A 61619-nucleotide genomic window follows, 5' to 3' on the forward strand; every position below is an offset into this window, starting at 1 on the left:
TTTTGTGTCAAATTTATTACCATAATTTCATTCTTAAATGCTTCTTCAGAATACTCTGGAAGCAGACCTAAATGTGAGGTCTAAAAACTTTTCTAGTGTACAAAAGGCTTTGGGCAAAACCTGGTGAAACCAACCCAGATCCATGATGTGGCTGCCCTCTTTGGTTTGGCCCTGAAGCTGACAGACACTGCCATACAAGGAGGCTCTGCTATGACATCTGCTTCATTACCTGTACTAACTGAATGCATTCATGAGGGTCCAGTACAGGACAGGTTTTATTCCAGGCTGCTAAGCACACCTTATTTTACTAACCCACACCTTGTTTTACTAACCCACACCTTGCTTTCCCAAGTCTCTCACAGGTGCAATGCCGACACAGGAGGCTTTTCCTTTGCTTCTTTCCAAGCCAGGCACTTACATGATACCTGCCGATTTTGGGAGACATTTGAGCAAAATCTCCCAGGATCTGACGCTGAGCAGCTGCTCTGTGTGGCCTCCACACCCACGAGTGTCTGGGGAGGATGGAGGATGCAGAGAAGCGCTGACCTGGACCGGCACCCTCAACATCCCCAGTACCCCCAGCACCCAGAGGCCTCACAGCGGCCCTGCCGACCCCGCCACCGCCCTGCCCGGCACAGCCCCTTCCCCCCGGTGCTGCACTCACCCAGGCACCCAGCAGGTCCTGGCTCAGGAGAAGGGCGGCCCTGACCCCTTCGTTCCAATTGCTGGCCCTGCTGGGGATGAATCCTCTGAGGAGAAATCCCTCCTGGCTTACGGCCGCCCTCCACCACCCTACCTCATGCCCCCAGGGGGGCCCTGGCCTATGGCGGGGAGGACACAGCACCACTACCAGCTCCTGGAGCCCCTCAGGAGGAGGGAGAGAGGTGGAGGGGAAGGAGGGCACCGGATGGGTCTCAATTTGTGCACTGATGATGTGTTATTTAACCTGTACCCCTTGCGGTGACTGGGTTTAAATGTCCCCTTTCCCCCTTCCTCTGGCAACAGGTCCACTTTTCCAACCCTCTTGCAACAGGGATGTGAAAGTGCTTCCACACTGCTTCCCTCTTTAGCTCCTCTTCCACGACTCAGAAGAGGCTTTCATACACAAAGACTTGTCTTCTTTTTTTAAACTGTTACACTTCCCCACTGTTTCATTAATTCAATAAAAGGTATCAGCTCCTCTTACAGATGACCTCACTGCCATTCTTGTTTGGAAGCATTTTATTGCCCCTTGATATTCAGGTTGTTCAAGGATGCTGGGACTGCGGAGGGTGCAGATGGATGACCTCAAGGACCACAGCTCTCATGTGTGACCCTTTGCACTCTTCCAGCTTCTTTGGGCAGTGATCCAAGTCCATCCACTGCATGAGCCCTGCTGATCTATTATACAGAATCTTCACAGAACTCCTCTTTGGATTGGAGAGGATCTTAAAAAATCATCTGGTCCAACGCCTTTGCCATGGACAGGGACATTCTTCATTAGATCAGGTTGCTCAAAGTTCTATCTGACCTGAACAACTCGAGGCATCCACAGATTCTCTGGGCAACCTGTTCTACTGTTTTGCCAAAAATTTGCTCCTCAAATCCAATTTAAACTTACCCCTTTTGAGTTTTAAACCATTGCCCCTTGTCCTCTTGCTACAGGCCCTAGTAGGTCGTTATCTTTTTTATGTTCTTATATTCTTCATATATCAAAAGATTGCAGTAACATCTCCCTGGAGCCATCTCTTCTCCAGGCTGAACAACCCCACCTCTCTCAGCTTTCTTTCTTAAGAGAGGTTCTCCATCCAGCCCTATGATCATCTACATTGCCTTTCTCTGGACTCGCTCCATCAGGTCCATGCCTGTCTTGTGTTTGGGGCCTAGGCCTGGACACATTAATCCAGGTGGAATCACCTCCCTTGACCTGCTGGTCACACTTCTTTTGACGTAGCCCAGAATTCAATGAACTTTCTGGGCTGCAAGTGCACACTGCTGGCTCATGTCTAATTTTTCATCTACCGGGATCACTACGACCTTCCCAGCAGGGCTGAACCCAGTTTTACACTTTCATATATTCAAGGTGCCTTTCTGTTTTTTCCATCCACTTTTCATTTCTTTCATTGCAGACTGTAACAAATCCTTCGGCATCCTTCCCATATACCACCCCCTTTTCTGACCACCACCATAAGCTATATTTCCACAGGAGCTATCAGTACCCAACATTTGTTTAAAAAAGTAGGGTGATAAATATGAATTTCCTTGCCTGAATTTAATGCCCAGTTCAGAGGCCTTTGGCAATGGTTCCTTGTTTTCCCATAACTCATATCTGCATGACTTTCCTTCATGATTAGTGTCTGCTGCTCCCTTGGAATGGGTTTCAGGGGCCATGGGTCCTCACTCTGCAGAGGAGGTGCTGACGCACATTCCTGCTGCCATCTCTGCAAGGAAGAGCTGAGGAATGTCATGTCTGGAGTCACTTTTCTTGTCTGGTTCCTTTAATCACCATGAAGGTGAAGAGCCTTGGCTCCATGGGCTGCCCAGCTGACAATCCTAACCATGCCCTGTCCTGCCTGCAGAGTAAGCCAGGCCCCACAGTCTGGGGCAAAACAAACTTTTTATTGGGATGAGTCTGGGAGGACAGCATTACAAAACAAGTGGCAATTACAGTTTCACAGCACCTCAGACTGTGGTGTATCTTGTGTCAATCAAGCAGGTTCTGTTATCATTTGTCAGTTTTGGGGTTTTTTGCTCATTTTTGATTTTTTATATTCCCTCTTTTTTTGGAAAAGACTTTAGAATGTATTAGTCACTGGGGAAACCACTCTCACTGAGAAGGGTGGGGTTCAGAAACATTTACAAGACAAGAACAACTTATATTCATAGAGTGTTTCAAAATGTTTATTGCAATTTGTGAAACTGGGGATCTGTATTTATTTGTTTTATGTGGAAAAACCTAAATGTAGATCACAAAATGACAATTCACTGCTGTACGTGAAGGTGAGTTTCCCAACCTTTTATTTAGCCTGTTTTCTGATGACTCTTTGGATCAGTTCTCCTTTGGAGAAGGAAACTTTGATTAAGGCTAATAACCTCCACTTCTAAGACAGAAAATAAAAAATCAGTAAGAGCTGTAAGTGTTTGTGCTTCTGGAACTGAGCTGCAGGATGAGGGACAGACAGATCCCTCAGTCCTGCATGTCCCATAGCTGAGATTCCTCTGCTACTGTCAAACCAGTCACATCAACAAAGCAACACACAGAGCATGGACCCTACCTGCTACCATCCTGCTCTGCCTCATCTCACCTTTCTTCTGAGTTTGTTACCTCTCTGCTGCATCATTTCCAGCATTGTCTTTCAGCACTGGTGAAGCACAGACGTGTGTCTGGGAAGGTACACATGTACCTTCATGGTATGGTACATGTGCATGTCCATGGAACAACATGGAATGTTGTTCCTGCACCAGAGTTCCCTTTACACCCACCAACCCCTTCCCCTGTTTTTAGAAACTTCCAAAAAGGGGATTTGATAACTGATCCCATAAACCATTCCACAGCTTCACCAGCCATGAAGCCCAGCTCTTCTGATTTTCTTTTCTGTGCATCAATCATTTCCTCAGTTCTTTGAAGGTGGGTAGCTCCCAGTTACTGAGTTTCACAGGTTTCCTAATTACTTCCTGTTACTACCAAATCTCCCTGAAGACAATTACTACCAAACCTGTCTTCCTGCCTAGGAAGCAGGGAGCTTCTGTTTGATTTTAAGTCTGAGCCCAAGGGCTTCCAAACTAAAAACTAATCCAGCAAGCACAACTCCACTCAGCACCTATGTGGCATAGGAGGGTTGTGTCTTATTGCAGATCCTGTGGCCATAACCCTATACACCCAGAATTATCCCACTGTTTTGGGGGGCCCCCAAGTCCCATCCATGTGTCATTCATTTCACTCAGTATGTTTCCAGAGAAACGTATTTCAGGTTCAAGGAGGACAGGTGTTACTCCTTCTTAAAAAGGAGGAAACTAAGACTTTATTATTATTTTTAAGGCTAAACACAAAAAGGTTTTCCAGATGTACAAGCTACCAGGGTCAGTTTGACCTTTTCATGCTGCTGCAGTGATTTCTGTGCTGGCAGCAGCTCTCTCCACTTTTGGTACAATCAGCACAGTGGGTCAGTGTAATGCCAAATTTATACCTGTTTGGCTTAAAATATGAAAATACCAATGGCAGATCTGACCTTTTTGTGACTTTCACAAAAAGTACTTTTGCAACAAATTTGGGATATGTGAAGAGAAACAGAAGCTTTAAGCCTCTTTAAAACAGCTGCAGTGTGTTGTGTCCAACCGGGAGGTGATAAGAATCAGACATGAAAGGTGGCACTAGATGCACTATCCTCCACAGTTCTAAGAAAATGTACTGAACACTGAGGTTATCCACGGTAGCTTAAGGAAGAAATATCAACTGATACAAGAGGATTCATCTATAGGAAACTTTGTAACCTTATTCTCTGCTGCAGAAAATGTTTTTCTGTAAGGCACAGGTGCAGTAAAGTATCAGGAAGGCAGCAGAGATGCAAGGAGGTCAAGATGTGGATGATTACACAGGCAAAATGTTTTGTTCTGGCTTATCAGTGTTTCAGATGGCTGTAGCTACTGCCAAAGCTTAAGCAAACATCCCTACATGGTATGGATGATCTACATTTGCTTCTTTCCCAAGGTCTTAGCTCTGAAAGCACCGACCTCAGTATTTAAGGGGTAATTCTTTGGGAGTAATCCTTGCATTTGCACTGAAGTGAATAGTTTTATATATAATGGCTCCTTTGAAGTCATCAGAGCACTGCAGCAACATTGGTCAGAATGATACATTAGCCAGACAGAAACACAGCTTTTGTGGTATTTTATTTTTTTGTTTGTTGGTTTGGTTTTTTCTTGTTTTTATCTTTTCTTTTTTTTTTTGACTCATGAAACTGGACACTTTCTATTTTTTTTAATGTATTTATCCCCAGAATATCATTACGAGAAAGGGGGATTGCTTTTGCATTAGTCATGCCAACAGGGAGATGAGAAAGTAGAACAGGAATTTGACCCACATCTCACCAGCCCTGGGCACATACCCTGCCCTGTTTCTTTTGGCCTTCCTTTCCCTGGGGCCTCTACCTTTGCATGTGAAGAGAATTTCAGCTCAGACTGCACACAGCCAAATGTTTTCATTTTCAACCCATTGTACAAAGCCCCTGCCCTTTGACAGTCTGAGGCTATAAACCGCTTTATAGAAACTACAAGGTTGAGGACTATTTTCTGAAAAATGGTCCTAAATGCATTCTCTATATTTTAAACAAAATAAGTGTGTCAAACTGCTGTTGGCAGAGAGGACTTCAGCTCAGGAAGTTTTAGGGGATACACTCCAAGTAATTGCAGAAACCTTTTCTTTCCTTTTGGCCTTTGGGAAGTTTATTAATCTGTGATCATAACTCCTGGAAATTTTGCTCGGCATCCCCTCCACTTGGTCATTCTTGGGGTTTTTTAAGTAATTGCAATCAAAGAGTCAGAAATTGACGATCTAATGTATTTTATTTCATGGCAAACAAAACATAGAAGTGGCTTCTGTGGTGGATATCAGTGGGATTATGGTCTATCTATGCCAGGAGCTGGGTTTATTTGGCAGGGTAGTGACTGGTGTGAAGACCTAGACGAGGCAGAGGAGGATGGGAAGGTAGCACAGTTTATTTAAGAAATAAAAATGAAGGAAGTCTGCTGGTGTCAGAGTAAAAATAGGTGCATTTAGTAATCAAAGAAGACCATGAATAAGATATTAACATTGCACATTTGAACAATCTGAGCAGTTTGTACCTAAATCTGGTACAAGCTATGCAGACTGGCCCAAGCTCAATACAGTGCCTCTTTCTCCCTGAGCTGCTGCAGCCTCCAGGCACTATGGATTTTCTGTTTTTCACAAGGTAAACTTCATCCACATCTCTAACATCCTGGAGCAAGGAGGACTCACCAGGGTAGGGGACAGAAGAACCAGGGTAGGGAGCACTTAGATAAACTTGACACGCTTAAGTCTATAGGCTTTGATGGGATGAACCCATAAGTGCTGAGGGAGCTGGCAGGCATCATTGCGATGCCATCTTGATAATCTCTGAAAGGTCATAGTGATTGGGAGAGTTTCCTGAACATGAATGGAATGTCAGTCCTGTGTTCAAGAAGAACAAGAAGGTAGACCTCGAGAACTACAGGCTGGGCAGACCTACCTCAAAATCTGCAAACTTCATGGAGAAAATCCTCCTGGAAACTTTGCAAACACATGAAAGACTAAGAAGTGCTTGGGAGCACTTGGATTTGTGAAAAGAAAATGATGTTTAGCCAATTTGATAGCTTTCTACAATGAGATGAGTGGCTTGGTGAATGAGGGGAGAGCAGTGGATGTTTTCTATCTTGGTTTTCAGCACTGTCTTCCATAATGTCTTCACAGAGACTTTGATGAAGTATGGTCTTGCTAAACAGGCAGTGAGGTGGAATGAAACTGCAGTTATTATGTGATTCTGGTAACATCTTGGGTCAGCCATAACTGTTTTCATACCAGATGCTTCTGTTTGCATTAGATGTAAACTGTGAGGCACACTTGGAAAGTCAACCGAAGGTCTGACATGCTAGGAACACCTTGAGAGTGCTGGACAGGGCCTTTGTGCAGACAGCAGCATCAGCAATCTGATGCCACAAGAATCCTTTGCTCTCCTTGTTGGGTTATTTGATTTATGTCAGCAAGGTGAGATGATCTCCTGTATGGAAAGTAGTTACTGAGGCACAGATAGTCTCTTTGGATTACAGGGCAGGCCAGGAAGGTCTTTGGACAGCTTTTCACTCTGAGCTCATTCCTTCTGTTTCCATTTAGTAACTGAGCAAGTAAAATTACCCTGGAGGGTTTGTCTCAGATGAGGGTTTTCATTTCTCAAAGCCAGTTATGTTAAGATTTGAATTTCACAACATTTGGCAATTGTATCAGCAGTGATGTGGTTTAAGTCTTGTTACCAAAGGTTTCCCAGTCTTTGTCTCTTCTAAAGACAGACAGTCATAAATAAAACAAACCACAGCACCAGAGCATCCTCTTCACTTGTTGCTTTCTGTGCCTAGTGAAAACTTAAGCAAAGGCCAAAGCCATACAGCAACTGGGCATCCAGCTCCTTTTTGCTCCCAGAGAAGACAGGAAATGTCTGTGGCACAACCAGGTGCCTTTCCACTTAGCCCCCAGCAGAATGTCCCCAGCAGGACACAGCAGGAACTGGCTGGTGGGGCCTTCTCCTGTCCCAAAAGCCAGGGTAAGAACATGATGCTCTCTCCATGTCTGCAGCCTCTCCCCTGGCCCTTGTGGGTGTTGACATGAGCTGGTGTCATCCCAACCTTACTCTGGACTCAAGCACCTACAGCAATGAGTGACAGATGCCACATGAACAGCTGTGTCCATCCTAATGTCTGTGGATAGTGTAAACTCTGGGTAGGGTGACAAGCTGTTTGCTAGACATCCAGAATTCCTCTGCTCAAGTCAGAGGAAAGACAGGAGGAACCCATGATCTTCAGCCCAGCTAGAAGTGTTCCTGGGCACAGCAGAGTCACAAGAGGGGACCAGTCTACAGCAAAAGCAGCAATAAATTTCAGGGGAGAGAAGGTGTGGTTCATGTTCATTGCCTCTGGACTTCCCTGATTTGCCAACAAGACAACTCAACACTAGGAATGGGCAGGGGAAGGTCTTTCCCTCCAGTTCAAGTGAGATATGTACTGGGTGTATTATTCTTTTATAGCTCATTAATTAATAATAATTGTACAGCTAATTTAACAAGGGTTCTGGTGTGATTTGATGAGCTCTAACTTAACAGAAGCACTCAGACAAGTGCTTCATTGCAATGGTATTAAAACTCTTACCATGCACCAGCCTACTCCCATGAGCTGCCAGAAAATGCTCCTTCAATGATACTATCTCATGTATAGCTTACTCCTGCTTTCCTCCAGTGCCTTGTGGAGCACTTCCCTCGGGAGCAGAGGAGGTCTGCCTGACCTTGTTAAATCACCATGTTCACTGTTAATTCCTTCACACACAGCAGCACTACCAAATGTAGGGTTTCATCTTCAGCAAGATCAAACTATTTTTCAGAAGCATGATTTGCTTGAGAAGTCCCTTCAAAAACTTGGCTGTAGCCTTCTTGCAGTGTGGCTGTGAGCTCCACCACCCAGACTGCCAGGTTGTGGCCCCAGCTGCTGGAGGGAGGGAGCACTGCTCCTTGGCAAGCAGCAGCTGGGCTGCAGTGACTTGGGCTAAATGCTGAGGTTGCAGTACAGCAGAGATGAGGCATCTTCCTGCCAATAGAAAGCACTCAGCCTCCCCACCAGGATCATTTACCTGGACCTGAGCAAAGCTTTTGACACTGTCCCACATGACATCCTGGTCTTCAAGCTGGTCAACCATGGGTTTGATGGATGGGCCACTCTGGATTAAGAACTGGTTTGATGGCTGCACCCAAAGAGTGGCTGTCAATGGGTCAGTGTCCAAGTGGAGGCCAGTGACAAGTGGAGTCCCTCAAGAATCAATGTTGGGACCAGTCCTGTTCAACATCTTTGTTGGTGACATGGACAGTGGCATTGAGTGCACCCTCAGCAAGTTCACTGATGACCCCAAGCTGTGTGGTGCAGCTGACATGCTGGAGGGAAGGGATGCCATCCAGAGGGACCTTGACAGGCTGGAGAGGAGGGCCCATGCCAACCTCATGAAGTTCAACAAGACCAAGTGCAAGGTCCTGCATCTGGGTCAGAGCAATCCCAAGCACCAATATAGGCTGGGCAGTGCCTGGCTTGAGAGCAGCCCTGAGGGAAAAGACTTTGGAGTGCTGGTGGATAAGAAGCTCAACATGAGCCATCAGTGTACACTTGCAGCCCAGAAGCTGACCAGTTCCTTGGCTGCATCAAGAGAAGTGTGGCCAGCAGGTTGAGGGAAGTGATTCTCCCCCTCTGCTTTCATGAGACCCCACCAGGAGTACTGCATCCAGTTCTGGAGCCCCTGTTACAAGAAAGACATGGATGTGCTGGAGTGTGTCCAGAGAAGGGCCATGAGGATGATCAGAGGGCTGGAGCATCTCTCCTGTGAAGACAGACTGAGAGAGTTGGGGTTATTCAGTCTGGAGAGGAGAAGGCTCTGAGGAGACCTTATTGTAACCTTCCAGTATCTGAAGGGCCCTACAAGAAAGCTGGTGGAGGGACATTTTAGGATGTCAGGTAGTGATAGAACTAGGGGGAATGGATTCAAACTAGAGAAGGGTAGATTTAGATTGGAAGTTAGGAGGAAGTTCTTCCCCATGGGGGTGGTGAGACACTGGAACAGGTTGCTCAGAGAGGTGGTGGAAGCCCCATCCCTGGAAGTTTAAGACCAGGCTGGACAGGACTCTGAGCAAAGGCCACAAGATTTGTCAGGCATGATTTGCCTTTGGTGAAGCTGTATTGATGATACCCATTCACCTCTTCCTTATTCTTCTGCTCCAGCGGTGCCTCCAGGAGGATCTGCTCCATGATCTTACTGGACACAGAAGTGAGACTGATATGCCATAAGTTTAAACTGCACTTAAGTTAAAGTTGTTCTTTAGCAAACCATTTTCCAGGCCTGATGAGAAACAGAAATGCAGTTTTAGCATAAAGTGCTCAAGAATGCGGCTGTACTGAGGCTAAGTCATCACCAGCTGAGAAACAGTGTGCCCCATTGTTGGGTTTTTTTCTGTAAGCAGTAACCACACATTGACAATAACCTCTATGATTTTAGTCTGATAAAGACTAAAATCCTACAAGTGAAAAGAAGAAAAACTTGATTCACTGTGTTGGCACATACACAGGCAAATACTCATCTTATCATCAGACTACTTTTTGTGGTAGTTTTTCAGGTTCTACAGACTTTGGTGGATTTTTATGTGAAATATTTCAAGAGGCCCACTTCTTAAAGGGAGCAGGTTCCAAAAAAACCCTGTTGGCAACTCTTTTGTTGGCTGCTATGAAGTTAACCCTCCCAGTCTTCTCACTGCATTACCACTGGGAAATGCATCTGCCTTTAATATCTGTACATTTATTTTTCCCAGACTTTACTTTCCAGATCACCATCTGTCTAGACTGTCAATTACTAATATGTATACTCAGGGTGAGTGTAAGGGTACTCAATATTTTCTTCTCCGTGTGATTAAATTTCCAGACAGCACTGAACGAACTGCCTATACTCACATTTGCCACTTTAGGCAGATGTCACATTATCCAAAATAAATTAAAGATCTTTTAATTGATTTTTACTGAAACCAAACTACAGAAGTCATAGAAAGTACCTTGAATTTCAAAGGTCTTCTTGAAGGTTATATAGTAGGAACAATCTTTCCTTGGGTATCCCCCCATACCCCAAAAAAAAGCCAGGGAAGAAGGATCCATCTGAAACAAGTTGAGAGTTAACATTGCTTGCTGCAAGAATATGGAAAAGCTTTTGAGGAGCATCAGACTGCTGATACCCACCCCTATATTACTCTGTATAGGGAACAATTTGGCTGAGCCAGATAAAGAACAGCTACATTTAGCTTAAATACAGTTTCTGCTAAGTAGCTTCTAGTGTGGTTATCCCTTTCTGCACATGGGGGTTAGGGAGCACAGGTCAGCAGTCTGCAGGAGGTGCAGACACCTCTGCAGGCATTAGGTAGCCCAGGACCCCTTTTTCATTCTGCACATCATGCCAGGCATAGTGGCAAATGCTCCTTCTATGTTTTGATCTCCACCATTGCTGCTCTTGGAAAAGATGACACAGCTATTGGATGGGTTAGCTAGAAAAAAACCCCAAACAACATAAACACCTTAAGTCCCCAATACATACACTCTTAATGAAAAGTGATTGTAACTATTACTTTCATACATGTTTATCAAATTTCCCTCATAATATAAAGTTATGCCTTTTCATCTACGTTAATCCACTATTCCTATTCCTTAGCAGCCCTGAGATGTCTTAAAAGTGAAGTGTCAGCTGTTTGTGTGACAACTGTTCAAGTCATGAAACAAAGCTGAGTTTTAGGGAAAGGAGAAAAAGTACCAGTATTTCGTACTTCCTCTTTTTTTTTCTTCAAATGTGCAACTGAGACCTGATAAAAATGCATGTCCCTATAAACATGTCTGAATTGGCCAACCCAGGTTACTAAACACTGAAGTGTGAAGTACTAGACCTAAACACATTTTCACAGCAGTGTAGGAAGGAGCTTCCTGAGCTCCCCTTGCACCGAGACACCCCTGCAGTATCTTCTTAAATACATGGGGGAGATCCACATGGAAGCTAAAGACATTTTCAGCTCACTGTTTCACCTCTCTCCTTTAGCTGAGGTACTATATTCACATTCATGACTACCAGTTCCATGGGTGTGCTGGTTTTGGCTGGCAGAGAGTTAATTTTGTTTGTAGTAGCTGGTATGGGGCTTTGTTTTGGATTTGTGCTGAAAACACTGCTACACACAGGGATGTTTCAGCTATTGCTGAGTAGTGCTTAGACACTCAAGGCCATTTCTGCTTCTCTACCACCCCACCAGCAGGTGAACTGGAGGTTCACAAGAAGCTGTGAGGGGACACATCTGGGAGAGCTGATTCCAACTGTCCAAGGCGATATCCCATACCATATGATGTCTTGCTCAGCATAACAAGCTGGAGGGAGAAAAAGGAAGGAGGGATGGGGACATTTAGAGTGATAACATTTATATTCCTCAGTACCTGTCCCATGTGAGGGAGCCCTGTTTTCTTGGACCTGGCTGAACATCTGCCTGCCAATGGGAAGCAGTGACTGAACTTGTTTTGCTTTGCTTGCATGCACAGATTGTGCTCTACCTACTGAACTGTTTCTTTACTCCAACCCATGACTTTTCCCCTTAAGATTCTTCCCCCTCATCCCACCACGGGTGAGTCAGTTGCCAGCTGGGGTTAAACCATGACAGTAGGGTGTCCAGGGAGACATTCAGTCTTCCTTCTTAAGACTCTTCTACAACAAACAGACTGATAATACCTACTGCAGGCCAGGATGACCAAACCCACATCTGCCTGTGCCTGGATACAGACAGGGACCTTGCCCTAGCAAACTTGGGCTCTGAATGGAAATGTTCAGCAGAGGGACTGAGATGATGATGGCTGTTTTGGGAACAGATGCTCTTGGAGTGGCAGTGTAAGACACAATTATTTTCAGTGCAACAGCCTTCCTAACATATAAGGCTGTTCCCACTTCACGCACTGGCTGCTTCAGATCCCATCATGGAGTCTGGGAAGCAAACTCAGGACTGAAGGCTCCACTCTGAGGCTAAGACATTTGAAAATCCTGTTGGAGAACTGGTCTTTTTGTTTATTCCCATTGTGTTATTGTGGATGTCTTACCAGTGCAGAAATTTAAGGACCTGAACCCTTGGCGGGCTAAACATAATGCTAAACTACTTCTTGCTGAATTTTCTCTGTCCTGGAACGCTCTCAAATTTTAAATAAGCCCTAGAGAAAAATGAGTATGCTTTGTTTATTAGGTACAAAAGAAAACTTCAAACTGTAGCATACCACCTAATGGCAGAACAGCAACATTGTGCACTGGTACCAATAAACACGCATCTGGAAGCCACATCCCAAACCTTTTGTTTATTACCAAGCTGCAACAACCTGCCAGCCCAGCACTACTTTAGGGAAAAAAAATAAAATCAAACTCCTCTGCAAAAAAGAGCCTGCAAACTAAGCCAGAGAGAACTTCTATTTTAGTAATTTCTGTTCTAGCAACCTTAGCAATCTATTATGATAATGGAAGTAGAACTAATGAAAATAAATTTACTGGAGGTGTAAATTTAGTGTGAAACATGTAGGGATCACAGTGATTTTTATGTATCTTCTCAAGGGAAAATTAATTCTTTCAGAAATAAAATGTGTGAAAAAAATGTCTACCCATCGTGGCGTTCCATATGAAAGAATAATTTAATTTGGCAGGATTTACTAGTCTTACTTTTCTTAGCTCTGCATTATATCCAGCTATTTCTCACAGAACATTCTAAGGTTAAATTAATAAATGTGCTACAGACATCTCCAAAAGAAAGCAGAATACGATACTGTCTTCAGAAGCAGTCAGGTTTCATTTACTGTATTCTGAATATGTGTTCCATAAAAATCACATTATACTGTAAATTTTAACCACCTCTTGCTGTCTTGAATGATAGGTTACATGTCAGCATGGTGTACCTGGACCCTCCCAAATGGGCTGCACTACCAGAAGTGAAAGCAGTTTTAGCTGAGAATGTCACTTTTATGCATCCAAATAAACTTCGACTCAGTAAAAGATTCAAGTTGCTCTCCCAAACCTTTGTTTCAGCCAACATCATCTAGGGCTTGTGGTTTTAAGAATTCTTTTCATGACTTAGGAACTACTCTGGACAAGGCAGAAGGCAATGCACTAACTGTTCCTTTCAAGCCAGTAATTTTGCCAGTTATTTGATTAAAGAAAGCTGCTGATCCGAGCATAAAGGACTAAGAATGAATCCAGACTAAGTGATGATCAGATGGAAGTCTGATTTCTTTACAAGTGCCATTAATACTAACATGCTCATTTCTGAAATCCAAACTGTTTTGCAAATGTATAAAAGCTTCTGTATTTTTCTCATCTTCAGCAGTAGAAAAGACTAAATGGAAAAGCACCTCCATGGTTCAACCATTTTAATGCTGACAAGAGTTAAGCCGGCACACATTCCAGGGGAATTTTCTTGGATTAAAAAAATCAAAATGGCTTCCATTGTTTTTCTTCTTTAAACGAAAAACACTGTGTAAACACCATGTGTTTTTGGAATTTTGACCAGCTTGGCCCATGGATACAGATTGAATCAGGAAGTTAGTAACTGGAAAGTGCTGAGTGCTGGTCCTCTGCTCAGAGCACTGAATCACATGGTCTCTCCTCCCACCTACAGCCCAGCATTACACATAAGGGTTTAATTGGTGTTGATCTCCAATCAGATCCAGTCAAATACATTCAACATTTGGTCATCTCAGCATCATCTCTCTAGACTTCTGCTGTCACTAATCCAGTGCATTAAAGAGATCTATAGCCCCAAGAACCCCCTTTGTTGCCTCTTGTAGCCCTCATTCCATTTTTAGGAGTGAACATGTCCCAGCTCGTACAATAACCTATTGGAAAAAAGGACTGCAGAGGTGCATACCTTATTCTTTTATTCAGCTTACGAATATCATTAGTAAAGGACAATTTCTCAGCAGCAAACTACATATACTATATATACTTTATATAGTATTTATATATATATACACACTATGTATATATACGTTGTATATATATATATATACTATGTATATAGTGTGTGTATATATACTATGTATATGTATATATATACACATAGTATATACTATATACACTTTTATATAATTAAAAAGACAATAAAAACACAGAGACTAGCAACTAAAGCCTTGGATGGAGTGAAGGAAGTTGCATAGAAGTTCAGCATGGAAATAAGTGAATCAAGTACTGGTTTAGTAGCTGCATGTGAATACACAGTAACACTATCTGCTGAGAAACCATTTCAAAAGACCAAACTAACTTGACTTTCCTCTCTTGCTAAATGCAGAGAAGCAAGCATATTAATCACAGCTCAGTCTCACAGATAGAAGACTCCCATTTTTTTTTTAGTGAAGGAATGTTTCGTATATTCTTCATCATTGCCTGAGACTTCTGTTGATTCAACATCTCAATTTATGACAGGACATTAGCTAGTTTTTTTGGTTTTTTTTTTTTTACACCCAGAGTATATTTCAAACACATGTCTAAGGTAAGAAAAAAGAAAAGCTCCAAAGAAGCAAGAGAAATCTTGGTATGAAAAGAGCTTTGAACTGAAAGACTCTGCTGTTACTTCCAACTTGGTTACAGGCCAAAACTCTACCTAAATAAATAATCACTACCATCTTCTGCTTCTTGGGACAAAAACTTTTGACATTTCTCAGCTGACAGAATTAGATCTTTATCTCAACAAATACGTAGGTAACTAACATCTCTCCCTGTCTGCCAGCTTGGCCATATTTCAAAACATGAAGCTTATATTCTAAGCAATTGTTTTTCCCTTCAGCAATGAGAACATAATACACTCCTTATTAAATGTTCTATTGTATGCAGTCATAGTGCAACTGCAGCCTAAGAACACAGACCAAAGGAGGGTTGTAGACAGACTTACAAGACTAGCTATGAAAAGCCTGTTTCAGATATACACATCCTAATTCAGAACTCAGGCACCTGAAAGTTTATCTGCTTTTCTCAGATAACCTCTGAATTGTACAACACAAAGTCAGTAGGAGGTGAATTCTACCTATCAGTCTTGCCTAGCATGTAGTGCATGCATGGTAATTCCTAACTAATCATCTTCAACTGCATGAAAATTATTATTTCTTGGTAAAATAAGAAATTGCAAGGGATTGCATGTTCAAAATCATGATTTATTGATGTATTTTTAATCATGTAGCTCCTTGCAAAGACACATTTTATAAATTATGGAACAAGTATAGTTCTTTCCACAGCTTTCACATTTTAATCCTCAAGTCCAGGTCAGTATTTTGAAATGAGATGTTCAAAGGCAAAAATGTAAAATGGCTTTAAAAAACTACACTAAAAAGCTCCAGTTCTTTCAGAATTCAAGATACATATATAATAAGCAGTATTACAGTGTCTGCACTACACCCCCAAGCAATATATGCAGAAGCAGCATACAGTACCTCCACCAAACCCCAAGGTACACTTCATGATTAGCAGTACACAGCACCTGAACATTTATAGCAGCCTCAAAATTTATCTTAGTACAACAAATGCTCAAAGGGTTTACAGGTTCTGTAGCAAGGTTAGAGATGGAGGGTTATAACACATTGCCATCACTTCCAAGTGAGCCCTGCTTACCTGTGCATTCAGAGCTGGTCAATGCACAAGCAGTACACCAAAGCATTTCACCATTGCACTGTGACACTTCCCTAGCAGAGCCAGGTACCCTGAAAACTCCTCCTACAGTACAGAACAACTCAATGCTCCTCTCCTCTTCCTGCCCATCCTGTTGAGAAGGCAGGCTGCACTGAATTTCTATCAAAATCAAATTATATTTATGACCCACTGATATCACTGCATTGGTGGGGATACACTTCTGGACTTAAAATTTTATGCTTCATGCTTGCTTGCCCTTGTTTTTTCTTATGTTGATGTTGACAAAATGCCAGATCTTAAAGGCAAACGAAGTAAGTTTAATTTAAAGAAAACATTTATTTGAAGTTCTTTTCAGTCACACAGCTTAACAGATTTAAGACAATTTTCTCCCCTTCACATTTCAAGCCTTCACCAGGGACCATATACACTGTCCCACGGACAGTGAGACTTTCCTATAACAACTGCTTCAGGACAAACCTGTGTCCAGGCAGATGAAGATTAATTTTTTTAAGCAAACTGAATTTAAAAATCTTTTTTGAAACAAGCAAACTAAAACAAACAACAAATCTTTGTTATTGAATTCATGTCACAAAGTAAAGGTGTTTAATACTGATGACCCTGATCTCAAAACAACCCCCCAATCATTCATAATCAAACAGAACATACCACTTTCAAAAAATTCCCCAGAATTTAAAAATGTTCCAAATATATACACATTTATAAATTAAGTGCTCATTAGCTACAACCTTGTATACATGCAAGAGTTGAGAGAGGAAAAGGTGTTTCTTAGAGCGGCTTTTCTGAGAATGCAGTAAAACTCTTCACTCGTGCAAAGAACAAAGGGGTGTACATTTTGTCAATATCGAAAGTAGTAACAGCTGTCTCACCAGTCGATCTGCAAAGAGGATTGTGGAAGTTAAATTAGACCCCAGTTTCTGTTAAAGTCCTTCAATATTGCATTAATTTTTCAAAGTACAGCATGTGCACCAAACTGCAGCTGGAATGTAAATGTCTTTCATGCTGCCTCATTCTGAAAGCTTTGGAATACTCGATGTATCATGCTGTACAGAATATACTTCTATTTCAATACCAAAGAAACCATTTCCCTTCCCATTCTTATTATTAGCTCCAAGATGTGAAACAGCACAGGATGTCACTCAAGTCACCATATTAACATTCAAGTAAAAATCCCCTTTCATTTGTCCACTTAGAACCCTGAATTCAGAATACAGACTGACAACAAAAACTTGTATGTTCACAAAACTTTAAAAAGAAACTCAAGTACTTCTGAGTATCAGTGACAAAAAGCATGCATCCTCCCAGCTGTGTTTTGTACACCTCTTCACTCGTTTCAAAAGTACACCACCATGCTGACCAGAACCTGAGCAACACAGAACCTTCATGCTGAAAAGAATGTCTGTGATATAACCTTTTCTTCATAATTAAGTATGAAAATATTTATTTTTATAAAAACAATTTGTCTGTTTATCTAAGTTACCTACTTGCTCCAATACCAGTAATTCCTAGATATTATATACTTCCAGCATAACAGCTGAGCTATGTCCCTGTAGAAACACTGCAGAGAGAGATTATGACTGGAATACAATGCCTAAACCCACCCTAAACGCCAATATCAAACACCTCGACAGCCAGCTTGCCAGTCATTTAGTGTGTCAGGAGCAAGAGCAGCATCCATGACTATTGCTTGGCTAATCATCAGAAGAGCTGGTCACATGCCCATATTTTCCATTGCTGGATTATAGTTTGTAAACATTATAGTTCTCACATGATGGATGCAAAAACTTCTAGCTTGCACATCCACAGAGGAAAAGAAATATACCTTCATGAATATGAATGTTTTCCCCATCCTGCTACAAGCACGACACTAAACAGTTCAACCCTAATTCTGAAATCATTCAATGACTGTGCATAAATCCTTTAAACTCCTAAAATACTGCAGTTCTGCTGCTTAGGAAACTTTTCACACCATTATAAACATTACAAAAATCTTGGAATTTCTTTAAGTGAAAGTTCATTACAATATATAAAAATCAGGACCATCTACTATTTTCAGGACCTTTTGTTAAAGCCTCCTAAGTCTCACAGGCTTTACATCTTCTGTACTTAGTATGGGACAAATAAACATCACCTGTGTTTCCACTCTGTGTATCCCTCTCTGATCTTTCTCGCTGTTTACTTACTTGTAAGTTATGTGGCAAGAATGATGTATCCAGACAAGTTTGTTGAACCTCTGGCGCCCACTGGAGCACAACTGTAGTCCTACATGAAAACTGTGATCTGTTTCTTGTGCAGGGACACGGCAGAAATACCTGTATTTATGGTAGTCAACTGGTTTCTGTGAAGAAATAAAAGAAGTTTCATGACCTACAAAGAACACACTGTTCAACTATTCATCCTGACAGCCAGGCAGCTGTGAGGACAAGTTGTCAAACTCTCATATTTAAAACAAATACTGGTATTCCTTGACAATACATCAATTTAGATGTCAATTACGGAATAAGTTTTCAGGGGAAGTAAGTGTGAAGGACCCTGCACAAACTATGCAAACTCTCTGTAAAGTAACACTTCAAATTCTTCACAAGTTTCTCTTGACAGACACTTTATCAAAAAATTCAGTGCTGTAAATAAATTCACCATTCAGAGTTCAACTAATGAGCACTGCTTACTTAGCTCTATTTAATGCTGTGGGACACAGCTGCACCCAAGCAAAACTCATCTCAGAAAATGCCTTATTCATCCTTCCCTGCAGTTTGTTAACAAACTACCTAACAGCACCTTAACATGGCAATTAAGCCTTAGGGGAGAACCACTGCTTCAATGTGAACCAGATATTTATCTGTCATAATAAAAAGATTATTACAAGTTTGGGGAGAAAAGGTAAGATAAATCACCACTATTTATAGTTTATTTTCAAACAATTTTAAAAATGAAATTAACTTTTCAGTCTTCTGGTGTTCTTCAGGTGCCTAAAAATGTTAAGTCTGACAAAAAAAAAGCCCCCTCCTTAACTATTTTTCCATTGTTCTGTTTTTGCTACTTACCTCTTCCTTCTTCTTCATTATTACAGCAAATACTTTGGTTTGATTGTCTGTTTCCTGGGAAAGGCGATAATGGCCAAGCAAGATTGCATCCGTTCTGGAAGGTTAAGAGGAGGATAGCATCAAGGACATAAAAACATTCTGTCTCATAAGAGTGATATAACACAAATATCAGCAATGAAGAGAAGACTGACTGTATATCATAATCAAGGAAACGATTTCTTATTGCCATTTAGTAAAATGCAAGGCTCACTGGCAATATGAAATGATGAAAACGTTTTTGAAAGCTGCTTTTAATTATTCCAGGCAGGACAGTAAAGGTAAGTCAGTCTCTTCTGCCTAGCTTACTGCTAAATATTTTCAGATTTGTGAACAGCTCAAACCTGTTCTGAAGTTGCAAATTATTTTTTAGGTTTTTAAGAAGCTTGTGCAAACATCAAAAAGAAAAGCAACAATTCAGTCATATCCCACCAAAATCCTCACTTTCCTTCAAACAGCCAAGGAAGTGTAAGAACGCAGTCAGTAACAAAATATATCTTTAATAGTACCAAAATAGTACCTTTAAAACTATTCTAAAACAACCAAACTAGTCACATGTATTTCTTCCATCTTCTTTCTTTAGAAATTTAAAATCACAAAACCCACAAATGAAATTTACTAACAGTATCAGGACCTTAAAATTAAAAATATCTTTCCATAACTGTTTTTTTTGTAGTTCTCAGGAAAGAACCATGAACATATATAACACAATACATATAACACTGTGTTTTCACTCTTCTGTTGCTAAGCCAGGACATAGAACAAGAGACAAAAAGAAGTAGAAATTGCCAAGTAAAAGCTAAACAAAAACCATGGAGCCAAACATTTTGTCAATAACCTTGTATTTTTAGTCCGTAAGCGAGGAATTATAGATTGAGGATCTTCAGGAGTTGTTAGCATCATAACTTGACCATCGGGAAAGAATCTCAAATACCTGCAAAAATATAATTACACAGTACAAACCTAGAAAACATATTTTGTGTTTTGTTTTGTTTTTTTAATCACAGGATGTTTCTCAGAAAGATACAGCACTTAATAGGCAATAGGATTTAAAAAGTTTCTTCCCACATGATACAACAGACAAAAGAAATCAGAAATCAAAAAAGCTTTGAAGATTATAAGATTCAAGTTACAAAAAGTTATGAAACAGAGCAGAAGTTCAGGCATTTTGACACCTCTTCAAAGCAAGGCTACCTTGGAATCAAAACTGACCTCAAGTAAGTTTCTCCATTCTTATCATTGACTGAGACAAATTCAAGAAAATCTTGATTGAGGTATGAGTACAGAATGGACAATGTCATATGGACTTCCTGAAGTTCTGGGATATGATAAATTTTTACAATACTTAGAGACTACTGATGTTTGTAAGCCTATGAAAATTGCCCTGAGATTCAAAGATTTCTATTAAATTTGCAGCCTCAGAAGGGACAAGATTTAAGCAATAAATGCTGGGAACATTGAGAAGAACAGCAGAAAACCAGGGTGAGAAAAGAAATGGCGAGGTATTCATAGTAAATTGAGAAAGCTCACCCTCTTGATTATTTATGTGTGTTACAAATAAGTTAAAAGACAAGTTTTATAATCACCTCCCTTTGCTGAAAACAACTATTAGATCAAAACGTAAAACAGAACTGATTTGAGGAAAGAGGTCTGTGTACAGGTCTGACTGTTGTTAAGTTTTATCCACTTGACATTGTGTAACAGAGGATGAAATGTTTTTCTAAGCCCATCTCTAACTATCATTAATAAATCCTGTTTCTCAAGAACTATTCTCAAAAAGTATACATAGCTTTATACACTGTATTAGTTCTATTGAGTTTTACAGTATGGTAAATATCTGTGATATCAAGAGCTGGATTTTAAGAACTTAAGAGAGAGAAACATTTCACTCACTCATTGTACTACAGTTCTACCTGTAATATTCCACTTGGTGCCATGCTCTATAGAAACCATCAAGAGATTGTTCTCCTTGACGTATGTATTTTGTCTTGCTGATATATACACCTGCAGGAAAAGAAGATATAAGTACACAATCAAAAATTAAGTACATAAAATATTTCAGATTAAAAAAACCAATAAACTAAAACTTCTGTGCTTACTTTTGTTACTTCAATATATGGAACTTTTTATTTTCATTCCTTGTACCCTTCTCTTTATAGCCCTTCTCTTTATAGATGTTCTATGAATTTAAAAGCCCTAATCAAGTCAGATTAGGTCTAAAAATGTCACAAACATCACAGCCACCTGATTGCTTCTGTCACCATTGCATGCATTAAAAAAAAAACCTGTTCACAAAAGTCCACCTTACCATCAAATCGAACGCGAGGCCTTTCCAAAAACATTTCCCTCCAAGAGGTATATGGAACAAGTTTATTGCAGCTCCTGCCCCATATTTTCAGACAGACTTGATGCCAGATTTCAGGATCTCTAGTGACAAAGAGAAAAAAACATATCACATAACTTTTTTAGCTTTTATATATGGAAGAAATACACTGCATTAGTTTGGATGCAAATAAAAGAAACTTTCTTGAACAGCAATAGATCATAATTTTAAATCACTGACTAATTTACTTAATCCTGGAGTGTTTCACTTCTTCCTCCCAGTGAAATTCAGGAAAACAATGCCATTTTCAGCTAAGAACAGAACCACAACATTGCAGCAGACTGGCAAGTCTCCATGTGGCCATGAGGATGACAACATGACAGACATTATTTTGAAGACCTTGCAACTCTGACTTTCAAACAAGACACACGTGAGGTTTTCAGCAACATTTTTTATTACAATGAGAAGTCATCTATCTAATGTATGTGATGTATTAAAAAACTGTCTAGCACCATGAGGAGCATGACACGAAAATTGCCATGGGAAGAAAAATCAGGACATGGTCCTACATGTAGGATCTAGCAGTCCAAAAGAAAGAAAGAAACAAACAAAAAACGAGGCACCAACAAAAAAACAATCCAAACAAAAAAACCCACAACAACCCCAAACAAACCAAAACCAAACAAATATTCAAAAATAACCCAACACCAAAACAAAAAATCCCAACCCCCCAGCACCTTTCCAACACAGGCAACTTTGCTCTACAGATTTATTACCCGGCTCTACATACTGTTTACATATGCTCATTTCCTTACAGCAGAGAGAAGCTTCATTCTGTTTAAATTTTCTACAATACCTGGCACAAATGTAAAATCCTCTACAAACAAGAGATAATTGCTCCAATGATCTTAGGTCCAAGTCACTCGAAACCACCCATCGGAAAATGTACATTAGTACTTCCATAGGCAACACTGCAAAGGGAAATTAAATCCTTGTTAGAGGGTTAACCTGTAAATCAAGAGCTTACCTATAATTCCAGGTTTGACCATTACTGAAGTTCTGACTTTCCATAAAAAAATCCTACTTTTGCACACTGTAGCCAAATGCCAGGAAAAAAAAAAGAAGTTAAACTAAAAATGTTGCTGTGTATTAAAAAAAAGGCATGAAAGAACAAAAATTGGGGGTTGAATGTGCATTCTGGTAAGATGATGGAATAAAACACAGGTTCAGACTATAAATACCCACAATTGTAAGGTGTTATACCAAAAATTCCACATATACATTACACACAAAGCAGTATTTTCTTCAAACTGATCAAGTATGTACTATTCCCTCAGGGCATACTGATTGTGGATGATAACTACCTAAGCTTGGGCCACGTTCAGGATTGGATAGGTGGTGTGAAGACAACCTAATGACTATGAAATGGGTATGATACCACTCTACACTCTGTGGTACAGCCCCAGTGATTGAAAATGATTCCATACAGCATTGCTGTGATGAAAGACTTTCTAATTTATCACAAGATAATGACAATCTTCATCAAAACACCACAGGATCAAATAATAATTTTCCCAGCATTATACATTCAGCAAGAAAGCCCAGGGAAATGAAGCCAAAATTCTTCCTAATAACTTTCTGCCTTCCTAAGTTTTCTCTGTTGTTTCAGTTGGGTATAATTTGTTTACTGTTCTTATACCATCAGGAATTACACTTCATTTGTTTTTAACTACTGCTGTTTTCTATGATTTGAACTGTATCACCACCACATGCACTTAGACTTGATGATTTTACTCAGTATTGCTGCTTTGAGATCAAACAGAATCACAGAGAAAATAGCTGAGAGACACAAAAGTACAATAAACAGTACCTAGCTGTAAATACTGTGGTAGAGACCACAACTTAATAAAATTCTTAATAAAAATCTTAAAAATTTTTAGTGAAACAAACATGCTCCTTAAAAACACTGCATTGCTGCACTCCCACAAATCCACTAAGTCTGTTTTTGGTATAAAATTTGATGAAATTTGATGAAATTTTAGTTTCACATTTCAGAATACTACATATTAAAAAGTTCATACATGACATTGGGCACCAGTTTCTGTATTTCATTTCATGAATCTGACCATTTTATTGTTGAGAAGTCATAGATTTGCTATATTGCCTGTATTTACATCCATTAAACTCATGTTTTCTAGTATAAACAAAAGTTGTGCAGATGCAGTTATTGCTACGGGGCACAAAACATTCTCTGGCAATTTAGGACCTCTTTGGCATGCAAACTCTTAGTGCCTTGGAGAATGGGAGATACAAAGGCTTAAAAATTTGCTACTACAGCTAGCAGGTATTCATCTCCCATTGTGATAATCACCAGTCAGCCAATGCCTTTGACTATCTCCCTTACCATCCATGTTCCCATGTTTCTAGTAAACTAGGAACTAGGGATTGTTAAGACGGTTTTGTTCAGATACTGGACACACCCTCTAGGAAAAATATTACAGTATTCCTGGCAAAAAATGCTGCCTTGGTTCCAATCCTTATTCTGCTAGGACTTTTCTAGAAATTGATACTTTTCAGTATGATCTTGATCTTGAAAAATTCTACTTAGCAGTAGTACTACATGGAAAAGTTTGTGTGGTAAAGGCAAAATCATTTTTGAGAGGATGCTTAGTTCACTGATGACCTCTTTTCCTTTACATCTAGCCATAAAAAGAAATAAAAATACACTGTGTACTTTTCTTCGAATGTGGCTTGAGAATGAGGAACACAAATATATTAATAATGTCAGAGTGAATCATCTATATAAATTCTGCCTCTGAATTTTTTCTGTGTATCTTATCTCGTACCTGAGATATGGGTCTGGCTGACATCAACCTCAGGCTGACAGAGTTTGATTGAAGAATCCTGAAGAGTTAACTGCTGCTGGAAATCTGACAGAAGATCAGCCATTTTGTCATCCTCTGTGTTATCCTCAACACTAGAAAAGGATAACACCAACACTGTGATACTGGACAAAACACACTGACAGATGTCCTTATCTTGGCATGAATACCCTCTCATACCCTTACCCAGTATAGTCGTTTCCTTATTTTTTTTAAAGCAATCTCATTTCATCAAACAATAAAACAACCACTGCAATCCTATCAAATTCATTTATATTTTAATGGAGCACACCAGACAGTAATACCTTTTTTATTCATTTATTTCCAACTGAAATTTCTTTTTGGATTAGAGAGTTCACCATTTTCAGCGAAATCACAAAACAATTCCTTGATTCCATGTAAAGACAAACCTGATCTTTTACTTGGTCTAAGATAAGCCATACAAAATAAACCAATTATTATAACTGATGAAAAGTTATATTTTGTAATCCTTGTCACAACGTAAAACACTGAAAACAATTAAAGATTTTGGGTTTTTTACTCTTGAATTACTCACAATATGCTTGTTACTTGTCAGTAAGCTTGGAGGTTACTAAGGGGTAAAAGAACATTACCACATTAAAAAAGTAGATCTAAATTTAAGTTGTATGTCATAACATGACCCCCTTGATCTCATCACCAAACATTTACTTTCCCCTGACTTGGCATACAAGCTAGCTGAGAGATCTTCCAGTCACTTTTTAATTAAACCCTCCTCTAAACAAGCTTAATGGAATGAGCTGAGAATATAAGCAAGCAACTAGCAGACCTAACTATGGTTTTAAAGCAGCGTAGAAAAAACAATTATGTTTGAACCTGTCATAACTAAGACCATAGTAAGATTCTGCTCTGAACATACCCTCCTTTATTTTGATAAATATGATGGCCCCAGTACCTACAGGCCATGTTAGAAATTGTTTTTTTCAAATGTAATTGTGTAATTACTTTTTTCTTACCAAGATTGTATGATGCTTGTACCACAGTAATTCAGAAAGTAAACCTACCATAACTAGAATCTTTTGCAAAGACACCTCAACAAATGCTGCTTTTAAACAACAATTAAGCTGACTCCTTTTTCCTCACTGTCATGTAGTGCTGGAGATGGTGTAGAAACATGTACAAAAAGTAATGACAATTCATACAGTAAGTGGCAGATGTTTGGAGAGGCTTAGTGAAGGGAATAGAGAAAATAGTCCTAGGAAAACCAAGATCTTTCCATGACTGTAGGTTATTATGCAGTATATTTTCTAGTCCACAAATGCACACCAAAGATTTCATGCTAGCAATGCCTTTAGAAATTAAAGGAACGGATGTAAATAAAGCACTTGGCTCATCTTACTCTGTTTTATACTGAGTCAACTGCTGCGCTGAAGCTGTACTGTCTTGGGGCAACAAGATGAAGCTAGTAATACCACAGGGACATGGTTCTACTTTCCTCTTCTAAAAAGAACCTCTTGATTTCTTGTAGATAATCAGCAGCATCTACGGCTGATACCAGTGAATAGTGAATTTAGAAGCTGTTCCATAAGCTTGTCTTCACTATGTTGTTGAGCTATAGGCTTGGCCCTACATGGAATCTTGTCCTCAAACATGTACTGGGCTCAATGTATGTCAACCTTAAGCCTCTACACATTTGGTATGTTGAGGCTGGGGGTATTCTGCTTCTTGCAATGATGAACAACTAGACTACTAAGATTACAACCTATAAGCTTCTAATGTATTCCTGTAGTTACTGGAAATGCTCCCATTTGCCTGTACTAGTATATTACTTCATTTAATTATGATGTTTATTCCATGCTGCAAACCTTTCACTAATAGATCTTTTTGTCATCTACAACTTTGTAGATGATCCTCAACATGTAACACATGAATCTGAAGATCAGAAGCCAAAGTAACGAAGAAGTAATGAAGTGACCGATGCTTTTTTCTTTTTTCTATGTAAAAAATTAACTACTTGTAACCCTTCCACTTGACTTTTTGAACTACAGCATAGGAAAGTCCTCCTTGAACCAATGCATCTGTAAACTTGGTATGAAGCAGTCTAGTCAAATGAAAATAGACAAGTTTTCTAAACACTGAAGAGACAACTGTGTATTCACAGTAGAGCAGTCATACTTTAGAAACAGAATGTCAGGTTTCAGTACTCCTAAATTAGCAGATTTTCATACTTACCCCCTCTTTCCAACCCCATCACCTTCTGGAGATCGTGTATAGGTGATCTTAAACTCTATGTCAGGTACAAGCTGCATGGCTAGACGATAAAACTTGATGGCTGAAAATAAAGATTTAATATTTAAGCTTTCTCATCAAACTATGAAGATTTTAGGCATTTAATTAATAATTGACCATGCAGAATATGAAAGAGAGTATGTGGTAGAATGCAAAGTCCTTCAGACATAAATAACATTAAAAAAGTCAAAAGGATCAAAAAATATTGTTGTACTTTTAAAACACAAACAATAGACAAAAAACCAAGTAAATTTTACTGTAGCAAAACCCTGGAAACTACAGAAGACAGAAGCAAGCCACTCAAAACACTGAGGGTGAGGAACCTGACCGGAGGCAAGAAGCCATTTAAATAAACTATGTAGCAATCACAGAACTACCGGGCATGAAGGAAAAACTGACAGACTGGGCTTCTTACAGCATGCAGAGAAAATATTTCTGCCTTTAACTAACTAAAGATGCTGAAAACATAGAATAGAGAAACAGACCCAGGAAAATCACCCTGTGGGAAGAAGTTATTCAAGCTGCAGAATGCCTGTCTGCCTTCTGAGTTAACTCTGTGGATCCTTCCTAATTTAAGTTGATTCATTGTATGTCCATTCAGTCTGTTTTAATACTGGAATTAAGATTCCAGTAGAACTGCTCTTGTGAGAACTCTTTGAGAAGACCTTACAGCAGCTTTCCAGCACATCAAGGGGGCCTAGAGGAAAGCTGGGGTGGGGCTCTTCACCAGAGAAGGTAGTGACATGGTTTTAAAGGTTTTAAACTGAAAGAGGGTAGATCTAGGTTAGATATTAGGAAAAAAAATCTTCACTGTGAGGGTACTAAGACACTAGAATAGGTTGCCTAGGAAGGCTGTTGATGCTCCATCCCTGGAAGTGTTTAAGGCCAGGTTGGATAAAGCCTTGTGCAACCTGGTCTGGTAGGAGGTGCCCCTGCCTGTGCAGGGGGTAGGATCTTGATGATCTATAAGGTCTCTACCAATGCTAACCATTCTATGACTCTATGATTATGTACGTATTTAGATGTCCCTGTATCCTCACATGGTGATACCAAGACCAGAGGGCAACTCTCCCTCAGCCTGCACCCTTAACAGCAAACACAACCCCAAAATAAATAAGCATCACTGAGTTCAGAGCTCCAAATCGGACACACTACTGAGCCTGAGAAGCCTGAGTTCCAGGCAAGCAAGTGTTCCTACTTCCTTGAGTTCATGTCATGGGCAGTGACTGACAAGCAGTGTCCTTTGTCTGCTGAGCAGGAATACCAGCACCCAGCTAAACAGATCAGTCTCAACATTAGCATCTAATCTTGCAGCAAGGCCTCTGCTGTACTCAGATATGAACATGCTGCTACACGTAACTGTCTCACAAATGTCAGCTGCCATCAGGTTTGAGAACCAGCCTGAAATGTCACTTGGCATTTGGTGACCTGGGCCAAGTCAGCAGACAGAAGTGTGGTGTAAAAACAGATGTCCCGGCATGTTCTCAGTCATGTCATGGGTGTGGGACCACGACTCTTAAGGTCTCATACAGAAGTATGCGTAGAAATAGGTCTGTTCTGTTGAAGCCTGAAATCAAGTTCAACTGAGAAACAATGGATTCATATTCATGCAATCCAGATACCTAAAACACCCTTGTTAACACCCTTGTTGCAACTGTTAGATGTTACCACTCCTCTGCTGTTATGCTTAGCATACAAAGAGTACACTCAAGCAGATGAAGCTATAGTTTTCATTTTACATAGATGGCTTTACTCATTTTTTTGAAGTTACTTGGAAACTGATGGTACAATCTGCTGCACAATAGGTTACAGATTAGATTTAGTTCTAACATCTTTTTTTTACTGCACATTTAATTCTATACCCAACACACAAAATACCTCAGCCTAAAGTAATTTTGCCCCTTAAAAACATGTAATAAATTGGAAACTGAACCAACTAATCTTATTACCTACTGGGAACTAATATTTCTCTCAGTTCGTTTGAGATGAGGAACAACCAGAAATCCCTTGCAAGGGAAAAAAAACTCTGATGGTGTAGAGGAAATTTTGTACTCAACTAGTAGCTGAGTTAGGAGCTTCCAGAGAACTCTCAGTTTTGCATATAAGCAAAGGTCTCTCAAGCCACAGGGGAAAGTTCTCCCTTCCCTCAGGGGAGCTGTTATTGCTCTCTGCAGCTATCTAAAAGGAGGCTGTAATGAGGTGGAGGTTATCTCCACTACCCCTGGTATCTTTACTAGTGACCTACAGGATTTGAAGGTAGAACGGTCTCCTTACTGTACATATTCTGAAAGCTAAATAAGAGAAAAAAACTTTTAATTCCCATTTTTGCTAGTGCCGATAGATAAGCAAGCTAAGCATCTTAAATATTTATGGCAAACTTCATAAAATAAGATTACCAGATTTAAGCACTCCCTTCAGGAATTCTTGAAGAAGCTACCTTAGCACACTGTGTAAATTTAAGAAACAAAACAAAAAACCCAGATGAAAAAAAACAAAAAAACCCATGACCCAAAAACCACAACAAAAAAACCCCAAAATAACAACAAAACAAACAAAAAACATTCCATGGATTAATTAGTTCTGTTGAAAGTAGAATTAAGAAATTAAGTGGAAGTAAGAAATATAGCATACTGCCCTGCATAATTACTGTTACAAAAGCCACATAATGAAACATGCTATATGAAAAAATAATCCAGTGCTTCATTAAATTTCAAAATACCATCATTTTGTCTGTAAATTAGAGATTCTTTCCTTGATCTCACTTTAGCTTCATCTCAACCTTAGAACTGTGATACGCTGCTTCCTTTTAGAGCAAGTTTGTTTGCTTATCTGAATAACTGAACTCTTGAATTACTATGTCTGCTGTTCTAATTCACTGGCATCATGCAGTCTGGCACTTAAATCAGTGTTGGATTCGTCTCCAACAAGGGTCTTCATTGTAGACTTCCATATTACCTTCATAAAGGGCCCCATTTTGTTCTTCTTCCACTGCCTTCAGGAAAAGTTCTTTTGCCTGCACAATAAATTACACAGAACACTTCTTAATTTCCTTACAAATACAAGTGCACGGTCACCTGACTTAGCGTGATGCTTCATCTTACCTGTTGTACTTTACGAAGCAGATTAATAAAATAATTCCATAAGCAGAGTGAGAAGACACATCCATGTGCTACAAGCCCTTACTGAAATACCCAATCAATAAACTACCCACATTCCTGGCACTCACCCTGTGAGGGACCAGCCCTCAGGACCTGTTCAGTCTGTGTCTCAGCCACACTCACTCATCACTGTTTAAGCTAAACAGGTCTATAAAAGGAGGAGCTGGGATGGTGTGTTCCAGGAGCTTGACTGACATCAACCCTCCCTGGCTAGCTGGCCCAACATTGGGTCCAGCAACCATGATTTTTTGTTATCTATCTCTAACTTTTTTTCTATTCTCTCTTCCTTCCTAAAATTATTAAAAGTAACAGAAGGCCTACCATGACTTTTTCCACATCAATGTATTGTGACTTTTGTAATCAAAATATCAGCCCTTATGATTGTGCAGCCTGAGCATACATAATAAAAGTATTAGCTTTCATGAATAATATGTTCCATAGTTTCAATTAAATCTTAAGTTAAAATACATATGTTGAGTGTCACTTCACCTTAATCTGATCAAGGGGCATCTGATGGTCGAGCATTTCCTCAGAACTGTAACATTTTAATCTCTCCCCCCAAAAAAACAGATCTGAGGCAATTCACCCACACCTTGGCTGCTCTCTGAGAAGGAGTTTAGAAAGCAAGAGGGTCCAATCTGTATCTCCCTAGGTGCCCTATTCAGGCCATGACACTCCCTTACCTACAGTCTTGAAGAAAGCAGACTGAGAATGTGATACAAAGCTTAGTACAAAAACTAGAAAAATCAGTGTAGGATTATAAAAAAACATTACTATAGAGACAAGAGGTTAATCAACTCTGTTGTTTTTCTAGACTTAATTCAGCATTATAGTATATATATAGTTATACAGTTACATAGTTACAAAGTATAGGAAAGTTATACTGCAATACTAACACATGCATAAAATCCCAAAATTATTCATCTGTACCTTTTCCTCTTTTGCTATCTCCTGCTTCCCTCTTGCATCTACAGACTTTACTCCGGGTCCTCTTGAAGATGCTCTGCATGGTGGAGGTTCCAACCCACTAGAACTCATACCTGGGGCAAGCTCAAACATCCACTGAGCTCTGAACATCTGGAGCTCTGCCTGAAAAAAATAGATTAGTTCTAATTTAGTATCACATATTCTGACAGTACACCTTCTGAGGAGAAAGTACAATTATGTAGTATATATAATCATTATATATTATATAATTGTTATAATATAGAGACAAAAAATATTCAAAATTATGCTTTATGCTTCCAAATCTTAAATGGTTTCAGTGAGTTCAGACACAGAGAGTTAGCAATTGTTCTACAGTAACTTTCTTAAAAAGAGTAAATAAGTACTTGTTCAATATCATTCAATAACGTGAGTGCTTTTACCTAAACTGTTCACTGTAGAACAAAATGTTTCAAAAAGTGGTTGCTAGTACTATGGCTACGAACTAACACTCCACAGAAAAGCATTCTTTCTAGACATGGTGTTTTTTCTTGTTTATGCAGAGTTATCTGAAGCATTAAGTCAATCAGTTCTTGAATTTAAATTATAGAAAATCTAGTCTTCTGTACACAAGCATCCTAAGATTTACGACAATCACAGCTGTCATTTATAGAATACACAAATGAAACCTCACATTAATTTCTCTTTTAAAAAGAAAGTACTGTGTTCTGTGAAACAAGACAAGTTGTAATTCTTGCAATTCATTTTTTCAGCATCTTTGAAGTTACAATTCATGTGTCTCTTGCAATCAACACAACTTCTGGGGAGCAACTACACAGAAATCTTGTATCATGACAGAATGCTTTTCTATCAGATTGCTTTTATGAACTTTGTGCTACAGAAAGGAGCAACAAACTGGAATTCAATCGAAACAGAAACTGCTGTCCAGCTTCTACAGTTCTTCAAAGAAATTCCAAATCTGCCACAAACCTTCTTTTCATCTACACAGATAACTGAAGACTGAATTTGACACTTGGAACACAATACAAAATTAACCTGTTTCACTTTTGAAGGGGCAGATTAAGCACTTGACAGATCAACAAATGTGTTATAATTAAGTAAGCATAAGAAATGCAGCTTAAAGCACAGCAGTACTGTACTGGTAAAAAAACACTAGCATGAGAGAGATACCTGAAGATTTGCTTCACCAGATCTTTCATTGTCGTCAGTTCTTACCAAATCAGAGTGACAATCTTCTTCAGCTTCTGCCTAGTAGAAAGCAGTCAGATGTGATTTTAGAGTCAGCATAAATCCCTACAACACATTCACAATGCTCAAGTGTCATGGACATTGATTAAAAAAATTTCAGTGTACTCCCTTTTGCCCAGCCTACCCCATAGATCAATCTTAATTAATGATAAAAATTAATCTAAAAATTACTGGTATTGTTTGCACCTCCCTATTAACCCAGTGAAGTTGGGTTTTGAACTTCAGTCACATCAATTTAACACAGATTAGTTTTGTATCACTTGAAAGCCTACATGCATCAGGACACTGCCATAATACCTGAATATTTAAATACACAAAGGGTCTAAGTCAAAGATTGGAACCAAAGCTTGGGTAATAAACAGTAGTGTGCTCCATACAAGAAATCTAAACTTAATCACTATCTGCTCATTGTAAAGCTAACCAGTAATTTTGGTCTAATTAATATCTACAAAATAAGACTAGTACTTACAGAAGAAGACTAGTGCTTTGAATACCAATAAATACTTTATGAAAATTAGGAAACAATATGAGCAATCTTAAACACTACATGTGAAACTAAACAAGAAGTGTATTATGAAAGAAAACAAAAAGCTAGCATGAGAGCTTGACAGATGCTTTTATTTACAGTACTGCTGTGAAGACAGGTTAAACAAATAAAACCTTAAATAAGACCTTTAGCTAAGCTTAACAGGGCTCTACAGTTAAGACAGCTAGTCAGAGCAAAATTTAAGACAACACAAGTAGATTCTCATTGTGAAATATACTGAGATTTATATAATCTATACAAAACCTAAGGAAAACTAATCTTGAGCATCAGTGATAATCCACTACAATGACAACAGAAGCAAGACACCAGTATGGGGGAAAAAGCAAACCTCAAAAAAAGACTGAGATGTTTGTCACTTGTTTAGTTTCTCCTTGTAGTTGAAGCACCCCAGTTTTTCTACCACTGTATTGAAATTCAGCTCTATCACTCCACCAGTATATAATGCAAAGTGAGATTATAGGAAGGTAAACTTTGCATTAAAATTTGCACAACTCTTTTCAGCAGTCTTTTTACCCTCTCATTCCTACTGTAGATAGTGCTCAGAGACTTCAACTGATATTCTGTCAGTGAGATTCTTCCAAGTTCTCATGAAGAAATCTCTATTTTCTGCAGAAATCAAAGCATTCTTATATGCAGAAAAAAATTTAAATTTTTATAGCATTTGGCAGTTCATGATAGAGCTACAGAATATCGGCAGACCTGATGGGAGGGCAACCTTAAGCTCTCTCTCTTGGGGAAAAGTACCTCCCTGGAGCTCAGCTGTAGTACTTGTCTCTGGCTCCCCAAATGACCACAAACTTACTGGCATGTAATCTGTAAATGTCTCAGTCGATTTACCTTTTACAACTGATAATGCAGACAGCGTGATTGGTTAAACAGATACTGCATCTGTTTCCACACTCTGATTTTAAGACTGTACATTTCTAATTTCTCAGTGGAGAAAACAGATAAGCCAGAATGCTCCAAAGCACTAGCAGCATGAAATCTGAGCAAGGAGTAAATAACTTAGGAATTTTATGGATTTTGAGTCCCGATTTTGATTGGAGGCAGTTAATGTCCCATGAGTCCTACAGCATTATTTTAACATCCAGAAATTATATCCATGATAGCCAAACTGAGATTGCCTAAGAACAAGCCAGCAATTAAATGGATGTCTTATAAGTGCATTATTATGGCACTGGGCTGAGACAAATCGGGCCTCTCCCTGCCTGTGCAGACTGCAAAGCTTCTGGTTTGCAGCTCAATTATGTCCAGTCAGCTCTCAGACTGGGCAGAATAAACCTGCTTTTATCTCCAAAATGCAGAGACCAGTAAAGTTATTTCTCAACTAAATCAACATGCTATCTTCTGGTGCATAAAGGCACGCCCAATAAAACCTTTAAGTCATGGAGCCTGTAATAAACTAATTTATGATTTGAAAATACTTAGAATTATGAAGCTGGCTGAAGTTTACCTCTTGTTCAGACACTTTTTGTTTCAGAAACCAGTTTAAGAGTCTTAGTTCTCCCTGTCTCTGCTCAACTGCCCTACTTCTCCATTTCTGAGTAGCAGTCACCATTCTGGACCACATGCTTCCAAAAGGTCACTCACTGCTCTTTAAAACTTGCATGTGCTCTCAATCCACACAAAAAATTACACTTAGTTCACAGCCTACAAGCTCTAATGATGTTGATTACAACTCAGGTTGAGTTTTGTCATTACCTCCTCCATGCTGAGTGTATGTGTGATCTGAAGTCTCTCATCCCAAAGGTTTGTATTCTGGCAGGAGTGGCAGCATAAGTGACTATCTTTTTAAAGTTACCAGTAAAGGAATTAATTCACATGGCTACTGCATAGCTAACTGGACTGGAGAACCTTTCCACTATTATTTATCTGTTGAAACTCTATGGTTTTGCTACAACAAATGAGTGAACACACATATGGCTGAAGGAAGGATCTTCACTAGCTCATGAGACCACACTTAAAGCAGGCTGTAACTTGTAAAAATTGGATCCTTATCCTCACTTTGACAACACTAAAATCATAGCTACAGTTTCTGAAGTTCACAGAACTCTGCACTGTAACCATTACTTAGTGGATGAATCTGGCCGGTTCATCTTCATGCTGTTGGCCCTCCTCCCACTACAAGTCAGCTGTCATACAGAACAGTGACTTTATCCTGCTTGAAAGTGAGGTATTCCTACTGAGTGTTCATCAGCTCAATCAGTTTTCCATGAGAAAAGTGGTTGCCAATCAAAAGGTCAACATGCCAAAGGTAAATATGTGAATTAGACTCCAACCTAAAAAAAGTCAGAGTTGACTTGACATTTGTTTGCAAAACTTTAGAAACTGTTTGCTAAATAAAAAACTACTGTATTTGCACAGCTTAGTTTTAACTGTTTTGCAATCAGTAATTACACGTTGATTTCCTCACAGCATGACAATCACTGAACTGTCTGTATCATCAGGTCCCTTAACAGTGGAGATCTTCGTTTCAGCAAAATTAAGCCAAGATCAGGAACAGTTCAAAGGTACCTGCCACCACCTGAGCAGGGATGCATGTGAACTGTAAAGAACTAAGTGACAAGCAAGCATGACATAGCAAAAGAGTGACCAGCAGCTAATATTCTCCTTGGTTTTATAAGAAACTGAGAAAGTTGCTCCATTTTTCTGTCAATGTGGTAGAAGCAAGACTGAGTTAAAAAGTAAGTTTTAATCACAGTAGTAAGGAGCTTTAAGAGCTACTGAATGATTTAACTTGGAACGATCAAGTTCTCATCATGGATACTTGAATCCATATCGAGGTGCAGTCAGAAAAGCAAATACTGAACCAAGCAATATTTCTGATAACAAAGATTCATAGAACGTCAGGTTGGAAGGAACCTCAAGAATCATCCAGTCCAACCTTTTTGGATAGGAACAAGGTTCAGACAAGTTGGTCCAGCACTTTGTCAAGCTCAGCCTTAAAAGCATCCACTATGAAATCACAGACGAGTGCCCGGCCCAGGGAGACCTTTAAATTACCAAGTGACTTTATGCTATCTGTTTTTTACGGGAAAAAAGACAGGGCACGCTCATCTGATTCTATGATTCTATCTGCAGTGACACAGTGATTTGTTCAGGTATCTCCAGGGACAGCTAGGAGCAGGTCCTCTCAATCAAGCAGCCCCACTCAACAGGATAAAGCCCATTGCGGAGGGCAACCGTGCCTCCCCGCGGCGCAGTCATACGGGCTGGCATCACGGCACTTTCCCCACCGGCGTCACCCGGTGCCCGCGGGCCGGGCAGGGAGCCAGGCAGCGGCACTGCTCGGGTGGCCGTCGCTCCCGCCGCCGGGCACTCGCCCCCCTGGCTCTCCCCCGGCGGTGGGGCCGAGCTTGGGATGTTCCTCGCCGCCACCCCCTCCCTGCGGGGCGCCCTGTGCCTCGTCCCCACCCGCACCCCCCGGCCCAGGCCGCACCGCAGCGGGAGCAGGGCACAGCCGGCCCGGGCCCGCTCACCATGCTGCCAACGCTCGGGCGGCGCTGCCCCGTCCCGGGGGTCTCTGCCCCCCTGCTCGGTCCGTGTGTCCTCCCCGCGGGGGAAAATTAGCAGAGTTCTCGGTCGGAGAAGCGCACCACGCAGCGGGAGTAACTGCGGGCCCTGCGTACGGCAGCCATCTTCCCGGCGAGTGAGGGGCAGGCGGGCGGGAGCAGCGGAGACACTCGGCCAGACAAACCCGCAAGGTCAGAGCGCCGCCTGACGCACGGGCCGCTCTGAGGCGCGGGACATGCGGACTACGCGCCCCAGCGCGCACCGCAACCCGCAAAGGCTCGACCGCCTGCAGCAGCGCGGCGCGCTGCCTGCTGGGAAACGTAGTCTCCGGGCGACATCCCTGTGTAGTGCCCATGTCCGCTCTCGCCCCGCGGCGGAGGAGGGGCTGCTGGGAGATGTAGTCTTCCCGTAGGGCTATCCCGGCAGTCGGCGCGGCCGCTCCGAGTTACCTCACGGGAGGGCTGTTCTGACGCTGCCAGGGGCCCGGCACAGCCATCCTTCGCCGCCCCTCCGCTGCCGGACCCGAAGGGTGGCGGCGATGTCCGGGGCCCCCCGAGCGGCGCCCTGCCCCGTTAGCAAGGCCGCTCAGCCCTGTGCCAGCAGGAGCGGGGCTCCGTGGGAGAAGCCATTTCCGCTCTGGTTGCCGTCAGTTCGGGGCCCTTGTTCCCGAGATACTCAAAGCCGTGTCACTAAGGAGTGGTTCCTGCTGCCGCTGTATAGCCAGTGATGTTGCTGAGGTCATGTGAACGTCCTGTCCACTATCCTCTGCCCGTCCACTTCTGTGAACAGTCATTACGTGTTTTCAGCTACGCCTCGTCACAGTCTTTCACCATTCGTTAAAAATCTGTATTCGAATCTTCTATTTTTCCAGTCGAAAACCGTGTGTGCAGGTCTTTCATGTGTGACCTGTGAACCTTTATCGATCCCTACAGCCCTGGGTGTTTTTAGGAGCACATGGAGGCATGTGACTGGTCTGGAGAGGGGCAGGTGAGAGCCCAGGCTTGGGCAGGAGGAGCAGGTGGTGGGGATGGTGGCTGTGGCAGAAGGAATGTCAGGGGTGCAGGAACAGGCACCAGCACTGGGTGTCCAGCCCCAGTGTCTGTAGAGCCACAGCAGTGAGGGGAACGTGTGGGGCAGGGGGGCTGTGGGCCTGTGTGCCCTGCTCTGGCTGGGTGGTGGGAGATGGCAGGGGCTGCAGGGGTCCCGAGAGGGCTGGGGGAGTGCTGGCATGATGGGGGACCCTGACAGCAGTGCAGCTGAGGTTTTGCGATGGAGTGATGAGGAATGCAACTGGTTACCTTTAATGCTGCTTCTCCTTTGTGGTTGGCGTGAAAGCTACTGGGTTTTGCTCCTGCCTGTGTGTGCCTGAAATAACACTGAGTTTTACATTTAAAACCTACATAGGCACTCCAGAAGCGGTTAAAATCTCGATATTCTTGGCATGTGTTCACCATCTGGTATTTCTGTGTTTGTGGTTTGTTATTTAAACTCCTCGTGGGGATGCAAGAGAGCACAGTCTTCAGGGATTGTTACTTTCGTTTTTTTAAAATTACGTTAAAACCCAGTTAAGCCGTAATCCCCTCTGGCAGCTGTGGTGTTGCGCCGCCGGAGGGTCACGCCGAACTCGCTTCACCGTCCCTTGCCTTTCCCCCAACACTTTCGGGGTAACACTAAGGCCCTCCCCGCGGCTGAGGCCTCTCCGGGGAGGGCCCCGGGCCCTCGCTGCCCTCCCTCCTCCGAGGAGCCCAGCCGGGCGGCGCGGAGGGCCTCCGCCGGGACGCTGCCGTGGGGCGTTATCCCCCCGCGGGGAGCCCCGCTGCCGCCGGGCGGGGAGCACCGGGGGCCGGGGCCGTGGCTGGGGGCGCGGCGGGGCCACGCCATGGGCTCGTTGGCCGATGGCGCCCTGAGCGAGGCCCGCGGCCGCCGTGGGCCGCATCTTGTCCGGGGCGGTGCGGGCGGCTCCAGACGCCCGCGGTGGCAGCCGCCGGGAGCCGCGCAGCCTGAGCGCCGCCATTAGGGGCCTCTGCCGCGGCGTCGGCGGGCCGGGACTCGGTGGAAGGAGGGAGATCCCGCAGGCTGTGAGTACCGCGGGGCAGGGGGAGCTCCCGCGTCGGGACCCGCGTCTGCCCGCAGGCCGGCGGGGAGGGCCGGAGAGGCGCAGTCGGTGACCCGGGTGCGGTTCCTCGCTTATAACGGGGCCGTGGCAGGGAATCAGGCACCGCCTCAGTGCGAGGGCCGGGCGGGAGTCAGGACCTGGCCTGCGCCCGCGGCTCGGATCCCCGCAGCCTCACGCCTGCCCCGGGCCTCCAGCGCTTCTGCACCCCCAGACCCTTTCACCAACAAACACAGCGGCTGCGGGGGGAGCATCGGTGTAAACCTCCGGCTTTTAACCACGCCTTTCTCCGTGCGCTCTCCAAGAAACACCTTCAGGTTATTGCCAAAGCGGAGAACAGATTTTAAAAGACACTTGTTGTTTGCTGTTCGGTTTAGCTCTGGCAGAGTGAGCCAGTTTCGGTTCTCAGCCCTGCAGCCCTTGAAACGGGAGATGGTACTTCTTTAAAGTCTTCATGAGTGAAACTAAGCTTAAAGTATACTGAGAGACAGAAAGCAGTCATGATACATAAAAATTAGGCCTGCTTTTAGAAGAGCTTTGCTGGTTGATATCTATATGGGAAAAATGTTTATAGGTGAGGCAGAGCCTGAACATGCTGTTACACTATGGTTAAAATATGGCTCTTACTTCTGTTTAGCATCAATATGCACTTTTACTCTAAGACAGTTTTGCACTTTGAATTTACATCGTGTAATGATGTCAATGTGCCTAAATAGTAATTCTGAGTTAGAATTCAGACTAGGTTGTAGCACTATAAACTGCTTGTCAAGGAGTCGTGCTGTTTTCATTGATTTCAGTGGGACTCTATACTTAGGTAGAGCAGTCTGCGAGCTAAGTTTTACTTTATTCCCATAGCTGAAGGGCAGCAATGGTAGGAGGTGTTAAGGACTGAATGTAAATCTTGCAAAGTGAGATAGATTTTTAAAAACGCTATTAAGCTCAACAAGAAATTATACTGATTGTATAGATATTGTACAGGTGGATTTGTGTTTCCATAGGAGCCATGTTAATTTCTGTCTTTATGTCCTGGCATGATGTGCGTCCATTCCTGAAATCTATATTTTCTGTCTGATTTTTTTCTCCTTTATGTTCTTTGCCTCCACATTATGAATCAAAGTATTTCAATTAATTTGTCTTGGTTTAGTCACCTTTGAAAGCAGAGCTGGAATCACAAGGATGCTTTCTTACAAAATTTATGAAAAATAGTGGTTGCAGAAAGGAGAGGGGCTTGAATTAGTACCGCCAGTTAGGAATAAGCAGTTATGTTCACCGCTGCCTCCATTCCAGAGATGTTAGAAAAATGTTCTGTCCATGATAGCCATTGGTGATTATTACTAGAATGTCATATGCTAGCAGTTTGCTGTGGTTATCGAACATAGGACAAAGATGCTCCTATAGTCTCCAGTCCCCTGGAAAGGGATATGTGAATGGTAATCCAGAGGCAGTATAAAGGTCCATGAATTGTAAGAGATCACATCTGTTATGATTACAACTTCAGAACTCTGTCATTAGGAGAATATGTGCTGAAAAACCCATAAGTCCCATCTGTTTCAGTTTGAGGTTACTGTATAAAATTATCTGCTTGGATACTAATAAATATTACATTTTCAGACTAGGAGACCATGCAAGGCATGACATTTTTGCCAAGATCTGAATAAAGGCCTGGGAGCCAAAGCTTCTGAGTTGCCATCCAGTCATTGACCACCTGGAGTAACCAAAGCTTTTTAAACTAGATGCAAAACCTCTCCTAAACATAACTTTGTGTTATGCAGGTGCACAGCCTGAAAATCAGCAAAAAAGCAACTGGTACTCCCAAAGTGCCATTCTTGTAGACAGGCTCTGTGTTCTTTGGCAAAAAGTACAAAATATGGGATTAGGCCTTAAATACAAGGTGCTCAGTCATGGTTCTCTGTAAGAGTCTGTGGAGAGTACTGCTGGAGGGCAATTTCTCTTGCCTGTCTGAGATAGTGTCTGAGACAGTGTCAGAGGCATGCCATTTCTTTTTCATACACAATGTGTGAAATTACCAAAATATATATTAGCATAAAATTTCCTAGTTTTTGGTTGGTTGTTCCTGTATCAGTGTTGGTGGGACTAATAGGCTTAGAAGACAGAAAACAAAGAATCTTCACATCTTCCATTTTACAGGATTGTGGCTCTGCTCTGATGCCACTTCAGATTTCAAGCAACATAATCCTGTTAGTTTTAAAGTAACAATTTGGCTTTGTGCAGTAAAGCAAGATGGAAGAAAGATTTAAGGCTGCTGGGGGAAAAAAAAAAAAAAGTTGTGGAAATGTAGTTTAAATGCAGCTTACAGAAAGCAAAAGTAACCAGCCATGGCTGTTGCTTTCCTCTTAGAGTTGGAGAAAATGAGAACATGGGGACCAAACCCTTATTGTAGGGGACTTCTGTTTCATTCCAAATCTGTGGCTGATTTACACTTAATAGATCATGCTGGTTCTGAACTAAAGGGCAGGAAATGCTACAAACAATCAGAATAAATGAGAGAGTAAGAACTCTTTTGCTTTATTATCTAGCATTCTGTTGTTCATTCAGTGTCAGGACAAAGGGTCGGATAGATAATCTGATGTAGCTGCTACTTTTAAAGACTGATTCATGCTTAGGGCTACTGTACTGAAATGTATTTAATTTTATCTGACATTAATACAATATTCTTCCTCTGAAGACTGTTTAAAAGAGTGCATATAGCTCTCTATATAGTATTGGACCTTATGGGAATTCAGAAAGTTCATTTATTCTAACTGATGGCAGAACAACTCATGAGATGGTGATTTACATGTCTGATAATTTGGCTAGAACATATTCCCTCCTGTCTTATTCTGATGCTTCATATTTCTGACAGCAAACTATTTTCTCCAAGCTATGAGACTTTCAATCTGTTTTTACTAATAGTTGCTCCCATTCGGGCTGCCTGCAAGTTTGCTGCCAAGTACCTTTAGCTTTAGCATCAGAGTGGACTTGGGAAGTACCCAGTTGTGTCCAGATACAGAGTGGCTCTTTCTGGTGAGAGACCCAGACAACTGGTTTGCATGTAGCTTACAAGGAATATCTCTTGGAGGAGAATGGAGTCTGCAAACAAGCAATCTCAGAAGGGTGCAGAAGTAAAACTGGTTGTGTTCTGTGCTTTCAGACCAAAGACTAAGTCTTGAAAACATGATTCCTGCAACTGTTCACACTGTCCTGAGTGCTCTATATTTATGCTGCCACAGAAAGAACTGGTTACACTCGGAGGAGAAACTCAAGAAGCACTAAGGACTGAAATGCGCTTGCAGCTAAAGTATCCTCATCATGAATAGGTACACAACTATCAGACAGCTTGGTGATGGAACTTATGGCTCTGTCCTGCTGGGGAGAAGCATTGAATCTGGAGAGCTAATAGCCATTAAAAAGTGAGTATTTTAATTTGTTACGTAACAGTGGATGGTTTTTCTGCTTTTTTTCCATTCTGTGGTCAGCATCACTTGGTGATGCTAGTGTGAGTACTTCACATTCTACACAACATTTGTATTTGGAGTTGTACTGAGGCAGTGTGCAAAGCTCAAGTTCCTTGTATCCTCCAAAGTCCCAGCAGAAGAGGGTGAAATATGTAGGCTCATTGTAATAGTGCTCTGCTACTATAGACTGTCAAACGTGTGTTATTATTATATATTTATTATATATAAGAGTATTCTGTAATGCTGCTTTGGAATCTGCAGCCCCTTCCCTGCTGCTTTCGTGGAACATATATTTCATGGTGTAATCTTCAATGTGGTTAATGCTTCAGTGATAAATAGCACAATGAATCTCATTTACTGTTATCTGTATCTTTGTATTCTATTATGCATTGGCTTTTTCAGCTTAAGATTTTCTCAAAATTCCTTGAGAAACTCACTTGATTTTCTCTGCTGTTTCAGCAGTGACCTCAGTTTGTAAATGGCTTATTTGTCCTAGTTGTGGTAAGAGACAGCTGTAAAGCATTGCAGGCACCTTCCTGAAATACCAACCATGACCCAGGGACATACTCATCAAAAGGGCTTTCACTACAATGCTGTTTTGTATGAATAGTCAATAGCTGGCTTTAACAACTTTCTAAATCCTCTGTGCTGAGGGTGTTTTTCCTGGATCAAACCTTGCCAGAAGCACATTTGATTTTCATTTTGCAATATGGTAGAAACTGGTATTTCAGAACAAACCAGAAGATAGCACTTGCTTAGAGTACACGTTAATGCCAGTCTGTTGTTAAGAACAGAAGTGGTCAGGTGGCTGAATGTGCAAAACAGTAAGTGCAAAACCACTGCTTAAACAAACAAACAAACAAATAGTCCAGAACACTGTGTGGAATGTAATTCTTAAAATGTTCTCATTGTAATAGCTGTTGTCAAACTAGAAACTTACAAAAGCAATAAGTAATATTGAATTATTTAAAGTCTGACAAAGACTCAGATCTTCAAAGGGTGCCTAACTCCCTCTGTATCCACACTCTAAGAAACTGAGTATTTTTGTAAATTTAATATGTGCGTTTGCATGTGTGTATGTGCAATACTTCATCCTGTTGGTCCTAAAGCATAGAGTTATGTGTGAAAGAAATGAGTCATAATCAAATTCACATGAGCAAATAGGACCATACATCACACACAAATACTATGTTCAGCATTATATTCTGGCTTTGGAGGAGGCAGATCTGCCACAGTTTGTTTCTGTTAGAGCAGAGTTGCTTTCAAGCTTGAAAGGAAAGGCAGAATTAAAAAATCAGTTGGATGATGGATACAGCTCCAACTGAGAAGGGAGTGAGAAGCAGGAGGAGCAGTGGACACTGAAGAATGAAGAAGTAAAACTTAGAGGGAAAAGGTATTGAAATTACAGAGAAATCAAAATATACAGAAGAAGAGCAAGAAGAATATAATAAAATTTGAGAACTAGTGAAGTGATTTAATTTGGTCCACATTACATTTGCTTTAAAACTTAGACTGACTTGTTAATGACTACCACAACCCTTGTCCTTCTCAGTTAGTCTCTACCACATCATATACGAGAAAGAAAAGTAGCATGCCCTGAGTTGTTGAAGGCTCTGGAATTTTTGCAGCAAAATAATTATATGAAAAAGGGTAATTCTGTGTAACAGTAGTGCTTTTCAAAATCTGTTAGAGTGTACCTCACTAGAGGTGTAAATTTTTTTGACAAAGTAGATAACACATTATCTTTTGATGGAAAAACTGATGTAAGGACACCAGCTATTTTGGCCATGTATTAATGTTTGTAATTTTTTTTCCTCTACTATTGTAGAATGAAAAGGAAGTTTTATTCCTGGGAGGAATGCATGAACCTTCGAGAGGTTAAGGTACTTATTCATTCAATGACTGACTTTAAATTAGGTGATTCCTGTCATCTTTTGGGGTACTATCAACTTCTTTCCACCTCTTTATCAGAAAACATCCCCAATATGAGCTGTGGCATGCGGCCTTACAGTTTTGTTTCCTGGTTCTGCATTTGAATGGGACTCTCAAAAATTCTAGTAAAATTCTGTAGTATTACAAAAAAAAATGGTTGTAGAGAGCTTCTTCCTCCTTGCAGTGAGTGGTGAGTAAGAGAGCTTTCCTGTTACAAACCATAGAGGGAGAGAGCTTTCCTGCTACATATTCTGGAGTTGATTTGCTTGTCAGAGCTTGAGAGCACATGCCCTTTGCTCAGCAATAACCTTTGTGCAGTTGTTCCTGCATAGTTGGTTCGGGGACAGACATTTATCATGAAATTCTTTAGGGCTGTGTTCCAAGGACCTCTCTTAATTGCTAGTCCCTGGTATCAGTGTTGGAAACATGCAGAAAACCTAGGTCATTTCTCTTACAGTATTGGTATTGTGGTATTGTGTTGCTACAGCAAGGATGAATGTAGAATACATGGAAAATCTAAAAAAGAAGGGGGATTGAAGACCTGAGTATGCTGGTTTTGGCTGGGATAGGGTTAATTTTCTTCCTAGGAGCTTGTATGGGTCTAGGTTTTGGAGTTGTGACCTCAACTTACGCTTCGCCACCAGCAAGTAGGCTGAGGCTGGAGGGGGACACAGCCAGGACTTTTTCCCCATTAAAAAATGAGGGAAGGAAGAGGGTGGGGGAGGGAGGAAATTTGGAGTGGTGGCATTTGGCTTTCCAAGTAACCTTTACATGTGATGGAGCCCTGCATTCCTGGAGATAGCTGAACATCTGCCTGCCAGTGGGAAGCAGTGAATGAATTCCTTCTTTTGCTTTGTTTGCATGCATAACTTTTGCTTTACCTACTAAACTGTTTATATGTCGGCCCACAACCCTTCCCACTTTCTGCCCTTCTGGTTCTGTCTCCATCCCATTGAGGGGGATGAGCAAGCTCAGCTCAGCTGCCCACCTTGTTAATCAGCAATACCAAAGAAGAATTTTCAGGGTTATATTTAGTCCTGAGTCTAATCTGAGTACTGCCAGTGCAAGTACAAGAAGCATGTCAGTTCTACCAGTAGTAAGTTACCTATAGAAAAAATGCAATTATTCTGGGGTCTACTGTGATGCCAGATAGCTGGCTTTTGATTGACCAGTACATTAAATTCATAATTTGCTCTGTATCTAATGTGTCTGGTAATACTTGAAGATCTGGTCTTTGTTCTGAGAGCTGTTTAATTATTTAAAAACATTGACAGATTTTTGAAGCTACCTCTTTTGAAGCTGAGACCCCTGTAAAATCCTGTTTGTGTTTTCTGTTTCTAGTCTTTGAAGAAACTAAACCATGCCAATGTAGTAAAGCTGAAAGAAGTTATCAGGGAAAATGATCATCTGTATTTTGTGTTTGAATACATGAAGGAAAATCTTTATCAGTTAATGAAAGAAAGGTATGTAACAGCATTACCCACTCCTGATAAAAATTAATTACTTGAGTGATTTTAATGTCTGTGTTACTTTTCAAAGGACTTGGGATCCTTTGTTTAGGCTAAGATTACTATGGCTTGAAATGTGCTGCAGTAGGAGCTGTGGCTGTCACCTTTGAGCGTATCCCAAACAGTTTAGTGGGAGTTTCCAGTAGTTCTCTCCAGATTATCCTGGCAGATAAGCAGGGCACTCTTCTGAGTTAGGAACTGTGAACTTGTAACAGCCCTCATGGTGAGATGACATTGAACCTTGAACTTTTGATTTGTAAATAAACTCTCCAACCAGCAATACTTTTTCTGATAGAAAGTGGTATTACCACATCTTTTGTTACTGTTTCCTCAAATAAATTAATAAACAAAAAGTGTTTTAAACTGTTATCATGAAAGGTCAAATTCTGGATTACTTCTCATATTTTTTTTTCATTGCAATTTGAACAGATATGTCCAAAGAGCATTCTCAATAAAATAAAATCTTTAATACTTGCTAGAGCACTAGTAAAGTCTTAATTTTAGTATTTGGTCCATGATAGCATCCTCCAGAGGATAACTTGCCTGCAATAGTTGATCTTCTCATCTGAATGTTGGGAGCAGAAGAGCCTCCTGTTTTCAGTGGTAGCAGATTGCTTTTTCAGATAACAAAAGAGTAAGAAGTAGCATATAAGCTGTTAGATAATAACAAGGGACAGTCAAAAGTGTGGCTTGTATATGCTATAGAAGGGAAGCCAGAAGTAACTGTGCATAGAAAACACTAAATTAACATGAACACTCGCTGTCTTGAGGGTTCAGGTTTGTTCAATTTTATTTTTTCTTTCTTTTTTTTTTCTTTTTTTTTTTTCTTCCCTAATTCAGTGTTCTGTGTAGTCTTAATATGATGTCATCTAGTCATAATATAATGAAGTGTGGCAGTTCTGCAAATACTACGTAAGATTTATTGGAGAAATAAACTACATGAGACTGTTAAAATACATCTAACATTTCTATTGCCATTGTTAGCTTTTATCTTTGGTTCATTAAATAGCATAAGCTAACGTGTGAACTCTCATTAATGTTTATTTCTACTCTTTTATTCCGTAGAAACAAGCTGTTTCCAGAGTCTACAGTTAGGAATATAATGTACCAGATCCTGCAAGGGCTTGCATTTATCCATAAGCATGGTAGGTTATGTTCTAGCTGTAAACATTTTGAATGTGAGCAAGGTAGTGTCTCTATTAGTTTTTTTTAATGAGTACAATAACAGTTACAATACTGACTTTTGTAAGGGGAGTGATCAAAAGAATGGCACTGTATGAGAGATTATGATTACTGAAAATATCCACATTTTATAATTACTTGATATTTTAATGTTGAGGTTTGCTCTGTTCCTTTTCTGTAGAATATTAGTTTATCAAACCAGAAGCTGAGCACTTTCTAAAACTCATTTGATGTTAATGGTTACTTTTCTTGATAGATTTAGAGGTCCCTGAGATTGAGAAAGATTACTTTTTTTTTTTCCAAGATACACACAGGTACCGGAATAAAACATTCTTTGTAAGATAAACTTAAAATAATAAAGTCTGAGTGAGAAAAAGCTTTCATTGCATGGTCCTCCCACTAATTTTACAATAATGATAGGAACTAAAGCTGGTGTACCAGTCATTAGTAACAAGACCCACTTAACTATCAAAAAAGGGACTTTTAAAGATTACTTCCTTGCCATGTTCTGCTGTCCTCTGCAATTCTGCCTGTTAAATACCCTGTAGTGTATGTTGCTGATTGGCTCTTAAGGTTATCAGAAGAGAACTAACATCAGTGGCCTAAGTCCAGGAAGTGAAATAGGACCAGCATTTCAGTAGAGGAGCACATTGAACTTGTTTTGATGAACCTTTTCAAGCTATTGACTTTATTCTCTGTTCTAATGGAGGCTTGGATGTCCTTCTGAAACCAAATTAGCAATTCCAGTCTGTTCCACTGAGATACAAAATATTTAAAACATAAAAATAATGATTTATTTGTAAAAATCTAAGTCACATTTTAGTTTAATTAATTATCAAATGGATCACAACTTTTTAGACTACCTTTTACTTTTATTTAACTTGCCATAGCTATAAAGAGTGAACAATTTCACATTGTAACTGTCTTTTTCACTGACTGGAAGGGTCTAGAAATTAATGGCAAACCTGACAGTATGGCCTCGATGGTCTCATGTCTCACACTGTAAGACTGGGCATTCCAAGATTCTCTCTGCTACAGTTTTGGAAAAATCACATTAACTTTCTTCCCATCACTTTATTTCTCTAATCTGCTTCTGTGTGGCATAGAAATGCTTGTCAAGTGAACTTCTTATATTCTTTGTCAGTCTAAATTGCAAGCATCTTTTTATATTTGAATATACTGGCTGGTGAAGGGATCCAGCACAAGTCCTGTGAGGAAGGGCTGAGGGAGCTGGGGATGTTCAGTTTGGAGAAGAGGAGGCTCAGGGGAGACCTCATCACTCTCTACAACTCCCTGAAAGGGGGGGGCAGGCTCTTTTCCCAGGCAGCAACCAGTAGGACAAGAGGGCATGGACTTAAGCTCTGTCAGGGGAGGTTTAGGTTAGATATTAGGAAAAAAACCTTTACAGAGAGGGTGATCAGGCATTGGAATGGGCTGCCCAGGAGGTGGTGGATTCTCCGTCCCTCGAAGTTTTTGAGAAGAGACTGATGTGGCACTGGACCTACTAGGGTGGAAGCAAATGCCTGAGACAGAAGTCAGCAATATTCTAGCCCTCTTCTCTCATATGTATAGAAAGAGCTACTGCCAGAGGCTCATTTGTGATCAAGTTGCTGAATGCAAAGAGCACTGAAAAATATACTGCAGTCCTCTGTTGGATAGGGAGATGAGTACCTGAGTGCTTGCAGATTATGTTCTCAGATTTTAAAAGTTTCAAAGTGCAAAAAACCCCATCATGTTTTAATTTGTATGCTGTTCAAAAAGACTTTTGAAGTAATTTTGATGTCTTCATTGCAGTGTCCAACACAACTAGAATGAATCTAACATTAAAGTGGTGTAATTTTTTTATGTAAAGAACTGTCACTTGAAAGGGAGCTACTTGACTGAATGCTCTGAATCGTTATAAGATATTTGAGTATACTGTTATTCACAGTCTGGCTGAACAACTGTTAAACTGACTGCCTCTGCTGATCACATAAGACTTTGAACTGTGTTGTGCTATTTAAGCTTCAGCAGTAAGAACTAAAGCATAATAAAGGCTACAGCTGCAGGTGGCATTGCAATGCACATCACTATTTCATTTGAATTTTAGGATTCTTTCACAGAGACTTAAAACCTGAAAACCTCCTTTGCATGGGACCAGAGCTTGTGAAAATAGCAGACTTTGGCTTAGCCCGAGAAATCCGATCCAGACCTCCCTACACAGATTATGTATCTACTAGATGGTAAGTGCCAGTATTCACCTGCATTGTGTGAAACTTAAAATCAAGCCTTTAAAGAAGCGAAGTACCTTTGTGCTGAATGTAAAACCACTTCTGATGCCTCCTCATAATGAGGCTTTTGTTTAAGGTTGGCATAATTTTAAAAGCTTCAGTTAGTGCAAGACAGTTTACAGATGGCAGCAGCACAGGAAGAAAGAAGGAGCCTGATTAGGCAGGTGGGACATACTGGAATTAGAGCATCTCAGGAAGGCATAAGAGATCTTACAAGAGCTTGTGTAAGTTTAATTGTTCATTGTACAAAAAAAAAATTGAGTTATGTGTAGGATAGGAACTTTTAAAGGGATGTTTGCAGTTAACAGCAAAGAATGAAGAGCTGAATGATTTCACGTACATCTGTTTGAGTTGTGTTGATTGTTGGGATTGGTTCCCTTTTTTTTTTTTTTTTTTTTTCCTCTCTTACAGGTACAGGGCTCCTGAAGTCCTTCTGAGATCCACCAGCTATAGTTCTCCAATAGATATTTGGGCTGTTGGCTGTATAATGGCAGAGGTTTACACACTGAGGCCTCTCTTCCCAGGAGCCAGTGAAATTGATACTATATTCAAAATTTGCCAAGTTTTGGGGACACCAAAGAAGGTAGTTAAAGTGACTTTCCACACTGCAGTAACACTGTAGTTGTTCCACAATACAGAAAGGCACAATAGCAATAAGAGTAAAAATAATGTTTTCATGCTTACTGCTATTGTATGGTATTGATCTGACATGCAGTAAATCAAATTGTTTTCTGTGAAATAAGCATTGTATAATTGTGCTATAAAAACTGACATTTAGAGGAGGAGGAATAGAACAGCAAACAAAGTCAGTGGACTGTGATTTCATTAGATGGCAGTTTCATTTTTTTTTGCATATTGTGTATAAACCTGTGGTTTAAGAGGCTAGAAATGGGAATCGTGGCAAGACTCCTAACTCCAAATTCCATTTGTACCTTTGACTTGGTCTGATGTAAAGCAAGAATTAAGTATCACCACAGGTTTGAGGTGAAAATTGCTAGGGAAATCACTCCTGTAATCTAGAGTAAGTTGGACAAAGTAGGAGAATGCTGATAGGAGAATATATGCTTATGTACTTTGGCACTGTGATATTTTACAGCTGAACTTTCTTTATAACTGGGAATCTCATTCTTTCAGAATGACTGGCCTGAAGGCTACCAACTTTCAGCTTCTATGAATTTTCGCTGGCCTCAGTGTGTACCAAACAACCTGAAAACCCTGATACCTAATGCTAGCAGTGAAGCAGTCCAGCTCATGAGAGACATGCTGCAGTGGGACCCCAAAAAGCGACCAACAGCTAGTCAGGTTTGGTTTTGTTGGTTTGGTTTTCTTCCTCAGATCTGCATCTCAGATCTTCCTTTCACTGCAAGACATCTTTTATATACAGTAATTTTAACAGTTGCTCAGGGGTGCTGTTCTTAGAAGGGAGAAGAGCAGGAGCCGAGAAAAGTTTGCAAGACAATTGGGAGGAATTACAAGAGAGTAATCAGTCTTTTGCATGCAACATCAACTGCATCAATTGTCAGATGTGACTGCAGTGTGTGTAACACCTGAATTTAGTATAATCCAATCAGTGGAATAGCAGCACAGTGAAGACAGGATGAATGGCTGAAGTCTGTGATCTCGTTCTTTCATTGCTCTTGATACTTACCACAGAATGTGAGAGGTTGGAAAGGGCCTCTGGAGGTCATCTGATCCAACCCTCTGCCTTAGGCAGTGTGGGCCAGTGCTCAAGTTATGCTCACAGTGAAATGGTTTCCTGATATTCAGAGGGAACCTTCTGTGTTTCAGTTTGTGCCCATTGCCTCTGGTCCTGTAACTGGGCACCACTGAAAAAAGCCTGGCTCCATCTTTGCATTTTCCTTTTGGGTTTTTGCATCTTTTGAAAAGACCCCCCCATGAACTTGATGAGGTTCAGCCAGTTTTCCAGCCTGTTGAGGTCCCTCTGAATGGTAGCATGACACTGGTGTATCAGCCACTCCTTCCAGTTTTGTGTCATCAGCAAACTTGCTGAGGGTGCACTCTGGAGCGTCATCAACATCATATGGGGATACTTACCAGTATTACCTCCAATACTGACCTCTCTCTGGGGTATACAGATACCTACTGCCTTCCAACCAGACTTTGTTCCACTGACCACCACCCTCTGGCTGTTCAGACAGCTTTTGGTCCACCTCACTGTCTGTTCATCATGTGAGTGCTGTAGATATGTCCCAATATCCTGTATATAGGCATAGCCCAAATCATCAGTATTGTACATAGAATGGCCCAGTATCGACTGTTCAACCATTAACTGTTGGCAATAGCCACTGATTTTGGGTCTTCTGACTTGGCTTAAATAAGACCATAGCTGAACCTTTATGATTATATCAGACATTCAGTAAAAATTGTAATAAATAGCTTTAAGGCTAGTTAAAGTAGTTAAAAAGTAAAATAGGTTAAGAAGTCTCAGAGATAATGGAAAGCAAAAAATACTGAACAAAACTTGGTATTCAAGAACCATTAAGAAGTATTTTATGTTAAGGTACAAATATGGTGAGGAACCTGAGATACAGAAGCCTTTTTGCACTGGGAAGTCTTTGGGAAAATGAGTATACCTGAAGCAGCAAATGTGCTTGCCATACTGAAAACTCCTTAATAACGTGGATTGCAGGATAAAGATATTTTTACCAACATGTCTTCCAAAAAGAGAGGCTAATTTTCATAATGGTTAAATTTCAGTCTTGGATCTGTAGAATGGAAGAGATGGAATGTCTCTGGGGCCATTCGAGTCTTGATGGCTGACTCTGAGAATGGGTGTGCATGTATTCACCCATGCGTAGAAACACACTCACAAAGAGGTAGCAATAATGAAACATGCCTCTGAATTCCATACACCTGGTTAAGTTTCTTACCTTTGCAGATCCTTTGTTTTTTTGTGGAAGTCTGTAGAGGATTTGTTCACTTTGAAACACTTCAGCATTATTCTGAAGTGGATTATGCTCACTAGAATCCAGTATTGAGAGATGGGTCTTCTGCTGTTTTACACCCCAGAAAAAAAGAAATTAAATTTGCATCATGACAGAGTGTTAGGGTAAGTTAAAAACTTTGGTTTCCTAAGTTGGATTCTGTCATCTTCATTATATTTTAGGCACTTCGCTATCCATACTTCCAGGTTGGGCACACCCTGGGCATTCTGGAACTGGGGAGACAAAAGGAGCAGCATAACAAATCATCTTTGCATATCAAGCCTGTCCCTCCAGCACAGCCCCCTCCAAAATCTCATGCCCGCATTTCCTCAAGGCCTTTTCAGCAAAGCCAACCTTCTCAGCACCTGGTTTACTCATGTAAGACAGACAACTCTGGGACTGAACGCAGTAACTTCTTACAGGAGGACAAGTCTAACCAGGTTCTTCTGCCTGCAATTCACAATAAGGTTCCTCAGCAGGTAAAGATCAGTCTAGCATAAGTTACACTTCTTGATAAATGCCTGATTTTTCCTACATTGTGTTTATTTTTTTTGTTCTCTTTCAAGGTTCATATACTTTCTTAAAAGAACATGAAATGGGAATAAAAAAACCCAGAACTTTCTATTAGAAACTGGAAGTTATTCTGTTGAAACCTAAATCCACTTGCTATAGAACAACCAAGTCGACTTCTCATTTCAAAGGCATTTTATACTTCCCTTTGTTGTAAAACACCACTTGAAGCATGACATGAGTAAAAAGGATGCACAATCCTCAGAATATTAATGGGATTGAAAACAGAGAGAAATATATTAAGCTAAATAGTATTAAAGTGGAGAGGAGCTGCTGCCACCATCCACTTAAGGCACCCAGTTTATGTGACTGAGAATATGTGACTGTCCCTTGGGGTTTCCGTACCGGCCATGGAAAACAACAGATTCTTCTTTCAGCATAAGAATTTACCATTTCTGTTGATTATACAAGCAAACTGGATTCTTAAGATGACGAGAGCAGACAGTGTGAATGCTGCTGCTGCTCTAGAGATCAGTCCTAAGTAGGGTCTGCACTGGCCATATTCAGAGTTGCACAAGGTTAAAATATACTGATGAGCTTTAATGACTGAAGACATTTTATAAAAGTCTAGGCACAGGCTTGTGGAAACATGAACGTGCATGCAGTTTTGTACTCCCAAGATGGGTCTAGAGGTAAAAATTGAGTGTGAGCTAATTTTTGGGGAGGTGTATACTGAAAGAATGGGAATTGAAATCTAAGGAAATTATTCTGTTCATGCAAGATACTTCATTACAGGATAAAATGCAGAAGAGATGTAATAATGTTCTTATGTATACATCATGCAATATATAATGTATGTATAATTTAGTGTGTAATTAATGTATAATGTAATGTAAATATGTAATAATAAATAATACAGACTGTATTCTTAGCAAGTTTAACGAAAGATTAGGATTATATTGTTACAGTTCTACCACCACAACTACTCTTTGAGACAGGAAAAAATTGTCCTCTTTGTTCCTGTCACCTGGTCTGTGGTGTAAGTGCCTGGGTTTGTTTCTTTTCAATCTTTATAACAGAAGACATCTTCTGGGACTGAGAATACGAATGGTGAACTCAAACCAAAAGCTAGGCGAAGATGGGGACATGTTGCTAGGACAGTGAAGGGTTCTGAAGACTGGGATGACTTGGAAGACCTTGATTTCAGCTCTTCCATTACAAGGATGGACTTGAAAAACAAGAAGAGACAGAATGATGACACTCTTTGTAGGTAAGTTGGTTTGCTTTATGTCCATGTGCTACATGGTCTTCCTTTCTTAGGCTTTGCCTCTGTTTTCATAATGTTGCCCTTTATGCTTTCTATAGATCCAGAAACATATCCAGGCTGGTAAAGGGCATGCAGCTTGTCTCTCTCCTGCTTTGTCTTGGCTCTTGTTGAATGCTGGCCTTTGAATTGCAACACATTTTTTAATAGACAGTGCACTCTATAAAATTCCTTGGTAATTTTTCCCCAGTGAAAATTATACTTATCTTAAGTCTTCTCAAGCTAATCTTTGAATATATACTTTCTATGTCACACATGAAGCATTTTGACATATCCATAGAATCATAGAATGGCTTGGGTTGGAAGGGACCTTAAAGATCATTTAGTTCCAACCACACTGGGGCAGAGACACCATCCACTAGACCAAGTTGCTCAAAGCTCCGTCCATCCTGGCCTTGAACACTTCCAGGAAGGGGTAATCAACAGTTTCCCTGGGCAACCTGTTCCAGTGTCTCACCAGCCTCATGGTAAAGAAGTTCCTCCTAATGTCTATCCTCTTCCAGTTTAAGGCCAGTAGCATATGAGCTGTTTTGGGTGACTCTAAGCTTCAGTTTCCATGGATCACAAAAACTTACTGCCTAATTTGTAATGATTTTAAAAGCAATGTGTAAGGGAACTAGAAGCTCAAATGTGATTTTCATGGGCACTTTTCTGGCTTTTGGCTGAAAATATTCCCTGTTTTCTGTGTGCTTATGCTGAGGCAAACACAGTATGAGGAAATGATTCCTGGAGATGGAACGGAGAATACAAGGCCAACTGTGGATAGACAGATGTTATAAGAATTGGACTAAGTGTAGCAATTTTGGGGTTGCAGATTTGAAAGCATTTTGGATCTGAAGCCTTTGGATGCTGCAGGGTCTGGCAGCAGTGCACCTTCCCACCCCACCTTTCCACAGCCAGACACTCCCGCTGTGCGAGTTTCTGCAGCAAAACAACACTACTCCAGACATTCTAGGTATCTGCCTGGTTAGTACAAAATACTTCTTTTTTCTCCTGTAATTCCAGCAGCAGTACTGCATTCTAGCAGTCTGGCAACTGAGATAAATCCTGAAACAAGTAATTTCACCGACTTTCAAACTGTATCACTTCAGTAGCGTTTAGGTAGATAAAAAGTTGTGTTATTAGAGGAGATTGTAAAACACAGTGATCTCAAACCTGCTTTTGCTTTACCATAAAGTGTAAGCACATCCTTGTGTGGTATCCCTGCTTAAATATGGAATGGGTATTAAATACAACTGATATGTGACACATGAACTCTACTGCAAGCTGTTTGCACAATCTGTGATTTCAGTAGATACATCGAACAGGAGTACCACACTATGGAAAAGGTAGTCTGCCATTATTTACTCTCAGGTTATCTTGTCACTGTTAAACTAAAAGTTTTAAAATGCTGTGTTTTATACAAAGCATAGGTGTAATGTGCTTAGCAAGTTTCACTTTCTGTGACTTGACACTATTTGTGGCCTTGAGGTAAGGATCCTGTCATTTGACATAAGCAGCCATTGATGCTAATGGAATACTGACAGTATTATCTTTGAGGATTAAAGTCAGAGCATTCTTGTATGAGAGCATGGGAAGTAATCCAGAGGCATGCTGGGGGTGAAAATGTTTTGATTAAGTTCACAGAGCTGGACATCTGCTTTAATACTGCACATCAGATGGAATGAATGTAAGGCTGCATAACAACAGAGATTTCACTGTGGTAATTTTTGCCTTTTTGCAGCAGGAATAAGCACAAGAAATAGCACAGTCTCCACTTCAAACAAAGAATCTGTTCCGTCTAATCCCTGGCCCAGTTCTGTTTTGCCAGGGAAGCCTTCAGGTTTGGAAGGAAGTACTAACAGGACAAATTCAGGTAAGAAGCTGTGCTTAACACTCAGAAAAGATAATAGGTGATGTCTCTGCAATTCCAGACAGCTGTAATTTGGGGTCAGCTATTTCTAATACATTGTCAGTTTCAAGGATACTTGCTACCCTGTCTGTTCTTTCTCCGGAAATAATTTCTGAGCACTGTTCCTTGTGTTTGCAGACTACCTTAAACTGAAACAGTATTTTTTTTCTAATAAATCCCCTGAAGTCTGGTTTGAAGTACCACATTCATAGACAGTTGGACAGCTTAGTCGGTTCAACCTGAAATACTTGATCTTCCTTTCACTTTCCCTCAGCGATTTTTATGTCATATTTTCAGATTTCTAAATTATTTTACCCCAGCTGTCAGAGAGGAGGAAGCTGGTCTAAATTGAATTAGTTTTACACACAGTTCTTGTTATATAAATAAAGCAAATAAAGTGTATCATCTATCACTACATCTTTTAATTTATGTTGTCTAAAATAGTGAAATAGTTGTAGCATTTGAAAAATCCAGACAAAAAGCAAAGCTCTTCAATTTTTCTTCTTCAGGTTCTTGGGGCAGTTGCTATTTCAGGTATTTAATCCCTATTATTTGATTTGAAGTAATTATTTTGTAGATTTTTATGTTAGATTTTACCAGGTATACTCAAATATGTTGATGTTTCTAGATTGTATCTGTGGATTTACTCTCTGAAGCTTTCTTGGCTTCAGGTTTTCATGTGATGTTACAGTTCTGCAGTGCAGCTACTTGTTTTGCATATTATTTTGCAAACGTTTGATTAAGAAAATTTCTATTGAATCTTGGCCCAAAGAAACATTTTTGGCCTTTAGAAACTGGTTTAAAAATTAAAAACTTTAAAACTTTATATGTGATTTACTCAGGAATTTTTTAAAATTTCCTTTAAAAATTCAAGGTTGAGGGATGTTTGAAGTGGCTGAACAACATGAGAACCTTTATATACATAGCACATGCCTCCTTCCTGGCTCCTTTACAGGTTTTTCCTTCTTTTTCGCTGCATAGGCTATCGTTAGATTTTTTTTTTTCTTTTGTACTTATTACCATCTTTTCCCACAATAAACTTTGCCACTGCTCTAATGCATTTCAGGCATATGAGTTGTGGATCTGCTCTGTGCATACGAAGTTGTTTAGTGTCCACTTGTGCTATGATTCAACTGTTTTATTTGTAACTTTTTTGCTTCCAATTTCTATGGCTTATCTTTCAGGTCAGTTCTGTTCCTGCTTATCTTAGGGACAGGTTTTGTAGCTGACTTTCTGACTTTGGGACATGAATCTGTCCCAGTTTGTTAAGTTGCTCTCTTACTGTCTTCAGAGCTTTGTTTATTGCCAGAACCCCGGACTCACTGCGGGAAAATCAGGAGCATATACATAGGACATAGTTGCTGAAAGTCAAACAGAATAGTTCCAAATGAAATTGCAAGTTAGAAAGCTTTGAGAAACCTCGAAAAAGCTGAGATGCCAGGGAGAAGTAAAAATTGCCCTTCTAAGAGTACATTTTGAACCTATTTTCCATTCATGTTTAATGCTGACAGTCTCCTGGGTCCAGGTATCTATAGGTTTTGTGGGTTTCTAGTTTCTTCAGTGCAATTCTTATTTTCATCAATCCATGATCAAGCTTGATCTTAAATATGACCCACCAGTGCACATCTTCGTCATCTGTTGATAGTATGGGAGATCAGTTGTGTTGAGCTCACGTGTTCCTTCCCATTTCTTCCAGGTTCCATGGGATCAGGTGGTCTGACAAGTGGTTATGTCCCTTCATTTCTGAAGAAGGAAGTAGGCTCTGCTGGGCAGAGGGTTCAGTTGGCACCAGTTGTGGATCCATCTTCTAGTAAGTACAGTAGCAAAGTTGGTTTTGTCCCTTGCTCTGGTAATGCTGTATATGTGCAGCACTGAGCATATAACATATCTTTGCTTTGCTTTATTTGTAAGTATTTAACTGATCAGAACTACAGTTTGTAACCTTGCAGAACTTAATATGGACAAGGATTTTGCTTATTTTTACTTCATAAGGTTTTTTCCACAGCATATTTCAGCGGCACCTAGAGGTGGGTATGAGATCCAGCACAGAATTCAGACTTGTCAAATCCACAATAGGAATGCTTCTTCTCTGATAAGGTTTTATGGCTTGAATCCACTGTTGCTTCACGTCAGCAAATTCTCTTTAAAAAGAGGCTTATTTCCTGAAGACATTAGGATCTGCATCCTGAACCTTTATCTCATGGCATTTTCTTTTGTTCTTTAGATTATGCTTCTCTGAAGTCAGTAAGACCTCATCCTGGACAGCCCCCATTCAATTCACCTACAAAAAGCACACTGAGGTTGATGCCTCTCCCTCCCCCAGCGCAGCCAATCCTCGGGCTCCGTGTTGATTGGGCTGCAAAGTATGGTGCTCACCGGTGACTGGGCTGGAAATACCCTCAGAACCAGGGCATGCTTCTCATCAGGTGGTGGCTAAGATGAGACAATTTGATACTGTTTTATATACCTGTAAATTTCAAAGTAACAGATCTTCTATGAATGAGACGTTTTGAAGGGTTTTTTTACTTTTATTTGTATTAATTTGAATGCAATCTTGTACCTTTTTGTATAAAATAGTTTTGTTTTATAATTGGGTCCAGTTATTTTCATAAGTCTGATATGTTTTGTATATATGGCTTAGGGGGGTTGGCATTTTTATAGGACAAATTTTATAACAAACTTTTTAAAAATTTTAACTTTTTCGTATTAGATTCAACTTTTTTTTATAAATGCGGCAAAAAAAAAGCAAAGTGGTGCAATATTGCAGTGGAAGAGAAGTGCTGAGGAAGGGGCATTCATTAGACATTTTCTGAAGTTTATGTGCTTAGTGAAGCTGTATAATTTCAGTGATGCCATTTCTTGATGCCATGCTTCTGTTGTTCTATACTCATTTGCTTTGTACTGACATCAAAGGAATGAGCAACTAGCAGTCCATAATCCCCTTTGCAATCACTGAGAAACTTCTGGAAGTCAGTGGAAGACTTCTTAAAAAGATTTATTTTTGCCTTTAAAAGGTTTTTATTGGACTGCTGTCCAACTTTTCAGTTCCATTCTTTTGCTGTTATCAAATGTGGGGAATCTTCTTCTTTGGTGAAGGGAGAATGCTCTTCTGTAGATCTGTTTTCTGACAGTGCTCTTTTCTCAGACTTCAAAGTTGCTTCTTGGCATTGTTCACTATGAAACAAATATGGACCTACCTCTTTTAAATTAGTTCAAATTATTTCTTAAGGGGAAAAATAAGAATCTGATTTTTCTTTTTTTATTGTCATTGAAAATTTAAGATCTGGAGACATATTTAAGGAAGTATTAACAATTATAAAACTGGTTTCAGAGTAAGAAAATTTTAGAGATATGCCAGCAGCAGAATTTAAGGAAACAATCTCCATGCAGCTGACCACATTTTCTTAACTGTTGTAATTCAGTTTTGGGGAAAAAAAGTAATCCAGAGGAAATTTATCAGCATAATCTTACTTCAGTCTGTCTTCATTTTAATACATATCCACTTACAATGTGAAGAATATGTCAGCTTCTGTAAAGCTCTACTGGAAAAATGAGACGTTGCCTGGTCCTGCTAAAAAGCATTCTAAAATTGTGGTTGCTTTCAGAGAAACTGATACATTTCTTTGCAGAGAAAATTAATTACCAGGTTATAGAGAAAAGGAAGTAACCCCATAGACTGGTTTAATTCTGCACTATGGAAATGCCAGAGTCCGTCCATCAGCAAAAGCTTCACTTAGGTCACAGCCATCATTTGGCTGTTCCTGCACCTCCTCCCACAGCAGGAAGATAAAACAGTCCAGTGCTGTGGGAGAGCATCTTTCATAGCTGTGTTATGGAACAGCATCACCTGAGCTGAAGCATGCTAGGAAAATGCATCTCCTGTAGAGGTGTACAGTAATGCTCACCTTTCTGGTTTTGTGAACAGATCAGGCAAATCATGTGTTTGTGAAGCTTAAATCCAACCAAAATGGATTAGAACAGGTATGGTTCTCAGCATCTGGCAGTTTTGAAGGAGAGGAATAGCCAGTGTGTCAGTGAGGTCCTCTCTGTGGGATCTGCTGGCACCCACAAAAGGAAAGGCAGCCACTGGGGACAGTGGTTGGTAACACACATGGGATGTTTATGTCCTCCTTTCCACGGAGAACGTATGGGACCTGGAGGAAACTGTTCCAAAGAGTGGGATGCTGGCTCAGTGCTACAGGGGAGCTCTGCTCACTGTTTGGTTTTATGGACACAATCCACAGTGAGACAGTAGAAGACAAAAAAAAAAAAAAAAAAAAGTATGATGTAAGACTCACACTCACCAAAGACATGTTATGTGTCCATCTGCTCTGTTAGTTGTTCCTTTGGAACATTTGTTCCAAACCAGACCTAACTGCTTCCAAAGCAGTGATGCCAATGCACAGCAGTAAAATAACACAGCAGTTTGGTTCCTAAAGCACACACTGATGGTGTCTTTGGATAAGTGGAAAAGGAAATACGTATATTTGAGTTAGAACTGGAAAGATAGTTGTTTCTCTTAGTGGAAATAAGTATTGGTATTTATGACTAGATATCATTTAATTTATTTTATCACTGAATAAATGGTCTCAAAAGGGAACACCCTGAACCTATCCTACATATCCCTAGACCTAAGTAGGCAATTTAACTGTCTGTTCCATACACTTAATTCCTACTGGCAGAAGCAGGAGACAAGTCACAGGAAGGGTCTGCTGAGGCTTGGATTATCCTACCTGACTGCATGCACCTAAATGTAAGCTCCTTTGTTGTGAGCTGACTCTTTAAACCAGTGATGAGTGAGAATCATGTCAAGAAAAATTTGGCTCACCTAAGAACTTAGTAGCCCTCTGGAGACACCTGGGTCTCTCCACTAAGGATGGGCACTACACCACATGTTTAAAGTATTGCAGGATGAATGTGAACCTGGCCTGTAATCTCAGCCTTTATCAGTCCTGTACTGATTTTCTTGACTATAGACTTCAGGTTTTGGTCATTCCAGCAAAAAGATTAGATAAAGAAATAGTACTTTTGGAGGCACATCTCCTCTGTTCCCAAATTAAAGCCTTTATTTGGGGGGGGGGGGGGGGGGAGGGAGTGTGTGGAAGCTAATAATTTTGATATTCAGAATCACTTCTGCTAGTTTTAACTTAGTGGGACTGAAAATTAGCTAAGTATAATGGCAGAACTTGCAGGTTTTACAACAAATTCCTACTGAAGTTGGAAAAAGTTCTTTCTGAGTAAAGACTGAATTGACTGAGCTCTGTATTTGACTGTGCCATCTCAGTGTGCAGTACAGACAGAAAAGTTGTAGTTCTTCATAATTCTGAGATCTAGACAAGCAGCATATCTTGTGAATTTATCATACATAACCTACTACTTTGTATTTTAATATTTAGCAGCATCTTTATGCAAAATGTTTTTAGAATTCTACTGTTTACATTTTCTCAGACTTATGCATAGCATGTAATAATGATTTTGGGGAGTAAAGGAGCCCGACAGTGGAGTTATTCACCTCTGTAATTCAGATTTTTGTAAAAGTATTGTGTAAGTGCCATGGTGTTAGCAAAAAAAAAAGCCAAACCCAAGTCCCATTTCCATGGTATTTCTGTGTCTAAGAAGGCCATTGATATGAGTAGGATGTTCTATAATATGTGGAGGGAAACATGTAATGAAAGAACATTTTTGAACTTACTGACAATTCCACCCCCTCCTTCTATGTAACTAAAGAAGTAACAGTTCTTGTTTGTTCAGTGTTTTTCTTCAAAAATGTTATAAAGCTTTGTTTCATTCCTTCAGTGTCAAGTCTCCTGCCTAGAATAAAGTTACTGTTGAAGAAATATTGGCCAAATCTTGATCTTTTATTGAGTTTTTAATAAAAGCACATTAATTAAGCTTTTGTTTGTTTATTTGGGAGGGGGCAGTAAATAAACCTTACGCTTTGGTGTCTTCTTGGAGGAGTTCTGCCTCCTGACAGCTGTGCTCTCCTGCAAGCTCACTGGCCATGTGATTTGAGTCTTAAGTCTGTAATTTCTGCAATACATGGATGGCTTTGTGTGAAGCCAATAGTTCAGTAGTGGGAGGTCAGCTCTGCCACTGACTACAGCGCCAAATTAAAGCTGCTGAGAAGAAAGGCAGGCAGTTAGACTGGGTAATCACAGGTTCCTTCAAGCTGAAACTAGTATTTTTATTCTGTTCTATTCCCATTCCACTATTCTGAGTATTGTGTATCTCAGCTCCTTGGCCTTCTTTCCGCTCTTTCAGCTCCAGCTCTTTTGCTAACCTCGTGGGTTGAAAAAGAGGTAATGTACAGGCAAAAAATACAAGTGCAAAGAGGCTGGATTGTAACGTGTGTGTGTGTAAGGTGAGGAGGGAGCTCAAGGATTTGTAGGTGATGCGGATGGAGGTAGAACTGATGAGCATGGAAAGAAAAATTGGTACTTTGCAATAGACAGACTGTATAATGTATCAGGAATTTGGAGGCTTTGGGAAAGGACAAAACAATGGCAGACTGCCCCATGCAGTGCCTCACTTGGATGTGTCTGCAGTCTTGGAAGCTTGACTACCCTACGT

At 40.5% G+C, this 61619-nt stretch overlaps 3 protein-coding genes across 10 annotated transcripts in view; 2 read left to right on the plus strand and 1 right to left on the minus strand.

Moving 5' to 3' along the window:
* Nucleotides 1–964, plus strand: part of GCM1 (glial cells missing transcription factor 1) — a 7075-nt gene extending 6111 nt beyond the window's left edge. Inside the window, exon 5 of the mRNA XM_008495649.1 lies at nt 353–964. Coding sequence (XP_008493871.1) covers nt 353–964 — 612 coding nt within the window. The remainder of the gene's footprint in view (nt 1–352) is intronic.
* A 14480-nt stretch (nt 965–15444) lies between these two features.
* Nucleotides 15445–36231, minus strand: FBXO9 (F-box protein 9). 2 transcript variants are annotated; one of them, XM_030446618.1, is made up of 13 exons: nt 35886–36231; nt 31782–31859; nt 30597–30755; nt 29464–29521; nt 26452–26551; nt 24205–24335; nt 22215–22329; nt 21344–21462; nt 20949–21039; nt 19874–19969; nt 19000–19093; nt 18139–18293; nt 15445–16832 (listed from the first exon to the last, which is right to left on the minus strand). In XM_030446618.1, exons 1-13 carry the CDS (start codon nt 35886–35888, stop codon nt 16724–16726), a joined length of 1308 nt encoding a protein of 435 aa, XP_030302478.1. In that variant the 5' UTR covers nt 35889–36231; the 3' UTR covers nt 15445–16723. The 2 variants fall into 2 exon arrangements, with proteins under 2 accessions (XP_030302478.1, XP_030302479.1); XM_030446619.1 differs by having other exon boundaries at nt 31782–31855; nt 35886–36097.
* Nucleotides 36232–36285: 54 nt separating this feature from the next.
* On the plus strand, nt 36286–60126 carry ICK (intestinal cell kinase). 7 transcript variants are annotated; one of them, XM_030446611.1, is made up of 14 exons: nt 36286–36906; nt 41184–41442; nt 43316–43370; nt 44761–44882; nt 45993–46072; nt 48199–48331; nt 48791–48962; nt 49514–49681; nt 51507–51803; nt 52914–53104; nt 53973–54124; nt 54882–55013; nt 56746–56859; nt 57274–60126. In XM_030446611.1, exons 2-14 carry the CDS (start codon nt 41342–41344, stop codon nt 57429–57431), a joined length of 1875 nt encoding a protein of 624 aa, XP_030302471.1. In that variant the 5' UTR covers nt 36286–36906; nt 41184–41341; the 3' UTR covers nt 57432–60126. The 7 variants fall into 7 exon arrangements, with proteins under 7 accessions (XP_030302471.1, XP_030302476.1, XP_030302470.1 ...); XM_030446616.1 differs by having other exon boundaries at nt 41263–41442; XM_030446610.1 differs by lacking the exon at nt 36286–36906 and adding an exon at nt 37890–37997.
* The last annotated feature ends 1493 nt before the right edge of the window (nt 60127–61619 follow it).

The sequence above is a fragment of the Calypte anna genome, chromosome 3, assembly GCF_003957555.1.
Source record: "Calypte anna isolate BGI_N300 chromosome 3, bCalAnn1_v1.p, whole genome shotgun sequence".
In the NCBI taxonomy this organism is placed as follows: Eukaryota; Metazoa; Chordata; class Aves; order Apodiformes; family Trochilidae; genus Calypte; species Calypte anna.

Bases quoted from the DNA above. Each gene is read 5' to 3' on its own strand.
- FBXO9 (XM_030446618.1), bottom strand. The intron at 26,552-29,463 runs GTAATATGGAAG...CTTTATTTTCAG, and splicing joins AAATGGGGCCCTTTATGAAG to CCATCAAGTTTTATCGTCTA. The intron at 19,094-19,873 runs GTTATTGACAAA...TTAACCTTCCAG, and splicing joins TTACGGACTAAAAATACAAG to AACGGATGCAATCTTGCTTG.
- ICK (XM_030446611.1), top strand. From the start codon at position 41,342: ATGAATAGGTACACAACTATCAGACAGCTTGGTGATGGAACTTATGGC. The intron at 41,443-43,315 runs GTGAGTATTTTA...CTACTATTGTAG, and splicing joins GAGCTAATAGCCATTAAAAA to AATGAAAAGGAAGTTTTATT. The intron at 51,804-52,913 runs GTAAAGATCAGT...TCTTTATAACAG, and splicing joins ACAATAAGGTTCCTCAGCAG to AAGACATCTTCTGGGACTGA.